Below are 72,089 nucleotides of genomic sequence, written 5' to 3'. Positions count from 1 at the left end.
ACCTATAAGCAGAATCTAACCAACAAAACAAAGATGCAAGGAAAATAAGACCAGCAACACTGAAAGAAAATAGAAACCAAGAGAGACAAGAGAGAAGGAGGGAGGGGTGGGTGGGGGAAAAGGAAGTGAAGGGTCAAGTCAATGAACAGATAGCAAGGACTTCTGGACAAAGCCAAAGTGGGAAAGATTGAAGGAGGGAGAGGGGGGAGGGGAGCAGGGGAAAGTGGTGGGGGGAAAGCGGAGACAAATGTATTTGAAAAAATAAATTAATTAAATTAAAAAAAGAAAATTAAAAAAAAGAAAAAGGACACTACATAGTGATAAAGGGAACAATCCAACAAGAGGATACAACCCTAGTAAACATTTATGCACCCAACCGAGGAGCACCTAAATATGTAAAGCAAATCTTGATGGATATAACGGAGAGATCGACAGAAATACAGTCAGAGTTGGGGTTTTTAGCATCCCATTTACTTTAATGGATAGAGCTTTCAGATAGAAAATCAACAAGGAGAAAGTGGCCTTAAATGGCACACTAGATCAAGTGGATTTAATTGACACCTTCAGAGCATTTCTCCCCAAAGCAGCAGAATATACATACTTTTCAAGTGCACGTGGAATGCTTTCCAGGACGTAAACTAAGACACAAAATTTCACATATTAGGACACAAAACAAGTCTCAATAAATTTAAGGAGATTGAAATCATATCAAGATTCTTCTCTGATGACAATGCCATGAAACTAGAAATCAAACACAAAAAGAAAACTGAAAAACACAAAAAGACATGTAAGCAAAATAACGTGTTATTAAGAATGAATGGGTCAACAACGAAATCAAGGAAGAAATCCAAAGATACCTTGAAACAAATGAAAATGAGAATATAACAGCCCAAAATCTGTGGGACACAGGGAAAGGAATCCTTACAGAGAAATTCATAGAATACAGGCCTATCTCAAAAAACAAGAAAAACTCAAACAATTTAACTTAAAGGAAGTTGAGAAAGAACAACAAAGCCCAACGTGCATAGAAGGAAGGAAATAATAAATATCAGAGCAGAAATAAACAAAATAGAGTATAAAAAATGATACAAAAGATCAATGAATCCAAGAGGTGATTTTTGAAAAGATAAACAAGATTGACAAGCCTTTACAAGACTCATTAAGAAGAGAGAGGACCCGATAAGTAAAATCAGAAATGAAAGAGGAGAAAAAACGACACCAAGAAATACAAAGGATTATTTTCTTTCATTATTTTTAAAAATAGATTTCCTATTTATTGCTCCTTCTCTTCTCCTTCTGGCACCCCTATAATGCCAATGTTGGAACGCTTAAGTTGTTCTAGAGGCGGCTTACACTATCTTTGTTTTTTGGGGGTTCTTTTTATTTCTTGTTCTGTTTGGTTGTTTTTTGCTTCCTTATGTTCCAAACCATTGATTTGGTTTTTAGCTTCATCCACTCTACTGTTGTTTCCCTATAAATTTCAATTAGTGAATCCTTCATTTCTTTTTTTAAAAATTTGTTTATTTATTTTTTCAAATACATTTGTTGCTGCCTTCCCCCCACCACTTTCCCTTGCTCCCTCCCTTCCTCCCTCCCTCCCTCTAAATCCTTCATTTCTGACTGGATTTTTTTTATGCTGTGGTCCTCACTAAGTTTCTTGAACATCCTTATAACCAGTGTTTTGAGCTCTGCATCTGATAGATTGCTTATCTCCATTTCATTTAGTTATCTTTCTCGAGTTTTGATTTGTTCTTTCATTTGGGCCATTTTTCTTTGTCTCTTCATTTTGGCAGCCTCCTTGTGTTTGTTTCTATATATTAGGTAGAGCTGCTATGACTCCTTGTCTTGGCACCATGGCCTAATATAATAAGTGTCATGTAGGGTCCAGTGGTACAGCCTCCCCTATCACCCAAGCTGGGTACTTGAGGTGAACCTTTTGTGTGAGCTAAGTTCACCCTCTTATAATTGAGCCTTGATTGCTGTTGGCAGGTCAGTGGGAGGGATTTACCCAGGTCAGTCAGTGACAAGGACTTGCTGTGATCACTGACCTCCAAACTCCACTCTTCTTGGAGGATCAGCTGTGCAGAGGGCAGGGTGGTGGTGCTCTGATGTGGTCTGTAGCTGTCCACTGGGTGTGTCAACTCTGGGGTTTCCCAGGTGTGCAGACAAAGGTCAGCTCCCACCTGTGTTCTTCCCAGGGCCACCCTGCATGAGCTATAAAGCAATATGAGATGGCTGCTGCTCATGCTGGTCTGGAGGTTCTCAGGAAAAGCCAAGCTGTGCTCTAGGCTGGCTGCTGCTAGTGCCAGGCCTGCCTATACTTAGCAAGAGGTATAGGAGATGAGGAATCACTAAGGTCAGCTGTTGCTTGTTTGAGAGTATTTAGGAAGTTGTGAAGCATGAGCCAAGACCAGCTATTCATATGGAAAAGCAGCTTGGGTAGGCCTTTAAGTTAGGTGGGGCAGAGTCACAGGACATCTCCAGGGTGGGGCAAACTGTATTAGCAAGTTTGATGGAGTCTTGGATATGGCATCTGCCTGCTGCCTCTGTGGCTCTTTGTGGGGCAGGGGATGGTTTGGAAATGGGACAATTGCCTCTTCCCTCCCTTCCATCTGGGAGAAAGCTGTCCTCCAGCCCTGGCTTTGATGCCAGACACTTCAGTTCTCCCTGTGTTCCACTGGTGCTTTTCAAGCTGCTACATGGTGCTGGAGCTCTGAGAGAGTGAGTCTGAGTAAGTCTGTGTGTGGGTTATTTAAGAGGAACTGCTTTGGACTCCAAAAGTTTCTTCCATTGATTAAATCACTGCTAGTTTTTGGAGCTAGAAGTTATGGGGACTTATTTTGTGGCACTGGAACCGTAGGCTGGGATTCTGGTTTGGGGCTGACACTCCTCACTCCTGAGATATCCCTCTTGAATTTATTGAGAAGTAAATCTTTCTTTATTTGCAGATGACATGACACTGTACATAGACAACCCTAAAGACTCCACCAAGAAACTGGTAGAACTAATAAGTGAATTCAGCAAAGTAGCAGTGAGGGGGACTCTGTCCTGCAGAGTCTTCCCGGTTACTGGGGATGAAGAAATAAGTTGTAACAGACACGATTTGCCTGTCAGGAGAAGGGGGTGGCGATCCTCTCTAATGGAGAATGCCCTGAGCCCTTCTCTGAAGTAGCTTTTATTGAGAATGAAACATGTGCAGGGGTATACAGTATGTATGCAAAGCTTATCAATCTAAATAAAAAAAGCTATAGATAATAAATTCAAGAAACACAGAGGCCTGTCTTAAATCATGATCTATCAGACATGCTGATGCCAGATGCTCATTAAGGTATGGCTCTGGGGCTCAGGAATTATCCCCTTGCTGTGAAGTAAAACACCTGTTTTTTTTTCCTCATCAGGGCAGTGTGAAGCAGAGCAAGGTTCAGTAATTACATTGCATTCTTTAGGCCAGATCTCCCAGGGGACCCTCAGTGTTAATATCAGTCCATGTGCCTCACAGCATTCCTGGCTTTCTAGTTGAAGCTTACAGGCAGGGTCTAGCTTACATGGGGCTACAGTTCCTGATACCACACAAAGAGGTCCCCAACAATAGCAGAATACAAAATTAATATCCAGAAATCTGTTTTATATGCAAACAATGAACTAACAGAAAAGAAATTAAGATAACAATCCCATTCACAATTGCTTCAGAAAGAATAAAATACCTAGGAATAAATCTAACCAGTGATGTAAAAGACCTGTACTCATAAAATTAAAAGACACTAAAGAAAGAAATTGGAGAAGATACAAATAAGTGGAAGCACATATCGTGTTCATGGACAGAAAGAATTAACATCATTAAAATGTCCATGTCACCCAAAGCAGTCTATATATTCAATGCAATTCCTATCAAGATTTCAATGACATATTTCTCAAAACTAGGACAAATATTTCAAAAATTCATATGCAACCACAAAATGCCCCAAATAGCAACAGTGATCCTGAAAAAGAACAAAGTTGGAGGAATCATGCTGCCTAATATCAAACTATACTATAAGGCTATAGTAATCAAAACAGCATGGAACTGGCATAAAAACAGACACATAGATAAATGGAGCAGAATAGAAAGCCCAGAGATAAACCCACACTTTTATAGTCAATGAATATTCGACAGGAGAAGCATGCATGTAAAATGGACTAAAGATAATTTATTCAACAAGTGGTGTTGGGAAAACTGGACAGATACATGCAGAAAAATGAAATTAGACCACCTTCTTATACCACACAGAAGAATAAATTCAAAATGGATTAAAGATTTAAATGTTAGATCCAAAACTATAAAAATTCTGGAAGAAAACAAAGGCAGTAAAATCTTGGACATTGCTCATAGCAATATTTTTTCTGATATATCTCCTTTGACAATGGAAACAAAAGAAAAAAATAATAAACAAATGGGACTACATCAAACTAAAAAGGTTTTGCACAGCAAAGGAAACCATCAACAAAATAAAAAGACAGCCAATGGAATGGGAGAATATATTCTCCAATGCATCTAATAAGGGGTTAATACCCAAAATTTTAAAGAACTTATAAAACTCAACACCAAAAAAGTAAACAATCCAATTAAAACATGGGCAAAGGGCTTGAAGAGATACTTCTTCAAAGAGGACATTCGGATGGCCAATAGACATATGAAAAGATGCTTAACATCACGAATTATCAGAGAAATTAAATTTAAAACCACAATGAGATATCACCTCACTCCAGTTAGAATGGCTATCATCAATAAATCAAAAACAAGTTCTGGGGAGAATGTGGAGAAAGGGGAACCATTTTGCATTGTTGGTGGGAATGCAGAATGGTTTATCCACTGCAGAAAGCAGTATGGAGATAACTCAAAAAATTAAAAATGGATCTGATTTTTGATCCAGTGATCCCACTTCTGGGAATGTGCCCAAAGAAACCCAAAACACCAATTCAATAAAACATAAGCACCCCTATGTTCATTGCAGCATTACTTACAATTGCCAAGATATGGAAACAGTCCAAATGTCCATCAGGCGCTGTGTGGATAAAACAATGATGGGACATTTCACAATGGAATACTATTCAGACATAAAAAAGGAGAAAATTTTACTCTGCAACAGCATGGATGGACCGAGAGAACACTATGCTAAGTGAAATAAGCCAGTCAGAGAAAGACAAATACCTTATGATTTCACTCATGTGTGGAATCTAATGAACAAACTGAACTAAAAAACAAAATAGAAACAGACTCATAATGAGAGCAGGATAACAGCTATGGGGGGACTAGAGGGTAGAGGGATTGAACAAAAGGGAAAAAGGACTCATGAACATGGATAACAGGGTGGTGATGGAGGAGTGGGTGGGAGAGAGTATAAGGGGGATAAATGGTAATGGAAAAATACAATAAAAATAAATAAAAAATAAACATCAAAAAATGTTTAGACAACAAGAACACTAACAATGGCTCTTGGAAATTAAATAAACAAACAAAGCCAATTAAATAGAAGGTTTTATCAGTAAAGTTCAGGAGTGAACCCAGAACGTAAAGCAAAAACTCAAAGAGGGGGGTACAGTAGGACTGAAAAAATTAAGATTCAACTTTGAATAATAGGAACTCCAGGAAGAGAACACAGAAGAAATGAATTCACTAAAAAATAAATTAAGGGAAAGTTTGGAATTAGCCAATGAACTACATGTACAACCCATAGCCACAGACAACAGTGTGGTAAAGGCCAGAGGGAAGGGGGCGGTGGGGCTGAGAGTTGGCAGGCAAAGAGGGTGAAATGAGGACATCTGTAATAGTGTCAACAGTAAAAATAAAATAAAAATAGAATCTTTAAAACAAAAAGAAATTGGCAAAGACAAATGACATATTGGGAGAAAATATTGCAACATAACACAAAGGTCTAATATTCCTAATATGCTAGGATGTTTTTTTAAAAGAACCAAAATGAAAGACCCCAAATCTCAGCAAAATAGGCAAACTTGAATTCACAAAGAATAAAAATTTTCATATGGCTCTTAACCATAAGAAAAGATAATTAACTTCACTTAAACAAAATATCAATGAAAACTACATCAAGATATTTTTTTATCCACCAGATTGGCTGGAATTTAACAGTTTAACAGTTAATGATGAGTTTGTGGGGAAACTGGGATCCTTATGCATTGTTGATGGAATGTAAAATGGTACAACCTCATATGGAGAGGAATTTAGCAATAGTTAATGAAGTTTTGTATGAATTTGCTCCAGAGTTATGTATAAATTTAACAATATAAAAATACACATGTACAAAGGTATTTATTACAGCATTTTTTTGTAACTCAAGAGTATTGGAAACTGCCTGAATATCTAAGATGGGTGATTGAAAAAACAATGGCATGTCTATTCAGTCATGCAGCTTAAAGAAAGAACATTATTGGGTCAAATAACAAAACAAACATGAGTCTAGATTAGAAAAAATTATTGTACTAATGTTAAATGTATAAATGTTGATAAGTAAGCTGTGGATATATAAGAAAATATCTCTATTCTTAGGAAATACACACTGAAGTATTTAGGGATAAAGGACCAGGGTGTGTGTGTATGTGTGCAGAGAGAAAGAGAGAGAGAGAGAGAGAGAGAGAGAGAGAGAGAGAGAGAGAAGAAGGAATGGAGAAGAAAAGAAAGGGAGAGGGAGAAGGAGGAGGAAGAAAAAGAGAAACAAAGAAATGGGGTAAAAGTATTAACAATGATAAATGAATATCGGTAAAGGATATATGGGTACTTTACACTATTGCAACTTTTCTGTAATGTTGAAATTATTTTCATATAAAACTTTAAAAAAAAACACAACAGGATTTACTAATTATGAGTGTAGGAGGAAACGGGATTCAAGCCCTTGTCAGATGACAATTGCCCTGAGAGGGAAGCTGGAGATTGATGTAGCACATAACTAATGAGATGTGCTAATTTAACCACACCTCATCTTGCACAAGAGCTGCACATTTATTGCTATGATGTTTTCACTATGTGCAAGTACCTGTGAGAGTATTTCACAGAATACTTTGAACTTACCAGCTTTTAGCCTGATCATTTGCATTTGTGGTATCTACAGGTGCTTTCAACCACATTACACCTCATGCCCCAAATTAGACACCATTTTTGCCAAAACCTGCTGGTTTTAGGGCTTTGCCTCTGTGAGTACCTTTGGTAATTAATTTATATTCTGGTTAATGCATATAGCAGGTATCCCTGTGAGCATTTAATCTCACAATGTCCTAGAAGGATTTATATCACAATTTGTAATTTACTCAGTACTCATGACAGACCTCTTCAACCCAGCAAAACTGATGGTCAAATAAATCAAATGTGGAAGGATAATGAGGTAAAAGGGAAAACTTAATCTAATTTTAAAATTGTTTCAGATGAAATAACAGAGGTGTTGTTAGATGTTGGGAATTGGTCTTCACAAGGCAGAGGAGGCAGGGTTGAAATCCCAGTGTTGTGTGTGTGTGTGTTTCATTTAGCTGATATGCTGGGAATTAGGCACCCAGAAAGCATCAGCTCAATACCCCTAGTGTGTGATAGAGCTTATGTAACACCCAGGCACTGTGGGTGTGCATCTGGAAGCTCCTCCAACACCACGCCCTAAGAAACCTTGTAGGAAATCAGCTTCAGCCTGCATCCAATATTTCACATACTGTTAGGTCAGCAGCAGCTGTTACACCTAGAGATCCACAACATTCCAGTGTGCTCACTATTCCTAGTTTCTTTGCCCTCCCCTACTCAAAATATGCCCAAATACCTCTCAGGTAACTCTCACCTGGCTCTGATCACACCTCTACTTTGAAGAACTCCATACTTCAGGAAACTCAAAAGAGCAGTAAGGCAGGTAACTAAGTCATGTGGGGTTTGGCTCTAGAAGATCATTTTCATAGAAGAGTGGCATCTGATTCAAAAGATTCAATATAGTGGATTTAGATGGGACCCAGCCCTGTTGTCTTACAACTCCCTTTACTTTCCGTGATACTGCAGAGGATATTGCTACTTCTAGGTGACATTCAACACTCAATAAAACCAGCTCTATGAGCTTGCTGATATATTTTTACAGCTTTGCTAGTGGTGGAGTTGGCAAGTCTCTGTCATAATGCTCAAGTGAAAATTACCCTTAGGATATTTTAGATCACTGCTATTAAATGCCTTCATCCTATTAAATGAATTAAACAAGGGGGACTTTAGACTGAGGTGGCTCTAATTTCGAGAAAGTTTGCTCAATTGTATGGAACACTGTGGCTTCACCAGAACATTCATTCAAATATTTAAACAGATCCTGAAGTTTTGTCTCACCAGCCCAAAGCAGATAGGAAATGGCCCTACACCTGAACAGCAAGGCATGGTCTTCACAGCAAAGTGAAGCTTTAAGCTGGGAGCTGTAACACACGAATCTCTTCAACAACACAGGATAGTTATATCCTGATCTCTCATTAGGAAAAGAGTGATTTTGAAGTGTTGTGTTTTTTTTTTTTTTTGTCATAAATTCATTCATTTCTATGTCTCAGTACTCAGCTCAATGCCCAGCTTAATAAGTGTGCTTAATAAAGATTTCTTTAATGAATCAGTGCCTTTCACAGTAGTTACCTAACATCTCCTTCTCTGCCTGGTGCTCCTTCCCTAATTTTCCTGGTTACCATTGCTCTACTTCATTTTCATGTCCCCATGTAGGGGAGGCAGATGAAGCACTTTCAGCGTCCCAAGAGTGCAGTTTTATGGAAAATGCTTGGATCCTGACTTGAGATTGCACTTATTTGAGCTGGGAGTGTTGATTGTTGCAGAGGGTTCAATAGCTGTTTAATAGAACCGTATCTGTAAGTTGTTCTGAATGTGTTGTTAAATTTAACAATGTCCTTTAACAATGAACTGATAGCTCTGTTCTGTATAACTGTAGAGGAGGACTCAGAGGATGTTAAGGGCATTGTTGAGGGCTTTGATGAGGACACCACTGAAATAATAAAGGAGAGTTTGGGAAAAAGCTCAACCTCTGTGACTGAGAATCAGTCCCAATCCCAAAGCTGGGTCCATCAGAAGACTGGACTAGATTCTTGATAGTTTGGAGTCTCTGTTAAATAAAAAAAAAAAAAACCCAGCAACCCCAAAATACCCCCCAAACCAAAAAACTTCCCTGTTGCTTTTTTTTTTAAATGAGGTGTTGTTTTATTTTATCATGGCTTTTTAGTGAAATATCTTAAGTTGCAATTCTTTTGTGCTTGCTAAATAAAAGGAATGTTCTGATTTGTTGAAGGAAAAAGAAGAGTTTATTTTGCCAAGCCTGTGAGGGTGGCTGATCCTCTGAAATTTTTACAGTTGACCTATGTGCAGGATAAGGAAGAGAACATTCCTGTCCATTTACGTGTTAGTAAGCAGCTTCTGGATCAGGATGACAAGTTAGCCTGACAGGTATTTGCCGTAACAGAAAAATTTCCTTATTCTATACCCTTCCTTAGAAGAGAGTCTTTAGAGCCAGAAAGCCTTCTCACAACCTACTGATGAGCAAGATCAGCTGAAGGCCTTTCACGTTTGTTTATTGCTGCCCCTCTTCTTTCTCTTGTTCATTTTTTTTTTACCTTGGAGCCAAAACATTGTATTACTCACCATTATAGCACATGCATATTAAAGAAAGACCTCCATGTTTACATCAATTTTTCTTCACATCATTTTTACATGTTTGAGGTAAGATTTTGTTGCTTTTATTGTCAGAGACTCAGAGAGCCCTAAATTCTGCCCTGACAAGCACCCCAACTCCTGAGAGCTCCGAAGGAAAGAATGTGCTTAAGGAACAATAGCAAACTGCACCAAAGTACCACTTTGTTAGTATCTGAGGTATACCTAATAACTTCTGTCATGGGCTCACTGGTAGAAAGTAAAATGGAAAATAAGCTAGACCTACTTTCCTTCCCTCTCTCAACTCCAGATCTGAATTGAGGACCACGTGTTCAGGCATGGTGTGGAAGAGGGTGACTGGATCCCAAGTGAAGATTCCAATCAGACATGAATAGAAGAAGACTAATCAGGGCCAGGCTGGAAGGAAAGGAGGCTCATTTCTGGATGCTGACTCTTCAGGGCATATTGCCCTTCATAATATATGAGCCAATGAACTTCTTGGGCTCTGATGAACCAGATTGGAAACTCTTTTCCTTGGAGGGGCATGGGGAGACATAAAAGTTATTGTTTAAGGCAAAATCATGGAGAGAAAGGCCTTAAGTGTTCTTTCTCCAGTGTCATTATTTTAAACCAAGCATTTTGATAGAGTCTTCTGAGGATGAGTTCATTAAGATGAACAGGACATTTTCTAAAATTTAAAAGGAACCCAACAATCCTGTTTGGAGTAGATTTGGGGTGAACACAAATCACTCCAAGCAGAATATGAAAAGGGTTGTAATGGAAATGGAATCACATGGAATTCCAGAGAAGAGAAATTATTTTAGTTGGGAGGACTTGAGGTGGCTTCATGAAGGGCATCCTATTTTATCTGACCCAACTAGAATAGAAAGAAATGGGCAAAATAGGCCTGCTGGAACAGTATGAGTAAGGACTAAAAAAATGTGGTGTGTTTGGTAGACTGGGGAATTTCAAATGGACTGAAGTCAACGGCTAGTAATTGGAGGGGCCAGGAGTAGAAGCTAGTTGTTATGGCTTTCTGTGTAATGTTCTTTCCAGATCAATTATACTTCATGCAACGTAAGATATTACTTTGTTAGACAGGAAGCCAAATACAACTTCTTTAGCCATAAACTCATGTTTATGAGGCTTTTCCTTTTTGTCTCCTCCAGGTCAACTTGTAGAGAGACACATTCATAAAGATTATCATGGCACATTCCCTTCCTATTTTTCATACCTAGAAAATCAACTCTAAGTCTAGCCTCTTTTCTCTTGTTACCATGTGGATGGTGGATTTTTCCTTCCTAAGAAAAAAGAACACATAATTGAGACAGTGTGGGGTCTGCTTTTGGTGCTCAGATGAGACTGCCACTACAGGCATTCCTGATATAAGTGTCTATAGCTATGGAACTCCATCTAGCAGGGTCCATGGCCAAGAGTGGGACAACTTCAGGGAGAATGCTCAATCTGTGCCCAGAGCTAGGTTAAACCCAGAATGTGGGGATGTTGTCTAAGAAGTGGGGGTGGTGTGGAGGAGTTTGGAAATTGTGATGCATAAGTGTTAAGGATTTGAAGAACATGAGGGTGAGCAGGGGCTTTCAGAGGGCATCCTTTTGGCAAAGGCATCAGCACAGGTCACAGACTTCTCTGAGCTGACCTTTTTCATGTGGAATGTATGGCCTTTTCAGCCCTCTCCAAAAGGTTTGTGGATTAAGCTAATTTGCATCTGTTTATGTGGCTCTGTCTTTAGAGGAGAATTTATCTACGCAGGTGCCAAGAAATTTTGGACTTGCAACTCTTTTCATACTCTGGACTTGCATACTCAAAGAGAATTTTGGATTTGCATATTACTTATGGCCATAGTGACAACCCAGGGTAATGAGGTCTGTGCTCCCCCTGCCTTCTGTATGTGCAGCCTATCCCTAGGATTCGTTCTCCTCTTTGCAGCACAAAGACCCTGAAGGGGAAACCTGCTGTCACAGTCCACAAGATAAAGCCTTCGCACTGAATAATTTCCTTAGAGCTCTCTTCATATCCTTGTTTCTCAGGCAGTAGACAAAGGGGTTCAGCATGGGGGTGACCACCATATACATCACTGAAGCCAGCGAATCCTTGTCTGCTGAATGGGAAGATGAGGGATTCAGGTAGACTCCTATGATGGTCCCATAGAAGAGAATGACTACAGTGAGATGGGAACCACAGGTGGAAAAGGCCTTTTGCTTGCCCAAGGCAGATGGAACCTTAAGCACAGCAGATACAATGTGGATGTAGGAGACAAGAATTCCAAGAAAGGGGATGAGGACAATCAAGCCCCCCACCAGCAGAATCATGAGCTGATTGAGTTGGGTGTTGGAACAGGAGAGCTGGAGCAGGGGGACAATGTCACAAAAGAAGTAAGGGATGCTGTTGCTGGCACAGAACTCTAGCCGAGCCACGAGGAGGGTGTGTAGTAGGGAGTGAGAGTTGGCAATGAGCCAGGAGCTCCCTAGCATGAGGGCACAGATTTGTAAACCCATCATAGTGGAGTAGTGCAGGGGGTGACAGATGGCCACAAAACGGTCATAAGCCATTGCTGTCAGGAGGAAGTTGTCCATGTTGGCAAGCAATATGCAGAAGTAGATCTGGGTTAGGCAGCCACCATAGGAAATGGATTGAGTCTGCATGTGGATGTTCACAAGCATCTTGGGGACTGTGGTGGAGATGAAGCAGAAATCCACCAGGGAGAGGCTGCTGACGAAGAAGTACATAGGGGTGTGGAGGTGGGAGTCTGAGCCAATGGCCAGGATGATGAGAAAGTTCCCTGCTGCCCCAATCAGGTACATGACCAGGAAGAGCCCAAAGATCAGCTTCTGCCTCTCAGGCTGGCTGGCAAGCCCCAGGAGGATGAACTCAGAGGTGCTTGTGTGGTTTCCTCTCTCCATGGTCAACTAGTCCTGCTGGGAGATCCAGACGAGGCACAGGCTATAGAGAGGGTCAAGGTGCCCATGCCTCCTTTCTTCCCTCAAACAGTCCCTCAACACAGCTGGCCATACCTCTGTGTTCATTGGTACCATAGAATCTATCTATCAAAGAAAAGTCCTATGGATACAATAGACCTCAAAGTCAGGGTTTTTTATTATTTTACCACCTAAATGCTGCTGATCCTGAACCCCACAAAACCTTATCTCTCATCCCTCCAAGGAGAATCCTTGTGACATCAGGCCAGGTACTCAGTGGTTGTAGCAATGAAGGGGGTGTTGAGGGTATTTTAGCTCCTTGAGTTTCAATCATACTCTCACTCTTTTATATGAGCAACTAATATTGTCTCAATATTAAGTAAAAAGCTATGGAAATATAGTTTCTTCCTAATCCTTATAACATTACCACCTGAAGGACATTTCTCTACAGAATTCTGGAACCACAGTGGCACATATGTAAACCAGAGGGTTATTATTTGTATATATCCTCCTTTCCCTTGAATATTTTGTTTCCTACCCACTGAGAGCCCAGGCTCAGGGTGCTCCAGCTAATACTCATCACTGACTGTGGGCCACCCTGGTCCTGGTGATGATGCTGTGGGATGCAGTAACTCAGGGCAAACGTGAGCGGAAGAACCTGTTGACTGGGACAGCTCAGCCTGCTCTTCCATCTGTGATTACCCAGGAAAGGACTTGCCTCTGGAGGGTTAGAGTTGCCCCTGCAGATAACAAAGAGAACTCACAGGTATAACATTTTCCCAAAGTTAACAGTTGGCAGAAGGGCAACATAGGGACCCACTAAACTGGAGTTCAAAATAGTTCAGTGCAAGCTCAGATACAGTTTTTTTAGATATAATATAATTGTTTTTCACTGCTTTGCAATACATCATTGGGATTTATGTCTTATGAGAATATATAAATCAATAGCAGCATAGGTAAACACATTACTTGACTCCTCCTGCAACCACATCAAAATTACAACTAAACTACAGAACAACCATCATTCAGAAACCACTGAAATTGAATGGAAGTCCTACAACTGTGGAATTAAAGAAGAAGCCACACTGAAACTGGTAGGGAGGCGGAGATGTAGATCGGGCTGGTCTCACACTCAAGTGTGGTGGATAAAAATCAGGAGAAATTTCTCAACTGTGTTTCCCCCTGAGGAGTGGGTGGTCCCAGCCCTATACTAGGCTCCCCTAGCCCAGAGTTCCAGTGCTGGGAATAGAAGTTCCTTAACCTCTTGCTTTAAAAACAAGTGGGCATTGTGGCTGAGGGAGACAGAGGGCTTCTGGAGTCCCAGGCAGTTTCTCTTAAAGGGCTCACACACGGACTAATTCATACTCCCTTGAGCTCCAGCATAGGGGCAGCAGGTTAAAGGCACCAGAAAAATACAGGGAGGAGCTGAATTGTCCAGCATCAGGGACAGAAATGGAGGGAGCAGCTTTCTTCCAGACAGAAGTGCTTGTGGTTGACAACATTATTTCTTTGACAGCCATCTCCCACAGAGCCTGTAGGCAGGTGCCATCTCTGAGACTCCATCAGTGTGGCTCACACTGTTTGTCCCACCCTGGTGATTATCTGAGGCCTCACCTCAGTCAACTTTTGGGCACACACAACCTGAGTTTTTCCATATGAATGGCTTTTCCATATGAATGGCCTTTCTTGGCTCATGCTTCAGATTTTCCTAAAATCTCTCAACAAGTAGCATCTGGCCTCAGTGAGCCACATACCTCTCATGAGGCAGCTGCAGGCCAGGAACTAAGCAGTAACCAACCATGGTTTAAAGCTTGGCCTTGCCTGAGCACCTCTAAGCCCAGTACAAGTAGCAGCCACCTGCAGGTCACTTTGTAGCTCATGCCAGGTGGCCCCAGGCAGAACACAGATGGAAGCTGACCTTGGCCTGCACCCCCTGGGAGGCCCTAGAGCCAGCACACCCAGTGGACAACTTCAGACCACATTGAAGCACAACCATCCAACCACTTCCACAAGTGACACATTCAAGGGACAGACTCAGTGAACACCAGAGCCCTGTTGAAGTAGGCCCTGCTCTGTGGGGTGGGCCCCAGAACACCTGATCCTCTACAGTGGTCAGAGGTCAGTGGTCAGAGGTTGTAGCCAGTCCTTGCACCTGACTGGCCTGGGGATAAATCTCTTCCATTTATGTGTCAATAGCAATCAAGTCTCAACTACAACAGAAAGGGGTACACAGCCAACATCAGGGGTACATCTGGAGTGTCCAGCTCAGGTTATTGGTAAGGCTGTGCCACTGGACCCTTCAGGACATCTACTACATTAGATCTACTACAGTCTATCAAGCCCAGGAGATGTAGCAGCTTTACCTAATACATAGAAACAAACACAGGGAGGCTGCCAAAATGAAGAGATAAAGAAACACATCCCAAATGAAAGAACAGAATAAAATGCTAGAAAAAGAACTAAACAAAATGGAAACAAGCAATCTACTAGATACAGAATTCAAAACACTGGTTATAAAGATGCTCAATAAACCTAGTGAGAACCTCAACAGCATTAAAAAGAACCAGTCATAAATGAAGGATACACTAGCTGAAATGAAGAATAATTGAGAGGGAATCAACAGTAGAGTGGACAAAGCTGAGAATCAAATCAGTGATTGGAATATAAGGAAGCAAAGACACCATCAGATAAGGAAAAAGAAAAAAGAATAAAAAAATGAGGATAGTGTAAGGAGCCTCTGGGACAACTTCAAGTGTACCAACTTTTACATCATGGGGGTACTAGAAGGATAAGAGAGAAAGTAAGAAATTGAAAACCTTTAAAAAAAAAAATGACAGAAAAACTTCCCTAACATGGTGAAGGAAATATACATACAAGTCCAGGAAGTGCAGAGAGTCCCAAACAAGATTAACCCAAAGAGGCCCACACCAAGACACGTCATAATTAAAATGCAAAATGATAAAGACAATGAGAGAATCTTAAAAGCAGCAAGAGAAAAGCAGTTAGTTACCTACAAGGGAGCTCCCATAAGACTAAGCTGATTTCTCAACAGAAACTCTGTAGGGCAGAAGGGATTGGCAAGAAATAGTCAAAGTGATGAAAAGCAAGGACCTACAACCAAGATTTCTCTACCTTGACTCTAAAAGTATCATTTAGAGTCAAGGGCAGATGTAGAGCTTTCCAGACAAGAAAAACCTAAAGGAGTTCACCACCACCAAACCAGTATTATGTAGTATGTTGAAGGGTCTTCCTTAAGAAGAAGAAGAAAAAAAGGAAAATATGAACAATGAAATGGCAATACATGCATGTCTTTCAACAACTGAATCTAGAAAACCAAATAAATGAACAAGCAGAACAGAAACAGACTCGTAGATACAGAGAACATTTTTGATGATTGGGAGGGGAATTGAGAGGATGGGGGTGAAAAAGTTGAAGGTATCAAGAAGTACAAATTGTTAGTTAGAGAATACTCATGGGGATATAAAATATTGCACAGGGAATATAGTTAATAATATTCTAATAACTATGTTTGGTGTGAGATGGGTGTGAAATTAATCAGTATGATCACTTAGTAAGTTATGTAATGTCCAATAACTGGGGAGTACATCTGAAACTAATATAATAATGTATATCAACTGTAGTTGAAAATAAAAATGATAGACAAAAAAAATAAAATGCAAGCTCATAGTTTAAAAAGGAGAGATAATATAAAGCAGAAAGGGGGGGTATGAAAGGAAACTAGAGTTAGTGTGCTGATGAGGATCAGGGGAAAGCTGATGGAGGAAATCAGTCTGAAAAAGTTATGGCAGTAGAGTGATGGCCCATCTGGGAACTGGACCAGCTGTAATAAGGGAGAAACTGTCTTAGGAAGCTGACTTTGCCCACACTGACATTTTGCTGAGGTAGAGCCTGCTTGGAGCAAAGGAACTTAGTGCAATTGGGGATGGTATGGGGGATGGAGATTTCAGCTATGCATTGAGTCCCAGCTGAGGTCTTTACCTGTGTCGAGATCTATTCCTTAGCATGGAAGATAAATGGCTCATTTTGAATTAATGCTTTACTGATGAGATTTTTTTTTTTTAAGGATTCAAGTGTTTGGTGTTACAGAGGTGTAAATCTTCAGGTAAAGGACAAGTGTAAGGTACAAATACAGAAGCCTAAGAGGAGGGAAATCTATTTGGTGGAAAGTAAATGTAAAGGAAACCACTTAACGTGGTTGATATCTTCATTTGATCAGTTCTCACTGAAGAACTCTTTATTGGCTGATATAAAAGAAAATAAATCAATGGAAGACATTGTTCTTATTCCTAAGAAGCTTCTAGTCAAAAGTAAAATTTTCACATAGGAAACAATCCTTAGACTAGGGAGATGACACTTATTGAGCACTTACTATATGTCATATACAAGGTTAGGCAAGTGCACAAATTTAATTTTATCTTGACAACAACCTATATAAGATAGGCATTATCATTCTTTTTTTTTAGGCATCATCATTCTTATTTTACAGATGAATAAACTGAAATTGTGAGGGTTTAAATAATTTCCCTGAAGACATCAGGATTTGATTCCAGGCAAGTCTGATTTCAAAACAGTGCTTTTTCAATTTCATTGCTTTGACTGAAGTGCAACTGGGTAAACCTAAACTTGAGGCATCTGAGTAAATGGATCAGGGATTTCTGGAGTGGCCAATATTGGGACAGGATAAAGGGACTGTAGGGCAGGGATTTGGTTTAAAAGGGTCATCTGTACTGGAGAGAGAGGACTTGTTTGTGTGGGTGAAGGTAGGTTCCAAGATGACCAAAGCTTTAGAATGAGAGCTACAGTGTGCATAGTCCAAAAGCTCCGCCTCTTCCTGGATTATATTCCTTTGAAACTAGGGTGACTCCATCCTCTCTTTTCCTTCCAACTCTCCCACTTCCCCAGAGATGGGAAAAGAAAATTTTCTGTTACTATTTCCCACTTGTTAAGAAAACACTCCTCCGTAATACTCCTATTTCAAAAAAACAAAGCTAAGAGAGTCTAACTTAAAACGAAAAAGACTTTCCCCCTAGCTTCTAGATCTTTCCTGTTAACAGGTAGACATCCCCCAGTTTAAAAAATCTACTTTTCACCCACATTGTCCTCTAGCTATTAGTTCATTTCTCTATTCCCTCTTTCCATAAAAGTCCTCCAAATGTGGTCAGGACTCGTTCTTCAGTTTCCCTCTTCCCATTTTCTCCTGAATTTCCCTTTTTCAGGCTTCCCCACCAGGTCATGCCACTTCTTTTGTCAAGGCTGCGCTTGCTGTGTCTGAGGTTAGTTCTCAGCTCCGTTTTACTGAAACTGACAAGCTAGAGTTGGCATTGTTGGGCACTTCCTCTGTCTTCAAGAACATCCTTTCCTTGGCTTCAAAGCAGTGTTGTCTGGGCACCTCTCCTACCTCACTGATTACTTGCTTGTCCTTTGTGCATTCTCACTCTTCTGCTCTCCAACTGTTGAGATGCCCTAACAACTCCGATTTACACTCATTCCTTAAGTGGTCTCATTATTCCTAAAGCTTTAAATACTATCCAAAATTCTATCTCCAGTATGGGATTTTCCCCTTGAACTTCTAACTGCCTACTCCCTTTTTCCACTTGGATGTCTAATAGGCATCTCAAACTTGTCCAAAACTGTCCTGCTGATCTTCTCATCTTCAAATTTGCTGCTTCCTCAGTCATCCCCACCTTATACTAATTGCTCAAGCCAAAACTTTGGCACTATCCTTAACTCCTCTTTTTAAAGATTTTGTTTGTTTATTTGTTTGTTTGTCTGTTTGTTTATAGAGAGAGAAGAAGATCAGGAAAAAGAAAGGGAGAGAAACATTGCTGTGAGAGAGAAGCATCTATCATTTGCCTCTTTTATGCGTCCCAACTGGGGACCAAACCTGAAACCCAGGCATGTACCCTGGTCAGGAGCCGAACTGGCAACCTTTTGCTTTGAGGATTGATGTCCAACCTACTAAGCCACCTCAGTCAGAGCCTTAACTCCTTTTTAAAAAACTGTCCTCATCCAGTACATTGGTGAATCATGTCATCTATGCCTTTGAAATATATCCAGAGTGGAACCCCTTTCTCTCTGTGTCGACTGCTACATTTATGGCCAAGAAAAATCATTATTTACCTCCAGATTATTTCAATGGTCTCTTAAGTGGGTCCCTGTTTATATCTTTGCCTTATCCACAACAGTTTTCTACATAGCAAGCAGAGTGAACATTAAGAAATGTAAGGCAGGCCATGATACTTCTCTGTCCAAAATCCTCTAATGGCTTCTCATCTCACTCAGAACAAAACTCAAAGTCATTGTCAAATTCTATGGGTGAATGAATGACTCAAACCTCTGCCTTCTCCCTCATCCTGCCTCCTTCTATTGCCTCCTCACTTTCTGTATGTTGACCACAATGGCCTTCTTACTGCTTCTGGATATATCAAGCGTGTTACCTTAGAACCTTTTAACTTGTTACCCCTCTGCTTGGAGTTCTCTTCCTTTAATCCTGATTTCTGCTCAAATGTCATCTCTGATAAGGGTTTCCCCCATCACCTAACTAAAATAGTGTCTCTGTTTGCCTCCATTTTTGCTTTGTTTTTATTCTAGTCATCTATCAATCTATATCTATCTATTTATCATCTATCATCATCATCTATCTTTCTCTTTCTCTAGAATGTAAGCTCATGAGAACAAGAACTTTATTTTTATGTATTACTGTATTTCCAGTTTCTAGAACTATGCCTAGACTATAGGAGAAACTTGGAGTTTTTAGGCTATTGTTACAACAATGTCCACTTTTGTGACCATATGTCTTTGAGATTGGGAGAGACCTTTGGGGATATTTTATATATCCGTAAGTAGTCAAAGGAAAAAATAATTAAATAATGTGAATATAATACTAACAGAGAAAGAAATATAAAGTTATAAAATAGTTTCTAAAAGGGCACCTAATTCCAATTAGAAATTCTGACTTTCCAAGAACCAATAAAAACAAAGAATATTATGGCACATTAATAATCTGTAAAATGGATAGAGTAATAATATTTGCTTAATGGGGTTGTTGCAAGGATTAAGTAAGAAAATACTCATAATATGCATAGAACACTACATCGTACATAGTAAGTACCCAGTTAACTTGGTTATTATTTTTACTATTATTATTATTAAATTCATTTTTAGAGGCAAATTTGATTTTAAGCCCAAACTAAACAAAGGCAATGAAAGGAATATTTTGGACCAATTTCATTTATAGATATCAATACAAATGCCTCAAAGAAAGCTGTTAGCTTATCAAAGACAAAATGTCAATATAATGTAATTAGATTCAGATGAAGCATCCAGATAAATTTATCATGACATTATAGATTAAAACTCTGAAAACATTAAATGTGTTTTTTTCTTAATATGATAAACTGTATTTAAAAAACAAGAGATAACATCATGTTTATTGAAGACAAACTTTTTTACTAAAAAGAACAAGATATGGATGTTATTGTTCCATATTTAATATTTCACTAGAAATACTGTTGATAGCTACCTGAAAAGAAAAAAAGAAATAAAAACATAGCTTTATGCAAACTATTTTATTTTATTTTTTAAAGATTTTATTTATTTTTAGAGAAACATCAAGGTGTGGTTGCCTCTCATGCACCCCTTACTGGGGACCTGGCCTGCAATCCAGGCATGTGCCCTGACTGGGAATCCAACTGGTGACCCTTTGGTTCTCAGGCTCGCACTCAATCCACTGAGCCACACCAGCCAGGGAAAAGTATTTTAAAACTAAGCTATTAAAAGAAATGATGTCATTACCCTGACTAGCATGGCTCAGTTGGTTGAGCATTGTTTTACAAAGCAGAAGGTTGCTGGTTCAATTTTGGTCAGGGTACATCCCTGGGTTGCAGGTCAGGTTCCTGGCTGGGGTACATGTGAAAGACAACCGACTGATGTTTCTCTCTCACATTGATATTTCTCTCCCTCTCTCTCTAAAAATAAATAAATAAAATATTAAAAAATAGAAATGAAGTCATTGCTAGAAATAAAGTTAGCTGAGCCATGTTGCAGGCTATATCACATAAAAATCAGTAAATTGCTTACTGGCATACCAAAAATAAATAACCAACTCCTCCAAAAGGAATGGAAAAGGTAATTTCATTGCTCTTAATGATGAAACTGAATATTTGGATTTTAGCTAAACTTAGAAAACAAGAATATTTGTTCAAAAAATGTAATGTATAAACAAAAGAATATGTAAGATATAAATAGTTTCTAATTGAAAGGTTTAAATATATTCAGGTTATCATGCTTTCGAAGTAAAGGTATAGACATGTTATAATTAATATTAAATTAATAACTATATACTCTATAGCAGGCACTGTAATAAGTATTTAAATATTAGCTTGTAAGTTCTATCCAAAAATCTATAGGTAGGAAGTATTATCTAACTTACAGAGCTTTACAGGGGATTAAGTAAATGTATATAAATATAGGAATTTTACAATTAAGAACTTAGAGTGAGAAATCAGATGGAAAAAGAAGATGCTTGTTCAAAGATATTTGTTGAAACATTATCCCTAATTTAAAAAAGAATTTAAAACAACCAAATGTTCAAAATAACAGAATAACTTTGCAACTATAATGTATCAAAGCAGCAGAATACTATAGATATTAAAAATGAAAGAATATGTTGATTTCTGGGTATTTGTCTATGACATTGGCTTAAAAGCAGAACATAAGAGAGCATGTACAGGCATCTGTGTCAGAATGTTTGTACATTTGCCAACAAAAATATTAATCTGGGCAGTTATGGGAACAGTTTGAGGTTTAATTTTGCTGTTTTTTTTTCCTGGTAGATTGCTTACATTCTACAAGATGTAAAAATTAGGCCACTGTAGGCCATCACCTTCTCTGCCCCTGTGCCTATCTTAGTGCCAGCAAACATTTTCAGATATCTCTGCTAAGTATAATCTTTAGGAAAGGTTGAAATTACTGGATAGGCCTCCACAGTCAGGAAGGAGGGCGGGAGCTGAGGGAGGTTGACCTGGAATCTGATCCCACGTGATTTTAATAAGTCTGTACTCTGCTTTCTTGTCTGTAAAGTGATAGGGTTGGATCCCTGCATGATTTCCAAGGTCTCCCACAGGTCTGTGTGGTTCTGCTTGTCTTTGAGAAATGGAGGTGGAGAAGCTGTCTTTAGGCTTATGCAATTTCAGGCATTGAAAGAGGAGTGTCTCCTTCTGCACCCGCATTAGCACTGACCTGTTCAGTTGGTCTGATTCCTGCCAACCCTGCTCGAGGAAACTGCCTCCTTCTGAGTTGCTTCTCTCTAAGGAGGGGCAGGCAGCTCACAAGCAGCCTATTGCCAGAGATACAACCCTGGGCCCATGGAAAGCAAGATGTGGAGCAAGGCTGTGGGTAGAAGACAGAGTGAACAAGGAGGCTAAGAGAGCAGGGTTTCATTCCTTGTTTCCTAGGCCAAGGAGAGTTGGGTGGGCTGCACACTTAGATTATTGCAGGGCTACTCTGGGCCTCTAGGGAGGAATACCTAAAGTGCATTGTTAAAAATAAATGTGCAGTAATTGCCTTGGGCCTGGCTGGGACCAATTCTCCTGGGTTCCAGACACATCATTTCCTCAGGGTTTTTCTACTGGAAAGTTATTGCTTTCAGTGGTTTAATTTGTTGCTTTTGTCTACAGGGAAATCTTGATATTTTCTTACTTCTAATTTTCATTCCAGGGAATTCATCTTGTTTATTCAGTCAGATCGTAACTTCAATATTCATGTTGATAGTCATTTAAAACATTGTGATATAATGCACATAATGTCAAATTTACCATCTTAATCATTTAAAAATAGACAGTTCAGTAATGTGAAGTACATTCATTCTAATCCTTAAAATGCTTTTCATCTTCTCAAACTGAAACTACGTTCTCTCTCTATGAATCTGACTACTCTAGATACCTCATATAAATAAAATGATACAGTATTTGTACTTTTGTGACTGGATTACTTTACTTAGCATAATGTCCTCAAGGTCCCTCAAAGTTGTATCATATGTTAGGATTTCTTTCCTTTTTTAAGGCTGAATAGTATTCCATTGTATAGATATAGCACATTTTGTTTATCTGCCCGTCTGTGATGGACATTTCAGTTGCTCTCACCTTTCGGCTACTGTGAATAATGCTGCCTTGAACATGGGTGTACAAATATCTTTTCAAGTCCTTGCTTTCAAGTGTTTAGGGTATAAATCCAGAAGTGGAGTTTCTGGATCATATGGTAGTTCTATTTTTAATTTTTTGAGAACCTCCCCTACTATTTTCTATTGCAGGCGTACAATTTTTACATCCTCACCAACAGTGCACAAGGTCTCAGTTTCTTCACATGTTCACTAACACTTATTGTTTTCTGTTTATTCTTACTGATATCTATTAGGCACAAAGAAGTGAATCTGCAGAGGAAACATAAAAAAATATAAAATATATGTGAAACATTGCGATAGTCACAAACCACAGTGTCAGAATATGTGAGGATGGTAGGGGAGCTGTGACTTGGATGCCTCTGCATATGAATTTATGGTCAAGAGCTAAACCTTTGTCCTACTGCAGGGAACTCAGTACACCAGCACAAGTTCAAAGGACATGAATTCAGTGGTAGTTCTCCAGAAGAGAGAGAATGCCAGATTCCTGAGATTTCTCTTTAATTGTGATTTTTTTGGTTTCTGCTCATTTCTTCCCTCTGGGAATAGTTTTATTTTGTATTTCTATCACAGTGGTTTGGAACATGAATGTATGAACTTCTCATCAGGACAGGAAGTGAACTCCGAAGGTGGAATTGCCATTGTTTAGGGACAAGTCATGATATTTAAACCTTTGTAAGTATTCTCACAACTGGGAGAAAGGTGGAGCAGAGCACATGTGTGCACATGTGCACGAGGTCTGTCCAGAAATTATCCCCCCATGTACTATGAAAAATAGAGACATTTATGATATTGATTTCTTCTAGTGTTTTGTCATTTCAGTTACTGTATTCTTCATTTCTGATTGGTTCTTTTTTATGGTTTCTATGGTCCTTTTTTATGGTATGTCCTATTTTATGCTTCCTATTTCTTTGTTGAAGTTCTCACTGAGTTCATCTATTCTTCCCCTAAGTTCATTGAGCATCATTATAACCAGTGTTTTGAACCACGTATCTGTTAGATTGCTTGCCTCCATTCAGTTTAGTTCTTTTTCTGGAGTTTTCTCCTGTTCTTTCAGTTGAGACATGTTTCTTTGTCTTCTCATTTTGGCTGCCTCTCTGTCTTTGTTTCAATATATTAAGTATGTTTTCCAGTCTTGGCAGGGTAGTTTTATGTAGTAGGTGACCTGTGGAGTGCAGTGGCATAGTTTCCCTGGTCACCTAAGCTGGGTGCTCCAGTGATGTCCCCTGTGTGGGTTATGGGAGTGTCCTCTTATAATTGAGCCTTGATTGCTGTTGGCATATCAGTGGGTTGAATTGACCTTCAGGGTGAAAAGTTTTGAGGACTAGCCATGACCACAGCAGATGAACTGCTGCGAGGGGCTGATCCCAGGGAGTGGGATTCACCCCAGTGGGGCTCTTGCACCTGCCATGACTACCTTTTGTGTGTGTCACTTTTGGAGCTGGTTGGGGTGTGCTCTGCTGTGGTCTGAGGCCAGTAATTGGTATGTTTGATATGGGGCATCTTGGAAGGGGCTCTGGTTCAGACCAAGGTCAATTGCTGTCTGTGACTGACCCAGGGCCACCTGGTAAAAGCTACAAAGTGATCCACAGTTGGTGGCTGCATGTGCTGCGCCACACTGTAAGATGAGGCTGGCTGCCATTAGTGCTGGACCCAGGGCCACTTGGCAAGAGGCACAGGGCATGCTGAGGCCAGCTGCAGCCTTCCTGGGGTTTATGGACCTTTGAGAGCTTTTAAGAAAGTCTGCAGTCTGGGCCAAGGCTGACTGCCTGTGAGGCACAGCTGTTGAAAGATGCTTGGGCTATGTTCCAGTTGGGTGGGGCACAGTCTTAGGAAATCACCAGGGTGGGACAACTGTGTGTTAGTTGCAACTAATCAGATTAGTGCAAGTTCTGATTTGGCACCAACCTGTGTGTGGGTAGAGAGGACTCAATACAAGAACTGCTGCCCCTCCAGCCATTGTACCCGAGCCTCACAATTCAGTTTTTCCTTGATGTCTCTGGTGCTTCTTAAGCTCTGTTTCTTTGCTGAAGCTTAGGGTCAGTGTTGAAGTGCGTGCATGGCAATGAATGAGTCTATGCAGGGGCCCTGTAAGAGGAACCCTCAGCTCTCAGGAGCCCTCCTCTCACTTGGATGGAATCCCTGCTCACTTTCACAGCCAGATGTCGTGGGAACTCCTCCTCCCAGAACCAGTACGGTGGGCTCATTAGCTTGATATGGGGCTGGGACCTCTCGCTCCTCAAGGGGATCATCTACAGCTGAGATATCCTTCCTGACCCTCAACTGCCACATGTGGATGTGGGACCAGACTGTTTTGTGTCTCTACTCTCCCCACCCCCAGTCTTGACATGGCTTCTTTTTTATATCTTTTAGTTATAGGAGTTCCATTCATCTAGTCTTCAGATGGTTCTCTGGGTTGACTGTTCTATATTTGAGTTATAATTTTGATGTGGTCATGGGAGGGGTCAAGCACAGTGTTTTCCTACTGCACCATCTTGACCAAAACCTGGAGCATCATTTTATATGCCTGTTGGCTATCTATATGTCTTCTTTGGAAAGATGTCTATTCGGGTCCTTTGTCCATTTTTTAAATTGGATTGCCTGTTTTTTATAGTTAGTTGTATGAATTCTTTATGTATTTTGAATGATAACCCTTTATTGGATGAATTCTTTGCAAATATCTCCTCCTATGCAATAGGTTGCCTTTAATTTTTTGTTTCCTTTGCTGTGAAAAAGCTTTTTAGTTTGATGTAGTTCCATTTGTTTATTTTTGCTTTTGTTGCCTTTGCCTAAGGAGACATGTCAAAAAGCTTAATACTTATGTTTTCAACTTGGATTTTTATGGTTTTAGGTCTTACATTAAAGTTTTTAATAGATTTTGAGTTTATTATTCTTTATTGTGTAAGACAGTGGTCCAATTTCATTGTTACACTTGTAACTATCTAGTTTTTCTCAACATTTATTGAAGAGATTGTGTTTTCCCCATTGTGTATTCTTGTCTCTTTTGTCATAGGTTAAATGACTGTGTATGTGTGGATTTATTTTTAGACTCTTTATTCTGTTCCATTGATCTATGCATCTGTTTTTGTGCCAGCATTACACTGTTTTGAGTGCTATGGCTTAGTAGTGTAGTTTGAAATCAGGGAGCATGATACCTTCATTTCTGTTCTTGTGTATCATTGTTGCTTTGACTATTCACTGTCTTTTGTGGTTATATACACATTTTAGGATTATTTGTTCTAGTTCTGTGAAAAATGGTATTGGTATTTTGGTAGGGATTGCAATGAATCCGTGTGAGAACAGTAAATGTTAGTTCTTTGAATGTTTGGTAAAATTCACCTGTGAAGCTATCTGGTTCAGGACTTTTGTTTGTTGGGAGTTCTTTGATTACTGATTTGATTTCATTACTAGTACTCATTCTATTCAGATTTTCTCTTTCTTCATGATTAACTCTTGGATGATTGTATGTTTCTAGAAATTTACCCTTTTCTTCTCGATTGCATAATTTTTTGGTGTATAGTTGTTTGTAGTATTCTCTTACGATCCTTTGTATTTCTGTGGTATCAGTTGTAATTTCTTCTCTTTCATTTCTGATTTTATTTGTCCCTCTCTTTTCTTCTTGATGAGTCTGGCTAAGGGACTATGGATTTTGTTCGTCTTTTCACAGAATCACTCCACAGTTTTATTAATCTTTTCTATTTTTAAGTCTCTGTTTTATTTATTTCTGCTTTGATCTTTATAATTACCTTCCTTCTACTTACTTTGAGGTTTGTTTCTTCTTTTTTCTAGTTCATTAGATGAAAGTTTAGATTGTTTATTTAAGATTTGTTTTGTTTCTTGAGGTAGGTTGTATTACTATAAACTTCCTTTTAGAACTTTTTTTGCTGCATCTCAAAGATTTGAGAATGTTGTATTTCTATTTTCATTTGTCTCAAGGTATTTTTTAAATTTCCTGTTTCATTTTTTTCATTGACCCATTGCTTAATAGCATGTTGTTTAGTCTCCACATGTTTTTGTTTCTTTTCAGTTTTTTTCTCTTATAATTAATTTCACTAGTCCCATATCATTGTGGTTGGAAAAGATGCTTAATCTTTTTGTTTTTATCTGCATGAAATATTTTTTTCCATCTCTTCACTTTTAGTCTCAAAGTGTCTTTAAGTCAGAGGTGAGCCTCTGGTAGGAAGCACATAGTTGGGTCTTTTTAAAAATTCATTCATCCACCCAATGTCTTTTGACTGGAAAACTTAGTCCATTTGCATTTAAAGTAATTATTGTAGGTATGTGATTATTGCCATTTAAAAATTGTTTTCTGGCTGTTCTTGTAGTTTCTCTCTGATCCTTTCTTCTTCTTTTCTTTATCTCTCCCTTTGTGGTTTTATGGTGTTTTTTGTATTATGTTTAAGTTTCTTTATCATTTTCTTTTGTGTATTTACTACAAGTTTTTTTGTGTGGCTATCATGAGTTTCACATATAACATCCTATGTATATAACAGTTTCTTCTAAGCTGATAGTAACTTAAATTTTAAACACACTCCCAAGCTTCACATTTTTACTCTTCACATTTTTTATGACACATTTTATATCTTATTATTTTATATATCCCTTAACTAATTATTATATTTTGAATTAATTTTACTATATTTTTGTTTTACATTTATTACTTCCTTTATGATTGCTCCACTACTTTTATTTTTTATTTACCTTTCTGATGTGGTTTTTACTTTTGTGTGTTTTTATTATTAATACTTTTTTTTTTTTTTTTTTTTTTTTTTAGCTTAGGGAAATCCCTTTAACATTTTTTGTAAGGCTGGTTTTGTGGTAATGTGTACTTTTGGCTTTTTCTTAACTGGGAAACTCTCAATATGTCCTTCAATTCTGATTGATAACCTTGCCAGGTAGACAACTTTTGGTGGCAGATTTTTCCTTTCACAATTTGAATATGTCATGTCACCCCATTCTGGTCTGTAAAGGTTCTGCTGAAAAATCTGCTGGCACCCTTATGTGGTTTCCTTTGTGCATGATAAGTTGGTTTTCTCTTGCTACTTTTAAGATTCACTCTTTATCCTTAGCTTTTATCATTTTCATTATAATGTGTCTTGGTGTGTTTCTCTTGGGTTCATCTTATTTGGAACTGTCTGGGCCTCCTTGACTTGGATGTATGTTTCCTTACCCAGATTAGGGACATTTTCAGCAATTACTTTTCTTCAAATAATTTCTCTTCCCCCCTCCTCTTTTGGAAGCCCTATGCAAATGTTATTCTGTTTGATGTTGTTCCAGAGATCCCTTACGTATCCTTGCTTCTTTTATTTATTTATAATAAATAAATAAAAGGGCTGAGGGGAACTGGTGTGTAGCTGCAACTCTTCACTCCTGAGATATCCTCCCAAATTTTTATCTACCACACATGGGTATGGGACCAGCCTGTTTTGCATCTGTGTCCTTCCTTTCAGTCTGGGTGGATGTGGTTTCTTTAATTCTGTAGTTTTCAGACAGACTTATATTCAGCTTGATTTTGTAGTTGTCAGGCCTCTATTTAACTCAATTTCTGACAGTTATGAGTGATGGTTGCTCTATATTTTAGTTTTACTTTTGATGTGGCTGTGTGTAGAAGTGAGCCATGTCTGCCTATGCTGCCATCTTGCCTGGAAGTCACTCTCCTTGCTTCTTTTAATTCTTTGTTCATTTTGTTATTCTACCTGTGTGATTTCCATTGCTTTGTCTTCCAGCTCACTGATTCATGATCCTATTTCATCCATTTGACTGTTGTACCCCTCTAGTATATTTTTCTGTTTAGTTATAACTTTTGTTTGGTACCTTCTTATATGTTCAATCTCTTGGTTGAAGTGTTCACTGTGCTCATCCATTCTTCTCCCAGGAATGGATTCTCCCATTCATCTTCAAGATCATAAATTTGCCCCTTTTCTCAGGTATTTTTGATTACCTTTGTTTCATTTGGTCTTTTTCTGAGGATTTGCTTTTTTCTTTGGTTTCGAACACATTCCTCTGTGTCTTCATTTTCCTGTCTCTCTGTTTTACTATATGTATTGTGTGAAATGTCTACCTCCTTTAGTCTTAAAGAAGTGATATTGTGTAGGCGCTGTTTTTTGTACCCTAGAAACACAATCTCCTCTTCTACTAGAGCCAGAAACTGTGGGCTTCTTTCATGTGTGTTGCATGTGGTTGTAGTGGCTCCATGGGGATGGAGGAGCTCTAGGTGCTCACCGAGGAGGTTGCAGCTAGGTGAAGGCATGGTGAGGGCAGGGCTTAGGGTGCTCACCCAGCCCAGTTGAAGCTTGGATTTTGCCTGTTGTTGGCAGGTCTCAGGGTGCTCATCTGACCTAGCTGTGTGGTTCAATTGCTGTGTGTAAGGTGTAGGATGTAGGGCACTTGTTGAATCCTGACTGACGTGGTGAGTATGGACAGGGTTCAGGGCCCCCCACCCTAGCCAACTGCTAGACTGACTACTGCAAGAGGTAGGAGCAGGGCTCAGGGTACTTACCTGGCCCATTTGTGACCTGGGGGCTACACAAGAAGTGTAAGACTTGGGGCCCTCACCTGGACAGGTTTTGAATAGGGTACTGTATAGAGTAAGTGGGATATGAGGTGATTGTCCAGCTTTATTACCCCAGAGTGGGTGGAGAACACCTTTGGAGATAGAAGGAGGGCTCCAAAAAATGGTGCCTGTCATTTCTGTCATCAGTAGGTCAAAGTAAACCTGCAAAAATGATGGCTACCAGCACTTTAATTTCCAGATAAGGTACTTGCGGGTTCCTATCTCTCCAGCAGTCTCTTTAAAGTTAGAAAGTAGGAATTCTTAACTTATGGCTTAGGAATTTATCAAAGTGTTGTTTTTGTGCTGGATATCAGGGGGTGTGGGTTTGTGTGCAAGCTCTTTAGAAGCAGTTTCTCCATTCCCTATGGTTCTATTTCTCCTGGTCTTAATATTCAATGTTTTTTTAAAAAAAAACTAGATGTTTTGGGGACTCATTTCTTCAGTACTTGTCCCCAGAACTGGGGTAGATGATGTGGGGCCCAGGCCCTTCACTCCTCAAGGAAGAGTTCCTATTTTGGAATGAGGGATCTCTCCCACTTGTGGATCACTGAGGTGGTGTACCAGGCAAGGCTATGTCTCTGCCACATCTATACTTTTCAATGCATCTCTTTTCTCTTTTATTCTGAAGGTACTATTCCTCTAGAGGAAAAATCATCCATATGTAGCTGTAATTTGTTGTGTCCTTGGGAGGTGGTGATATTAGAGTCTTTGTATGCTATCATCTTTTTAAAAATTTTTTAAATGTTTTATTTACTTATCTTTAGAGAGGGGGGAAGAAGATAGAAAGAGAAGAAGAGGAACATCAATATGTGGTTGCCTCTTATGCGCCTCCCTACTGGGGACCTGGACCACAACGCAGGCATGTGCTCTGACTGGGAATCAAACCCGTGACTCTTTGGTTCTCAGGCCTGCACTCAATCTACTGAGCCACACCAGCCAGGTCTTTGCTATCATCTTGAACCCTCCTCTCATATATATGTAATGTATGTCAGCTCTAAAATATATTTTCGGGTGTACAACTTTCATATTTTTTTATCATTCTCACTATGATGATGAAATGCTTTATTAAAACCTGAGGATTTGAACTTGTGGCCAAGACGGAGGCATAGGTAGATATGCTTTGCTTCCTTGCACAACCAAAAGAAGGAAAACAATGATTTTAAAACAAAAAATAACCAGAACTGCCAGAAAATTGAACTGTATGGAAGTCCGACAACCAAGGAATAAAAGAAGAAACATTCCTCCAGGCCAGTAGGAGGGGCAGAGATGGGCAGCCAGGGTGGAGAGGATGCACTGCAAGGTGGTGGCTGGAGGACTGGGTGGTCCCACATATGAATGTGGATAAGCTGGGAAGAACAACTGGGGAGTGAGACAGACCAGACAACCCAGGGTTCCAGTGTAAGAAAAGAAAGCCTCAAAACCCCTGGCTGTAAAAATCTGTAAGGGTTGTGGCAGCAGGAGAAACTCTCAGCCTCACAGGAGTGTTCATTGGAAAGAATGTACACAAACCCATCCACCTGGGAATCAGCACCAGAAGAGCCCAATTTGCTTACAGGTAGCAGGGGAAGTGACTGAAAGTGGGGCAAGAGCTAAGCAAGTGGCGTTGTTCCCTCTCTGACCCCTCCTCCACAGACAGCCCACAACACAGCGACTTGAGTTGCCCTGCCTTGGTGACTACCTAAGGCTCTGCCCCTTATAATGTAACCAGAGTGCTGAGACAAAGAAATATGTCTCAAATGAAAGAACAGATCAAAAATTCAGAAAAAATAAAACTAAGTGATGAAGAGATAGCCAACCTATCAGAGGCAGAGTTCAAAACACTGGTAATCAGGATGCTCACAGAATTAGCTGACTTTGGTCACAAAATGGAGGAAAAAATGAAAGCTATGCAGAGTGAAATAAAAAACATATACAGAGAACCAACAGTGAAGGGAAGGAAACTGGGACTCAAATCAGTAATTTGGAGCAGAACGAAGAAATAAACATTCCGTCAGAACATGATGAAGAAACAAGAATTCAAGAAAATGAGGGGAGGCTTAGGAACCTCTGGGACAACTTTAAACGTTCCAACATCTGAATCATAGGGGTGCCAGAAGAAGAAGAAGAGCAAAAAATTGAAAATTTATTTGAAAAAATAATGAAGGAGAACTTCCCCAAACTGGCCAAGGAAATAGACTTCCAAGAAGTCCAGGAAGCTCAGAAAGTTCCAAAGAAGTTTGGCCAAAAGATACACGCTACAAGGCGCATCATAATTATATTACCCAAGATTAAAGGTAAGGAGAGAATCTTAAAAGCAGCCAGAGAAAAGGAGACAGTTACCTACAAAGGAGTTCCTATAAGACTATCAGCTGATTTCTCAAGAGAAACCTTACAGGCAAGAAGGGGCAGAAAAGAAGTATTCAAAGTAATGAAAGGCAAGGACCTACACTCAAGATTATTCTATCCAGCAAAACTATCATTTATAATGAAAGGGCAGATAAAGTACTTCCCAGATAAGGTCAAGTTAAAGGAGTTCATCATCTCCAAGCCCTTATTATATGAAATGTTAAAAGAACTTATCTAAGCAAAAGAAGATCAAAACTATGAACAGTGAAATGTTAACAAAGTCACAACTATCAACAAATGAACCTAAAAAAACAAACAAAGCAACAACTAGAACAGGAACCGAATCATAGAAATGGAGATCACATGGAGGTTTATTAGTGGAAGGCGGGGTGGGGGGAGAATGGGAAAAAAGGTACAGGGAATAAGAAGCATAATTGGTAGGTACAAAATAGGGGGAGGTTAAGAATAGTATAGGAAATGGAGAAGCCAAAGAACTTATATATAAGACCCATGGACATGAACCAAGGTGGGGGAATCCTAGTGGGAAGGGGTTGCAGGACAGAGGGGAATAAAGGGGAGGAAAAAAATGGGACAACTGTAATAGCATTAACAATAAAATATACTTTAAATATAAAAAACAAAAAAAAATTAAAAAACAAACTGCCTCAAGGGTTAATCTAAAACAAAAAACAAACAAAACCCCCCCGAGGATTTGAAGATATAACTGCCCAAATGATTACTATATTTCTGCTGTGGGGAAAAATAACAGTCCCGAGTCCCTGATTTTTGTTCATTTCTTCATTAATATGCTAAATATATTTATTTCTCTAGAGTGTTTTTTTTTTTACTTCTTTTATATTGTAACTTACTTAAACTTAGATTCTTTGAACATAGCTGGATTTCAGTGTGATATCTGAGTCATTGAAAAGACAGATGGAGGTAAGTTCCTTTAGAAGTAAATGTTGTAATTGAATCCATGCAGTGTTTGCATTAAATTGAATTCCTACAGTTATTGTATACATACAGCAGTTTTGCAATAAAGGGAAAAATATAATGGGAGGAGTGGCTGTTGAATGGGTGACTTCCTCAAACTGAGTTCTATGTTTTTGTTTTTTAAATCCTGTAACAGACCTAAACGATAGAGATGAAAGGCAGGGGTGGTGGCTAAGATCAGTAGCCAGATGAAACACATTGCCACTCAAATCAACTCACCAATGACATTATCTGATATTTTCCTGCAGCACTGACTAACTGGCATGATCTTTGTTGCATATTAAACAATGACCTCAACTTTGTACATGAACCTGAGGAAATTCATAATATAAATAGGCTAGTTCAAGCAGGTTGATAGTATTAAACTCAACTCACCCAAGGAACACACTATTATGAGATAACTATAGTATTACCACTAAAAGTCAAGATTTCTTTGGCAGTTTCAGTTCTCTTACAATGTGTACCTTGAAGTTGAACCTAAAATGCTGTTAGTTGCATGCCCAAAAAATATACTCACCATAGAAAAGTCTCTATAGAAATTGAGTAAAATATAATAAATTCATTCCCATTAAATTATTTGGAGGAGTTTAATCAATAAAACCCAATGCTTGTGAAGTTACTTTAGCTTGTGAAGTTACAGAAACCAGAATTTTTCAAATACTTCTCAGGAAGTAGACAGGGAAGGTGTAACATTCCCTCAGTACTGTAATAGGTTGGTAGAAATGGATTCTTCTTTTTTTCCTACACAGTAACTCAAAACCATACAAAAAATATAGTTTTCCAGTAAAGATAAATATATGAACAAATATAAAACCCTACATTATTATAATTTTGGTTTGTAACCCCATTTTTATTCTATTAATTTAATTTCGTTAATATGCCAAGTAGAAGTCATTGTTTAATATTCAACAAGGATTATGCCAGTGGGTCAGTGCTGTACCAAAATATCAGTGTTGTCAGTGGTGAGTTATTTAAGTTGCAACATGTTCTATCTGGCTGCTGATCTTAGTCACCACCCTGCCTTCTATGTCTGTCTTCTAGGTCTGAAATAAGCCAGAGGGTGAAAGACAAATACCATATGATCTCACCTATAAGTGAAACCTAATCAACAAAACAAACAAGTAAGAAAAATGTAACCAGCAACATTGAAAGAAAAAACAAACTGACAGTAACAAGAGGGGTTGGGGGGGTTAAAGGGAAAAAAAGGGCAAGGGTCAGGTCAAGGAACATGTATAAAGGACCCATGGACAAAGCCAAAGTGGGGAAGGATTGAGGGTGGGAGATGGGAGTGGCTGGGGCAGGGGAAAGTGGTGGTGGAAAAATGGAGACAAATGTATTTGAACAATAAAAAAATAGAAAAAAGTATTAAAGACTGACAAAGAAAAAGAAGACAAATCCCATATTGGAAGCAACTTAAGGAGATATCACAATTAAGTGCAGCATGGGATCCTGGGTTGTATGGCAGAGCAAAATAAGGATATTAGTGAAAAAAAACTAGAGAAATTTGTATGGGCTGCAATTAGTTAACAGTACTGTATCTCTGTTAATTTATTTATCTTGATAATTATACTATGCTTATTCAACTGTTAACATTAAAGAAAGCTATGTGAGCCTTGAAAAAAAATAGTCATGAAAGAACTTCTTAAACTGTACATTGAAGTGGAGATGTTGATTCTATTTTTCCTTGGAATTGTCTTCCAACCTCCCCTGTTTGTCCTTTAAAAATATTCAAGTTTGCAACCCCTTCTTTTTTCCTCTCTGTAGGGCTCTATTATCCCAGATCTTCCAGGGGTCTGCCACATTCTGGGCACAGTTATGTGTCTCCCTCCTTCCACTAGGAGACTGCTCCTGAGGATGGACACTGTATGGCTTCTAGCCCACAGCCTGGTGAGATAACTACACAGAACATTTATGTACTTGGGCTTGAATCAATGCACAGATGAATAAATGTATTCATGCATTACACTTCCCAATGACAGCTACGGAATTTAACATATGCCTCCTGGAGAAACCTTAACACACATATGACAAACTTTGATGGTATAAATTTCAGGCTGTGTGACAAGCATCCAAATAAATAAAAGGAAGTGGATAAGATAGTTGGGACTTTCTGCATCTTACCAGTGAGTCATCCACCTACTGAGTCCAGTTTTATGCAACGCTGGAGAATTTCTGATCTGAGAGACTTAAAGAATTGGCAACAGGTGAGTATCCCTTTCTACAAAAGGGCTGAAAGTGAGAAAGGATAAAGAGAGAAGGAAATGCATAAACACAGCTTAAATGTCTCCTTTTTTTTTATTTTTAGGAACTTTTAAAGGTTTTGTTTTTTATTTAATCCATGGCTTCTCAGGTCAGGCAGACACAGAACATGAGTCTGAGTGATGATAATGACTTGGTGAAATTTCTAGATGCACAGTCCTCAGATCTATCCCATCAAATGACACTGACTGCTATTACAGGCCTGGCTGCTATTACCAGTCCCACAGAATCCATTAAAAAATCCCCTACTGGTCAGACAAACAGGAACTTCTGGCCAAGATGGAGGCATAGGGAAACACAGCTTGCCTCCTCACACAACCACATCAAAATTACAACTGAAGTACAGAACAATCATCACTCAGAGCCATCAGAAACTGAGCTGCATGGAAGTCCAACAACTACAGACCTAACGAAACTGCATCCATCCGGAATGGTAGGAGGAGAAGAGATGCAGAGATGCTGAACAGGCTGGTTCCATACCCAACTGTGGTGGATAAAAATTTTGAGGGATATCTCAGGAGTGAGGAGTTCCAGCCCCACACAAGCTTCCCAGCCTACGATCCCCATACCTGGAAGATGAGTCCCCATAACTACTGGCTGCAAAAACAAGTGGGAACTGAGTCAGTGGAAGAAACTGCTGGTCCCAAGGAGTTCCACTTAAGGAAACCACACCAGACTCACTCCCTCTGAGCACCAGCATCGGTGTAACACCTTAAAAGGCACCGTATGTACAGGGAGGAACTGAAGAGTCTGGCGTCACAGCAGGGGTGGGGGACCAGTTTATCCCAACAGCAGCTGGGCAGGGGCCATTGTGCATTTTCTGAACTCTCCCCAGACAGAACCACGGAGCTGGCAGATGGGTGCCATACCTGAGACTCCATCAACCCAGCTAACTCTGTTTGCCCAGCTCGGGAGATCCCCTGAGCCTCCTCCATACCCAACTTATGTGCCCACCCAAGCTGATAACAGTGGCTTCTCCATATGAATGGTTGGTTTTGGCTCATACCTCACATCTTCCTAAATTCTCTAAAACAAGAAACAGCAAGTCCCCAACCCACATTCCTCTTGCTAAGTGACTACAGGCCCAGCAAAAGCAGTAGTCAGATTAGGTTCACCATTTGGCTTTGCCTGAGAACCTCCAAGCCCAGAACAATTAATAGCCATCTCATATTGTTTTGTAGCTTATGTAGGGTGGTTCTGGGTAGAAAACAGGTGGGGGCTGACCTTGGCCTGTACCACCTGGGAGACCTCAGAGTCAGAGCACCCAGTCAACAGCTACAGGCCATGTTGGAGCACCACCACTCTTTCCCTGCACATCTAAACCTCCATGGAGATTGGTGGTCAGTGGTCATAGCCAGTCCTTGTAGCTGACTGGCCTGGCTAAATCCCTCCCATTGACCTGCCAACAGCAATCAAGACTCAACTAATAGAAGAGGGTGTACTCATCCACATGAAGAATGCACCTCGAGTATTCAGCTTGGGTAATAGGGGAGGCTGAGCCATTAGACACTATAGGACAGTTACTGCATTAGTCCATTCTACCAAGACAGGGAGTCATAGCATCTCTACCTAATACATAGAAAGAAACACAGGGAGCCTGCCAAAATGAGGAGACAAAGAAGCATGGCCCAAATGAAAGAACAGATCCAAAGTCCAGCAAAAAAATAAAAAACAAAAACAAAAAAAACCCCAACAACTAAACAAAATTGAGATAAGAAATCTGTCACATGCAGAGTTTAAAACACTGGTTATAAGGACCAGTTATGAGCTCAAGGAATTTAGTGAGGACTTCAACAACATAAAAAAGATCCAGTCAGAAACAAAGGATATACTAATTAAAATAAAGAACTTTTTACAGGGAAACAACAGTAGAGTGGATGAAGCTGAGAATCAAATCAATGATTTGGAACATAAGGAAGCAAAAAACGACCAATCAGAACAACAAGAAGAAAAAATAATAAAAAAAGACCAGGATAGTGTAAGTAACCTCTAGGACAACTTAAGTATTCCAACGTTTGCATCATAAGGGTGCCTGAATGAGAAAAGAAAGAGCAAGAAATTGGAAATCTATTTGGAAAAATAATGAAAGATAACCTCCCTAATTTGTGAATAGACATGCAAGTCCAGGAAACAGAGAGTCCCAAACCAGATGGATGCAAAGAACACCACACCAAGATACATCATAATTAAAATATCAAAGGTAAAGATAAAGAGAGAATCTTAAAAGCAGCAAGAGAAAAGAAGTTAGTTACCTACCGGGAAGTTCCCATAAGATTGTCAGGTGATTTCTCAAAAGAAACTTTGCAGGCTAGAAGGGAATGGCAAGAAATATTCAAAGTCTTGAAAAGCAGGGATCTACAGCCAAGATTGCTTTAACCAGCAAAGATATTTAGATTCGAAGGGCAGCTAGAGCGCTTCCCAGATTAGGAAAAACTAAAGGAGTTCATCATCACCAAACCATTATTATATGAAATGTTAAAAGAACGTATTTATGAAAAAGAAGAAGTTCAAAACTAGGGACAATAAAATGGAAAATATACATATCTATCAACAATTGAATCTAAAAAACAAAATAAGCAAACAAGAAGAACAGAGACAGAACCATGGACACAGAGAGCCTTTTGATGGTTGCTGGATGGGTGGATGGTTTGGGGGAATTGGTGAAGAGGTATAGGGATATAGAAGTTTAAATTGGTTGTTACAGAACAGCTATGGGGATATGAAGTACAGTATAGGAGAGGAAGTAATCAAATAACTCATCATATTCATGACCAAGGGACATGAACAAAGGTGTAGGGATTGCCTGAGGGAGTTGGGGGTGTTGGGTGGCCGGGGGCAATGGGGGAAAATCAGGACAATTGCAATAGCATAATCAATACAATAATTAAAAAAAAAATTAAAAAAACCTACTGGTCAAAGCTGGAAGCCAACTGCTCTGGACATCTTTTTCCCAGAAAAGAAGCTCATGTTATCTTTTTGGAGTCTTGCATACTATATGTGCTTCCCATAGTGACATTTGCCATGTCAGCTGTGGATATGGTATTGGGGATTTATTGGTCATTCAGACTGCTATTCTCTTCTTTATACTATTGTTCTTGGACTTGTGGTCTTTCTAGAGCCATTCTTTGGTCATGAATCTGTCTAACTGCTTGTCAATTACAGGATGCTCAGAGGGGTGGGACAGGAAGCAGGATGAATTGATAAGCTTAGTGTAGCCATGACTATCTTGTCCATGTCCTGCCTCTCTCTTGGGGGCCCCTTGTCAACAAAATCCTGATGGATCAGCTTGAATGTGAAGCAATGATGAAAAAGGCACAGTAAGGCCCAATTGTTATATTAACAATCCAGGAAGATGGAGTGGTCACCAGCTCAACTCCACCAACCTTTCTCAATGCCAACTATGCATGAAGTGTTATTCTAGGAACTAGGGACATAATTGTGACTAATACCCAGACTATGCCCTTAGGAACATAGTGTGCTGCCCTGTGAGACCAGGGTATCTGGGAGAAATATCCTCCCAGTCCTTCCAGAAGGCCTCTTTAATCATCACTGCCTCACAATCTTGCTTACTCACCTGCACTGTGGGATTAAAATAACTTTCCAGCTCTGGGACCCAAGTACCCACCTGGGCCTGTCTCAGGTGCCTCTGCTGTCATTGCGCATGAGTCCTTTCAGGAATTTTTTTTTACTTTTTTTCATCACATATTGTAAGATTATTAATATGGTACATAATGTTAGAAACCTATCCTTTCTTAAAGGCAAACCTTCATAGTAAAGGAGACAAACTCTTAATTCAACTTTCTGAATTAAAATGTCATTGGACAGAAAATATGTTGCCATGATACTCAGTATTTGTAACATTTCTTTCAAAGAATTGAAATAATGCTTACATTTTCTATATTCATGTCATCATGATTCCTACTCTCAATCTAGTAGTGAACTTGGTTTGTAGACCAACAGTGGTGACAGAGAGTAGGCAGGGCAATAATAGAATTGTCTGCAGAGACTAGAAGTTGCCCAGAGGAGAAAGCAATTTTACCTATTCAAGGAGTTTGGTTAGGAAGACTCTAACAGAGGGTAATCTGAGCTAGGTTTTGAAGGATACGTAAGAGCCTTCTAGGGTCACAGGGGCAGACAACTGCATGGGTAAAGATATGTACACCTAGTTAGTTTCAAGGATTTCAAGTATTTTTCAGTGTAGGCAGCCATGGAGTCAAGGGCATTTTAAAGGTTTCTCTTGAGTATAACATTTGGGCATACTGATAAAATGGAGTGAGTTGTTTATTGATTTCCCACAGAACATGATTTGAAGTGTGGAAAAAGTGGGAGTTCCCATGATGCTTTGCCAACTGTCAAGGTGGAGAGAGCACCTGCAGTTGGAGTTCAGATGGCCTTTCTGCTGGCTGCTGCTCTAGCCTCACCCACTTTCTCAGCACTTAATCATTTCCGTTCAGCTGAGTCACAGCTATTGGGAAACAAGGAAGCTTCGCAAGCACAGTCTGGCAAAGTGTAACACACACAGTTGCAAGGAAAATTCAGAGGACAGAATCTCTAGAGGAAAGTGGCCATGGACCTGATCCCAAGCTTCTCCACAGAAACCTGGGTTCTCCTGGCTACCAGCCTGGTGCTCATCTATCTGTGAGTAACTGTCTAGGCTCATGTTCTCTGTAATCTTGGACTTAGGGAGCTCATCCCTTATCTGTTTTAAAGGTTCAACAGCCAATAAAAGGGAAGTTGCTTAAGCATTGGGGGCTACAAATGCCAAAGAGGTTATTATTGATCTTATCCTGATCTTTTAAAGGATCAATACCCCATCTGCCCCCAATGCCCAATTTATGTAGCCCACATGTTTTGGTGACATTATTTGCTCCTGGGATGATTTTCTGAATGACTGCCAGTACAATTAACCAGAGTTCAGCAGGGGCAGATTAAAAACAATGGGTTTATCTGTGGTGAGGTCCTCGAAGACTTTCCAGCTCTGGGACCCTAGAGGCAAAAGGGAGTGGCCTGTGGTCTGTCTGAGCCACTTGGCTGCTGCCATCTGTGGGAGGAGTCAGCACTAGGATCCCATGGGCTACTCTCTCAGTTCTCTCCACAAAGCCTCCTTCCCCAGTCTCAGGCATCTCTAGCCTGCTCTGCCCCCACCTTTGCTGGAGACTAGGGTAGGTGGATGGAGATACAAATTTATGTGTTGGCCCTTTAAACGGTTCTTTGAGTTTACAGCTGCCTGTCCCTGGTATCTAGTATCTGGGATATTTCTTCCAGATACCCTGGCAGAGAGCTACCCTGCTGCTTTTCGCAGCTGGTGTTATCTGTGTACTTTTTGGGCTCTGGTGCTGTAGGCTGGAGATCCCCGCTTACAGTTTAGACCCTGCTCTTCTCAGGGGGATCCAACTGGCCGTTTCAACACCCTTCTGTGGGCACCCTGCCTGCCTTCTCGCGTCTCTACCATACTCTGTACCAGTTAGGTTGTGCTAAAGCTGATTCTTCTGTCTGTCTGAGGTTATAAGGCTCCTGTCTCACTCTTGTTCAGTTGTTTATTCCAGGTGATTTCTCCACAATTTACTTGTAATTCCAGGTTGGTCCTGGGAGGAGGTCAGTATAACTTCCTTTCATTCCTCTCCCATCTTGATTTCTAGAAATTCTGACATTGTATTCTTTTATTTCACCATTAACTTCTGGTCTTTAGGAAGAGTTGACATCATTAGGGATTTCTTCTCCCCCTGATATGAAATTTGCTTACAGCTTGTAAAGGCCAAACCCACAAGACGATTTATAGTTAAATATTTTTTCCAGTAAGTTATAGTACAGGAGGATGAGCGAAACTATCTGGCAGAGGAATTCCTTTCAAGAATGGGATCCCCGGCATCATGGAGCAGGTTGGGATCGGAGGTATTTTGGACTTGTGTGTAGGGAAGGCTCCCTCCATGTCCCATGTGACCTCTATCTCAACTTCACTTTCATTAAGAGTAGGAATCATGATGACATGAATACAGAAAATGTAAGCATTCTTTCAATTCTTTGAAAGAAATGTTACAAATACTGACTATCATGGCAACGTATTTTCTGTCCAATGACATTTTAGAATAATTAATAGTGTTTAATTTTATTGTATTTAATACTAGATTTTTTTTCTTTTACTGAGATAAGACTATTTCTAGCATGTTCTCTCTGTAGAATAAAAGAGGGTGTTTGGGTCCAGGATTTGTAACTACAAAGGTGTGTAAGTAACCTTACCCTACTAGAATAGTGTCCGGAATATGAGTCCAGTGTACAAATACATATAGGTGTAACGTAGATTGTGTACATATTTTTAAATACCCCTGCCTAACTGGTTATTTTAATCCCACAGTGCAGGTGAGTAAGCAAGATTGTGAGGCAGTGATGATTAAAGAGGCCTTCTGGAAGGACTGGGAGGATATTTCTCCCAGATACCCTGGTCTCACAGGGCAGCAGGGTAGGCATCTCTTCCGCTTGAAATCTGGGGATAGGGACACCATCGAAGTCACGCTGTGTGGTCTGTGTGGCAGTGGGCCTCTCACTAGATGCTGTCGTCACTGGATAAACAACATTGGAGCCTTAGGAGACACTGGTACAGCTGTGAGTCAGTTGCTGCCGAGAGACAGTGCCCTCTTATGGCAACACATGTAACTGCAATAGTATGACTGGCTTTACCAAAAGCAGCGCTACTCTACCAAAAGAAGGGAAGCTGGAAAGAAACCACGGAATTCACCCAGCCCATCCCCTGCCTTGCTATGGAACCCTGTGAGTTTAGACACCAGAGCAGATCACCTGAGGGGATCAACATTGCTAACACATTCACTCAAGTGCTTGGCCTCACTTGAGAGTTCATGGAACATGTTGAAGTTCAGGAGCAGAAATGAGTTTAATTGATCTGCCATGGTTGTCATGGCAAAGGAAGGAACTGGGGTGGGACTAACCACGGGTACCCCAGGTCTTCATACTCAGTGCACCTAACTTCACCAACTTCCTGCAGGAAGGATCCAAGTACCCACCTGGGCCTGTCTCAGGTGCCTCTGTTGTCATTGCGCATGAGTCCTTTCAGGAATTTTTTTTTACTTCTTTTCATCACATATTGTAAGATTATTAATATGGTACAGAATGTTAGAAACCTATCCTTTCTTAAAGGCAAACCTTCAAAGTAAAGGAGACAAACTCTTAATTCAATTTTCTGAAACATTTTATGTTGTAGAGCGCATCTTTTTTTGCAATAAACAGGAAGGTGCAGGAGTTTGGAAGGCCCCTTTTAGCTGCAAGTGCTTGTGGGGCAAGCTGAACCGTTATACAGGCCTATTTTTCAGACCTACTTTTCTCATTTGCCTCTGTGGGGTGAGCCTTTAGGCCCACCAACTTCATCCTTAAAATGGTGGCCAGCAGCCTCTTTCCTCAGCCTCTCTTTGTCCTCCACCCTTCCGTCTTCCAGCAACATTGACATGGGAAGGCTTGCAAGGATTCAGAAGCCCCGGTTGGAAACTCCACACAGGACACAGGAAAGATGAGCCTCAGGCAGGCCTACCAGGGGAGGCACCAGCCTTATGGGATTTTGAGATAGTTGACGCACAGAGGCAGTTAACGAACTGCTTTCTGACTGGCCATCTTGAAAAAATGAGTGAGCCTGGCACTGTGGTTAGTAGGTGAGCATCACAGGCTGAAGGACCGGATACCGTGGGGGAAGAAAGGTCTGGAAACGGATTCTTTACTCATTGGTTCCTTTATACAGTTTAATTCGGGAAACACATGGGTCAATCACCCTTCTCTAGAGCTCAAGTCAATCACATTGCCTCACAAGAGAGACTTGGGTGAGGCCAAAAGGCACTCGCGTTTCCACAAGGCCAGTGGAAGCTTCGAACACACTTTGCATTCTGGAGGCAAGGTCACTGTAGCTATTACAAGGCCTTTCTGTGATGACACACGAGTATGTAAGAAGAGCCAGACCTTAAAACAGAGTCAGGGCATAGAGGCAAGTAAAGCTGAAAAGTCAATGAGCAAACTGTAAGGACACTGTCCCAGCAGGCTCACAGCAACTCTCTGCCATTGAGTGAGTGCAGTTTAGCAAAATCTCATCATTGGAGCAGATTTCTGTTTTTCTTTTTCTACCAAGAATTAGAAGATCCAACGTTATGAAAAAGTTAACTTACTAAATAGACATGAGCGAGTCTCCTGGAAGAATTCCAGCCTGAACCTCTCAGGGGCACTCACATTTGGAAACACTTATCAAGTGTTCACTCGAGGATTGGGTCCATGCACTTCAGCTGCTTTTCTCTAATCATCATTACTTTTTGTGGGTCTCACAGTGGAAGTGGGAAAGGAGACCCTGAGTGAACGCAATGGTTGCGGATGGAGTTGCTGTTATTATTGATTGCCTACGAGCTCATTCCCGAGGTTGACTGGTCCAGTTCCGAATCAGTGACTGGCCAGCCTCAGCATCTGTTCCATTAACCCCATAACACGGTTTTCTCCTGTACATTAAAGATATGGGACCTATACACATGGACATTTTAAGAAGCTGGGAATTCCTGGGCCGACACCCCTGCCTTTTGTGGGAACTGTTCTGAGCTATCGCCAGGTGAGTTGTGTTTGAGCTACCTGTTTTGCTTCTCACGATTACAAACCATAGCTGATTTCCATAGTAAAAGGGCCATCCTGGGGTTGGGGGGCAGGAAGTCCTGAGGTTTCACACTTTCCAGAAAGGGCATCATAGGCCCCACCCAGCACAGTGCCAGAGTCACCCCAGGGGTCTATGTCAGCAGTCCGGAGCCTCAGGTGTTGCCTCGGTCAGGCTGCAGAGCCCTCTGGCTGATCCAGGGAATGACTTCTAGTTCCTACTTGCGTGCATCCAGAGGAGCATTTTCTTCTGCCGGGCGCAGGTTCCCGGGAAGACACAATCATACTTAGTATGAGGAGAAAAGCATGAAGGGGCGCCTCATGAAGTTGCATATGCTAGAGTCAGTCTTTGCTGTTCATAGGATACACTCTGGGTAGCCTTTCTTTTTCTTCCTCCCAGACAGCTGTGAAACTTCAGTGTATGAGGCAGCCCAAGTATTCACCATCGGGTAATCTGCACATACGCCCTTGAATTCTCTCAAGAATGGTTAAATCCCTGCTGTTATTTCCATGGCTCTAACTCGTCCTTTGGTCCCCATGCTATCTTTGTGGGACTTGAGAGATGGAACAAGAGGTTTCTGCCTTACTTTTCTGCATTCATAAAGAGGCACCTCATGGCTGAGTCTGAGAGGGAACAGGTATAACTGAAGTAAGATGGTGTTTGTCTCTCAGCTACACGTATTCAACCTCTAAATGAGTTGTATGCTTTGTTTTTTTTTAAAGCAGAGTTACACAGAATCACTAGAAAGAAGATGGTTTGACAAAACCATTTAAAAATTAAATGACCTGAATGGAATGTACTACCTTGTAGACTGTGAATTTTGGTGGAGTCTTTGTGGTTGATTCTGTCCTGATGCGTCGTCCAGGGCCCAATCCTTGGACGGAAAGCTATGAGCTCTCATTCATTAGGCCAGCAGGCAGAGCCTGTGTGCAGGCCGCTCTCTGCCCTCGATTTTCTTTCCTGCAAGGGAGGGCTTGTTTCTCAGATTCTAATTTTCCGACTTGAGGTCTTCCATGCCTCATCTAGTTCAAGAAATCCCATACATTTTTGCCTCTGAGGAGGTAATAGCTCCCTTTCCGTATTTCCCAGATCAACTCTTTATAGATGCTTCCCAAGACCCACATTTCTGGAACTTCTTTTGCATAGTTAAAACATCAAATATCACAGCTGAAATTTACCTACAGGAAGATGTGTTTTTTTAATTCCAGAATTTGGTTTGGAATTTTGTTACTTACTCTTGCAAATCCTACTCAAGAAAGTTTGAAAACAACCATGTGTATAACAGTCCATTAGAACTGGCCTTAAATGTGCTGTCCAAGAAGAAAAGAACTTCCTAATTACTTAGAAATGATTTGAGTAAGTTTATTTCTAATGGGAATTGCAGGACTATGTAATTATTTTTTAAAAAGTTTAAGTGTTAACAAAAGAAGTGAGAACTAAGAGAAAGTGTTTTGATTTGCTGTGTCCTATGGAGTGCTGGCATCTCCCCATCTTTTCCATGTTGAGCTGGGACACTGGAAAGCGAGTACTTTGTCATTCATTCACTTAATTTTCTGGCTGAACACACATGCCTCTTGCTCTTTTAAATCTGCTAGACTACAAGAGGTACTGGTGTCTTAAAGTTCCCCATTCTGCTGGAATTCAGAGAGGGCTCATGAGAGAAATGAAAAGATGCTTAAGCAGGAGATCAAAGAGTGTGCAGGCCACTCTTAATTCTCCCTTGGCTTCCGTTGTGGAGTCTCTGGAGGTAATAATTCCCGGGGGTAATGGGATTTTAGAGACAGCACACACACACACACAGAACAAAAAACAAAACGCTTCCAAAAGACAAGGAATCACTTAGTATCGTAGGCAAGGGTAAGTCAAGTGTCAGCGCTACTTGGAGAAATTTCAAGAGTGATCTTAAATTCTCCATTTCGAATATCTCCTCTATTTTCTCTGATCCCCAAGACACTGCTGAATGAGAGCTTCCCTGTACCAGCCAGTGAACTACAGTAAATCTGAGTTCATGGGATTTGAGTCATTTTGGTCCCAGTTAGAGGTAGCTGTCAGGAATTCAGGTTGATGGTCTTATTTTGTTTCTCCTTGCAGGGTTTTGTGCCTTTTGACAAGGAATGTTATAAAAAGTATGGAAAAATGTGGGGGTGAGTATTCGGGAAACTCCCGTTGGAGTTTCTGATGTTTCTGGAGTTTCTTGCTGTTCTGATGAGGGCCCCCTGGAGTGGAGGACAATCTCAGCCCAGGACCTCTGGGGATAAAGCCACCTATTGTAAAGCTTTTGGAGGCCTGTCCCACCAGGGATCCCAGATGTCCCCAGGTGTCCAGGTCTGCATTCTGAATCAAGTTGGAGAGTTGCATGTTGCCATTACTCTCTAGACTTTGACGGCCCAGGGGTTCCTGGCACCACTTTCTGTCCAGTGTCTCATTATGCCCTTCTTCTCTAGTTTCCCTCCCTTAGGTCTCCTTTAACTGGGTTCTATGCATTATTTCAGACCCCTCTAATATATGACTATGATAACTCCTTTCCCACATGACTGACTATTAATTGAAAGCCAAAATGCTTCATTTTAAACTTGGATTTGTTGTGTCTTTTGGTAAAAGCACTGTAGGTATAGGTAAACAGAATGGGAAACCATATCTGCTCAGTTTCTTTTTTTGCTTTCTCTACAAGTATGGAGTTTGGGTTTTTAAAAAAATTCCAAGGCCAAACTTCTCAATAGAGGTTTAGTTTATGTAAGTATTGCTTTATCTATGCTGCTCTACTGACTTCTAAGTTAGGTAGGCTATTTCTAAACCACGCCGTTCCCTGGTGGGCTCAGGGACGTGAGGATTTTGTAAAGTGGCCTTGGCCAGTACCAGTGGCCGTGCCTGCTGGGGGGGTGTGAGAGCAGCAGGAGAGGACATGCCCTGCTGCTGACAGATGTCGCCTGCTTGGAGCCTGAGGCCCACGTAGGGCCCACATAGAGAATAAATACAAGTGATGAACAGAAAATGTTTTTAAATGAATTATATATCCTCTTCTGTATTTTTTATTCTCTTTGTCATTTATTTTAAATATTTATAAACTGGATCCTACCAAGGGCCTCTATTTAGCAGTTACAATATTCCCTTTAATCAGTTGTAAACTAGTAATTAAATTTTAGAAAATAAGGCAAAGAAATCATTCCTATTTCTGCTATATCTTTTTGAGCATTCTAAGTCTTTTTTATTTGCAGACCCAGGTTTACATATTTGTGATCATTATATCTACACTTTTCATCTAATATTCTGTCATATGCATTTTTTGTTTTTGATGTATCTTCAAGAGTGTATTTTTTTCCTTTTTATCTTTATTGTATTTTTCCCATTACCAAAAGTGTATTTTTAAGTGACTGAATGGGTAGGCTCTCACTATTTTCATGTTCTCAGATTGTTTACTCATCTTCATCTATTTACTAACTTAACTTCCTTTTCGATAATGAAATATTTGAAGCATACAAAAAATGATCAAGAATAGTATAGGAAATCCCCAAGTAAGCCACGTAGGCTTAAGTGTTCTCATGTTATTTCTGACAATGATCACAAGGAGTATGTGTTATGTAACATCAGAATGAAAGTCTGGACCTCCAGGAGTGGCTCCAGCTGCAGAAACTGACTCGTTAGATTTAATCAGCTCTGTCTTCCCAACACAGGTTCTATGACGGTCGACAGCCTGTGCTGGCTATCACCGATCCAGACATGATCAAAACAGTGCTGGTGAAAGAATGCTATTCTGTCTTCACAAATCGGCGGGTAGGTATCCATTTTTGTTTAAATTAAATGTTTATATATCTTTTTAAATTTTTAACATTCAAATAACAATAGATTAATAGGAAGTTACCGAAAAAATCCAGGAATAGCCCATACCTCTCATTTTGTTTCCCCAGATAGTACCTTTTACTTGTATAACTATAGTACACTATCAAAGCAGGAAATTGACATTGGTGCTATACAGCGAGCTTATTCAGGTTTCATCAGTTTTATGTGCACTCATTTGTTTATGTGTTGCTTATAAAAATTTATCATATATGTATATTTGTGTAACTATCACCACAATCGATATTCAGAACTGTTTTATCACCAGAAGTCTCCCTCTTTTTATTCTTTTATAGCTTCAGTGTGTACTTTGTCTTTCCCTTGAATCAGGATCTTTAGCCGAGCAAATATCTTTTTACTATTGATGAAGCCAATTTTCCATTTTAAACAGGCTGTACGTTTTTAACAAGTGTTGTACTTAAAGCAATCTTGGTTGTAGGTCCCTGCTTTTCATGACTTTGACTATTTCTTGCCAATTGCTTCTAGCCTGCAAAGTTTCTTTTGAGAAATAAGCTGACAGCCTTATGGGAGCTCCCCTGTAGGTAACTATGGCTTTTCTCTTGCTGCTTTTAAGATTCTCTCCCTAGCTTTAACCTTTGGCATTTTAATTATGATGTGTCTTGGTGTGGACCTGTTTCCATCCATCTTGTTAGGGACGCTCTGTGCTTCCTGGACTTGCATGTCTAGTTCCTTCACCAAATTAAGGAAGTTTCTTTCATTAGTTTTTCAAATAGACTTCCAACTGCTTGCTCTTCTTTATCTTCTCCTTCTGGCACCCTTATGATGCAAATATTGGTTTGCTTGAAGTGGTCCCAGAGGCTCCTTGCACTCCTCATTGTTTTGGATTCTCTTTTCTTCTCGTTCTTCTGTTTGGTTGTTTTTTTGTTTCCTTGTGTTTCATATCATTGTTTTGAGTCTTGGTTTCATGCACTCTACTGTTGATTCCCTGTAAATTGTTGGTTTCCATGTTATATCCTTCACTTCTGCCTGGCTCCTTTTTAACTGTTGAAATACTCACTGAGTTTCTTTTGCACCTTTATAACCAGTGTTTTGAATTCTGCATCTGTTGCATTGCTCATCTCCATTTTGTTTAGTTCTTTTTCTGGAGTTTTGAGCTGTTCTTTCATTTGGGCCATGTTTCTTTGTCCCCTCATTTGGCAGCCTCCCTGTGATGTTTTTCCTGCATATTAGGTAGAGCTGGTACAACTCCTTCTTGGTAGGGTCCAGTGGCACTGCCCCCACTGTAACCCAAGCTGGGTACTTGAGGTGCGCCACTCATGGGGGCTGAGTACACACTCCTTTTGTCGTTGAGCCTTCATTGCTGTTGGCAGATCAATGGGAGGGATTTACCCAGGCTAGTCAGATGCAAGGGCTGGCTGTGACCACTGACTACCAACGTCCACCTTCTGTGGAGGATCAGCCTTGCAGGGGCACGGTGATGGTGCTCAACATTGTCTGTAGCTGCCTGCTGGGTGTGCAGGCTCTGGGGTTTCCCAGGTGGTGCCAGACAGGGTCAGCCCCCACCTGGCCCTGAGTTCCACACTGGGGGCCACTCTGCGTGAGCTACGAAGTGATCTGCAGCCGGATGCTACTTGTGTTGGGTTTGGAGGTTCCCGGGCAGAGCCCAACTCTGAGGCAAAGCTGGCTGCTGCCAGTGCAGGACGTAGGCCACTTAGCCAGAGGTATAGGGCTGGGAGCAGGCCCACAAGTTGGATGGGGTGGAGCTCAAGTAATTGCCAGGGCTGGGCAAACAGTGTAAGCCAAGTTGATGGAGCCTCATATATGGCTCTCACCTGCTGAAGCTGTGGCACTGTGGGGGTATGGCTCAGAAAAGGCACAATGGCTTCTGCCCTCCTTTCTCTCTGGGACAGAGCTGTCCCCCAGCTCTCACCCTGACACTTCAGTTCCTCCCTGTATGCCACTGTTGCATTTCAAACTGCTACCCCAGTGGTGCTGGAGCTCAGAGGGAGTGCATCTGTGTAAATCCAGCATGGGCCTTTTACGTGCAACTGCCGGGGAGTCCAGTAGTTTTTTTTGCCAACTCCAATCCCGCTGGGTTTTACCGCCAGACGTTATGGGGGCTTATCTTCCTGTCACTTGTTCCCTGGGTTCGGGGTTCTACTGTGGGGCTGGGACCCTTTGCTTCTAAGATATTCCCCCCCCCCCCGAGGTTTTATCCACCAAACGTGGGTGTGTGACCCACCCGTTCTGGGTCTCTGGGTCTCCTACCTTTCTGGGTTGATGTATTTTCTTTACTTCCACAGTTGTTGGATTTCCATTCAGCTAAATTTCTGAGGGTTTCGAGTCATCATTGGTCTGTAGGTTGTTGTAATTTTGATGTGGTTGTGGAGGAGGCCAGCCATATCTACCTATGCCTCCATCTTCAGGTTGCACCTTTAGTTCTGATTCTGAAAACTCTTCACTGAGCCCTAGGGACAAAAGATTTCCTTCTGTTTCTCTAAATGTTGTATAGGTTTATGTTTTACATTTAAATCTATGATCTGTTTTGTTCTAATATTTGTTCAAAGTGTGAAGTGTAAGTCAAGGTTCTTTCTTTCCCCAATGGATGTTTAATTGCTGCAGCACCGTTTGTGAAGAGGCTATCCTTCCTCCTTGGATAGCTTTTGAACTGTTTCAACAATCAGTTGGGCCTATTTGTGTGCATCTGTCTCTCATTCTCTGTTCTGTTCATGGATCTGTGTATCTGTCCTCTAGCAGTACCACGCAGTCTTGATTACCATAGCTACATGGTAATTCTTAGCATGTAGAATGATTCCTTCCACTTTCTTTGAGAATTGATTTAGCTATTCTATGTCTTTTACCTCTCCATACAAATTTAGAATAAGCTTATCTATGTTACAAAAAATTGTTGGGATTTAGATAAGAATTGAAAATAATCATATAGATCAATTTGGAGAAAATCTATAATCGTTACCAGGTCAAGTCTTTCAATCCATAAGCACAGAATGTCTCTCCATTTATTTAGGTTTTCTTTTGTTCCTTTTGCCAATATCTTGTAGTTCTCAGCAGAGAAATCCTATACATTAAATTTTTGTTAAATTTTTCACTTAAAATATTTTCTTTTCTTTGGAATGACGGTAAATGGTATCGTGTTTTCAAATGTTCATTGTTATTACATAAAAGTGTGGTAGATTTTTGTTTGTTGATCATGTATTCTACAACCTTGCCGGCCTCATTTATTAGTTCCAGAGTTTTCTTTTAATGTTCCTTGAGATTTCCCAAATTGACAATTATGTCACCTGAAAATAGGGACACTTTATTTTTTCCTTTTCATTCTAGTATGCCTTTTACTTCTGTTTTTGTCTTACTGCACTAGCTAGAACTTCCAGTAGGATGTTATAAAAGAGTGGTGTGAATGACCATTTTTGCCTTGTTCCTGATCTTAGGAGAAAGCCTTCTGGGTTTTGCCATTTTTAATTTATATATTTATTTGCAACAAATAAAATGGATATATTTAAGGTATGCAGTGTAATATTTTGATTTATGCATACATTGGAAAATGATTATCACAAACGAATGGACATATCCATCAGTGTGTGGTAAGAACAGTCAACATCTACTGTCTCAGCAAATTTCAAGTATACAATACAGTACTATCCATTTAAGTCACCCTGTTGCACATTAGGTCTCCAGAACTTACTTATAACTAAGTCTGTAGCCTTTGGCCAGTATCTTTCTTCCACACTCCCAGGAAAGATGGTTCTGATAACCATCTTTCTATCCTGTTATTCTTGGTTGACTTTTTCCCCCCATGTACAAGTGAGATTATGCAATCTCTTTCCTTCTCTGCCTGACTTAATTTGCTTAGAATGTTGTTCTCCAGGTTCATGCATGTTGTTCCAAATGCCAGAATTTGTTTCCTTGATTCTTCGTGAACCCTGTCGCCTTCATGAGTGTCTGCATTTGAAGAAGCCATCAATTCTTCCAAACTTTACATAATAATTTAAATAAGTAAAGAATTTACTTGTGTTTTGGAACATACTGGAGTGTCCTTTGGCCCTCAGTACTAGTGTGGGCGTGCATGGGGACTCCGGGTCAGGAGAGCATGGTTGGCTTAGGCAGTTGAAATTCACAGCATCATCATCTGCATGATCCTTGGCATCATGAACTACTGAGGTTCCACAGCAGCTGCAAGGGCTACTGGGGTCTTCAACAGCATCAACGGGGCCAGTGACAAAGGACTTAGTCAGGCAGTAATAGTGGCCAAAGTTGCTGGTATGAAATGCTTATCAGCGGGCACTAATGGCAGGCATATGCCTCATGGTAAGGGCCCGGACCAGTGGCAGGAACTGGGGCCAACTGCGGGCACAGAATTAGCTTAGAGTGTTTGGGCTGTCAGTGCACAGTGATGGGTGGCATGGGGAGGCTGCAGGCACATGCACTGCAGTGAGTGGGGTTGAGGTGGACAGTGTGCTGGCGTGCAGCTGCACGGGTTAGCTGTGGGCAGATGTGGTTTATCCTGACAGGAGTCAGGGCTACGTTCAGGTCTCCGAACAACTGCAGGTATTACACACGTGCCCAGTCACATACACCAGGGCTGGCTGCTGCAGTGGATCCGGAGGCTCGGGATGGTAGCACAACTTGGGGCAGCTCTGGGGGATGTGGAGGGCAGTAGGGCAGGACTCAGGCTGCTAGAATCTGCACATGTGAAAACCTGTGGAGCTATCAGCACCAAAATCAGCAGGGTGTTCACAGTGGCTGTGCTGGCTATTGGTTTCCCAGCAGCAAAGTCTGTTGGGGTCTTCTGAGAGCAGGACATGGAAAATCATGACAGCTTCTGACAAACGACTATTACTAGTAGTTCCTGCTCTTTTTCTTTGTTCTTTACTGTCCCTAGCAAAGTGTATAGTGGGCATAGTGAAACCAAAGCAGGCCATTTATACAGTGCCCTGAAAAGTTAGGAAAGTTGTCAGGCACCCCGTTGCTTTTTCCTCAGCAAGGGCAAGTCTCCCAAGCTGGGAGTTCCCTTCTGGCATTGAGCAGTGCTGGCCTGGGAGATGAGATCATGCAGGTAAAATACACTATACTCCCTGTTGGTTTTGTACAGTTATTCTCAGGGTTGTTTGATGCGCTCTCTTTCTGAAGCTTCTTGAGTGAACTGCCGAACTCTCCTAGACCTATTTTTGTTCGTGGATAGCCATCTAATTGTTCTTTGTGGGACAGCAGATGCTAGAGTCTCTAACTTTGCCATCTTGCTGCTGTTACTCCAGGTTTTCATTATTCACTGTGATGTTAGCTGTACATTTTTTTGTAGATGCTCTTTATCAAGTTGAGAAAGTTTCACTCTCTTCATAGCTGGTGAGTTTTTGTCATGAATGTGTAGTAGAGATGTTCATTGTAAAGCAAAATACAGTATTAAAAGTGGGAAGAAAGTCTCAAGCAGGTTGGCTTGATAGGCCGGTCCCATTTTTTTGGGACCGGCCTATCAAGCCAGCCTGCAAAATGGAATTACCTCTTTCTTTTTTCTTCTATCCCTAGTGGAAAATGTATGAGAAAAGAATTCTCCTGTGATTGTATCTTTTTAAAATAATAGCAAATAGATTCCTAATCTTTTAAGTATTAACTACATTTTTTAAAATCACCATACCAAGACATGTTTTTTTCCAGTTGCTCATACTATAGATATAACGAGTAAAGATAGAACTGGTCTGAGGCAACATACAGTTTGCCAAGGTTGTCTGGATATCAGTCAAGAATCTCCTTCTATCCTGCACAGCCCTGGAGGAGGTACTGAGTCTTATTCCTATCTATTCCACTGGAATAGCAGTTTCCCAAACACATGGGTCATTTGCCTTGAAAAAGAGATTGGAATAAAGACTGGGAAACACATCAGGTGGCTGGATATCTCCTCCACCCTCACAGGATGCTAGACATTTAAGATAAGTATTTATTGAGTATCTAGCCTAAGGCCTGATACGAAGTAGACAGTCACTAAATATTTGTTGATTAACCGATAACCACTTAATGAATTTTCTACAACTGTGGAGACCTCTACAGCATATGTAGGGGAAAATGACTTTTGCTTTCAACTCTAGGCTATAGGTCCACTGGGATTTATGAAAAGTGCCATCTCTATAGCTGAGGATGAAACTTGGAAGAGAATACGAACGTTGCTGTCTCCAACCTTCACTAGTGGAAAGCTCAAGGAGGTAAGAATATAAGAGGACATTTAATTTGAAACTTAAAGAAGGCATCTGGGGACAGGCAGAAAATAAGATCGTTTCTTTCCAAGGGTAACCTGGTGAATTTGAGCCTCCTAAAAATGGTATTATCTTTATGTCCTAGAAATGACATTGTGAGATTCATTATAAAATATCACTCACTGCTCCGTGCGTGTGAAAACTAGGTCCTTCTAGGACTTGGATCATCACATTTAACTTTGGGTGGTGTTATATTCTGTGTCTAGATGTTCCCCATCATTAACCAGTACGGAGATGTGTTGGTGAGGAACCTGAGGAAAAACACAGAGAAAGGCAAACCCATCAACTTGAAAGAGTAAGTAGGAGGCCAGAGGCTGGGATTCTGAGCTCTGCCCCAAGGCCCTCAGCTGCCTGCCACAGGGCCCAAATTCCCACTGTTGAGTTACTCTAGTGACCAAAGGGAAGTAGGTGTGTGGCGTTAGAACTGCAATGGGCTACCCAAGAAGATGTGGCTCACCCAAAAAGGCAGGGCAGCCAGGGGGGAAATGCCTTCTCTTGTGTACCTGGACCAGGATTAATGTGTCTGCTTGATTGTCACCATGGATATTCTGGAAGACAAAGATGCATCGTCCAGAATAAGAAACATGATTGTGCCAAAGGGTTCAGTGTGGAGACTGAAATATAGTGGCCGAGGAAGGCGCTGGTACATATTGGTGGGCATTGGGTGGGGCAGGGAAGTTACAAAGTGGAACTTTGAACAACTTAAACCCCTTCATGATTTTGGTGAGCATACCAGAAAAATACTAACTATTAAATCTTACCACCACGTCTCCTTTCTTTAGTCTCAAAAGAGAGAAGGTCCTGTACGGGCTGTGGATAGAGGGACCATGTCATTTAATTGTCTAAAGTAAGACATTTTTTAAAAAACCATGCAGGAACAAATGATGCAAACTGGAACTAATCTGAGAAAACTGGGGATATATGCTTACTTACCAGTGAGATTCCCCCAAATCCATTCTGGAGTGATTTCTTATTATTTTTTAAACCAGAAACAATATTTTTTTAAATCTAAGAGTCATCTTAATATAAAAAAAATTTAACTAGATATAAGTTGTTGACTAGGTTTAAAAAGGGTTAAAACAAACAGACAAAAATTTTTAAAAATAACCTCCTCTTGAGGTCCTTGCACAGTAGGATGGAAAAAAATGGACATTTTCTAAACAAAGCTTCATATCAGGTGCCGGAGACTATACTGATTTGCTCCAGTAAAGACATTAGATCTGAAGCATAACTGCCACTGAGATTTCTAGCTAGTTTACAGTAATTCACACATTATCTAAGATTCATCTGCCTTCTAAACCAGAAACATTCTTAGCTCTTACATTGCAGAGGAATGAGTCCACCCTCAGGGCAACCTCAGATTGCTGGAGTTGAGCTGGGTGGGTCTTTCAGGGCTTTAGCAGGAGTGTAGAGAAGCAGTAATGACATTCCTGGCAACTCAGACCAGTGCGCTGCTGTTCTGTAAGGTGCTCAAGAGGAGTCAGCTCTGAGTATAGATACCGCAGTGAGGCAAGACCTAGGTCAATGTCACCTTTCCTGCTGCCACTAGCAAGAGTTCATTATCCATCCTTTGTCCTGCTCAAACATGGAACAACTGCTATTGTCCAGACTCAAAACACACTACGGTAGTTTGTCTGATTATGGGTCTCCATCCGTCTGACTAATGTACTTGCACTCACAGGTGGGTCTAACTTGCCCTGGTGTCCCCATAACCCCAGCACAGGGCCAGCTGCATCACTGGCACCTGATGAACATCTTATGATTGTGTGACAGGGGCATAGATTTTCAGATGATCCAGCTGATGGTTTTGACAGCTGTGTGGCTCTTTACCTGTCTTTCCTGAGTATGTGAATTTACATGCCCTACTTGTTGTATGTGTTGGATAAGGATAGTAAAGAGTCGCTGATTTAAATTTTCTGTCTTTTTTCTCTACTCAGCATCTTTGGGGCCTACAGCATGGATGTGATTACTAGCACATCATTTGGAGTGAACGTGGATTCCCTCAACAACCCACAAGATCCCTTTGTGGAGAAAACAAAAAAGCTTATAAGATTTAGATTCCTCGATCCATTCATTCTTTGCCTGAGTATGTAAACTATTATATTTCTTTATCTTCCACTCTCCTGTCCTCTTCTCCCCTGTCCTCTTCTCTCTTTCTCTTCCTCTCTCTCCACCACTATCTATAAAAGCGTTTTTGGGGATATAATTCATATTTTATATAATTTATCCATTTAAAAATATACACTTCTATCAATTTTACAACCTAGTATATGTCAACATAAATGAATAAAAAATATGATATAGATAGATATGATAGGACACTATTTAGCCATAAAAAGGAAGGAAATCCTGCCATTTATGACAACATGGATGGACCTTTAGGGCATTATGCTAAGTGAAATGTCAGACATAGAGAGACAAATAGTGTATGCTCTCATTTATATGTGGAATCTAAAAAAAAAAAAAAACTTATAGAAATACAAGAAATGACCTGTGATTATCAGAGGCAGAGGTTGAGGGTGGGGGAATTAGATGAAGGTGGTTAAAAGGTACAAACTTTCAGTTATAAGATAAACAAGAGTGCAGATTCTTAAAGTTTTCATCAGATGGAAAGAAAAACAATATTTTTAACTATATGAGGTGATTTTTGTTAACTGAACTTACTATGCTTAGTTTTCTGCGACATAGGTATATCAGGCCACCTGAAACCTATACAGTACTGCATGTCAATTATAACTCAATGAAACTGAAAAAGAAGGTTTTTAAGTAAATTTAGTTATGTGCAGCCATCATATTAATTATTAGAACATTTTTGTCAACTTAGATATATGATACTTTTTGACTTTAACATCTCAATCCCATTAACCCAAAACAATCTCTAATCAACTTTCTGTCTCTATCGATTTGCCTATGCTGGATACTTTGTATAAAGAGAATCACATATGTGGGTTGTTGTGTCTGGCTTTTTAAAATTTAGCATAGTATTTTCAAGTGTCATCCATGTTGTAGCATGTGTCAGTACTTTATATTTTATTATGGAAAAATAATATTCCATAGTATTAACATTCTGCATTATGTTTATTCATTCACCAATTGAGGGACATTTGGGTTGTTTCCACCTTTTGGCTATTGTGAATACTGCTGCTATAAACATCCTGCCCAAGCTTTTCTTAATTACCTACCTGTTTCAAGTCTTTTGGGCATCTTTTACTTTCCACTTTTCCACACTAGGGTGGAATTGCTAAATCCTATGTTAATCTGTGTTTACCCTATTAAGGAACGGCTAAACTTTATTCTATGCTAGCTGCACCATTTTATATTCCCACCAGTAACGTATGAAGGTTCCAGTTTCTCCATACCCTCACCAACACTTGAATGACCTTTTTCTATCTTTTTGCTTACAGACATTCTAGTGATATGACGTGGTATCTCATTGTGGTTTTGATTTGCATTTCCCTAATGACTAATGATGTGGAGCAACTTTTTATATGTTTGTTGGCCATCTCTGTATCTTCTTTAGATAAATTCGTATTCAAATCCTTTGCTCACTTATAATTGGGTCGGTTGTCTTTCTGTTGTTGACTTGTAAGAATTCTTTATATATTCCTTATCAGATATATGAGTTGAGAACTTTTCTCCCATTCTCTAGACGTCTTTTATTTTTCATGACAGAGTCCTTGAAAGCAGAAAATTTTTTATTTTGATGTTCTACAATTTATGCATTTTTTTCTTTTGTTGCTTGTGTTTGTGGTATCATGTCTAAGATTCATTGCCAACTATGTCAAATAGCTTCCCTTAGATTTCCTTCTAAGAATAGAGAGTTTTAGCTTTTATGTTCAGTTTTTTGATTCATTTATTATTTTATTTTGTGTATAGTATAATGTAAGAGTCCAACTTCATCCTTTTGTGTATGGGTATCCAGTTGTCCCAGCACCTTTTATCAGACTCTGGTCTGCTTTATTCAAAGGCAGCGTAGTTTAATAGATAAAAGGCAAAGCCATTCAGGAATGCAATCCTGGATTTTTGGTCATCCAAAAGATGAGGAAGGGGCCACTGATCTCTCTGCTACAGTGGTGGCCCTTATATGTGGACTTCTCCTTGCTCAGCCATGGGCTTGGAAGTCTGAGCAAATGTCATAGAGAGAATGGCTCCTTGTTGAGAAGCCTGGTGTCTCTTACACTTCTGATTGGCAGAGAAAATTATGATTGCTCCAGGTGCACTTTGTATTGTCACTGTGCCTTCTTTTTTTTTCTTACAGCACTCTTTCCATTCTTTAGCCCAATTTTTGAAGCGTTAAATATTTGTGTATTTCCAAAAAGTGTTACTGATTTTTTCATAAAATCTGTCAAAAGGATAAAAGAAAGTCGCCTCCAAGATAAACAAAAGGTAAAATCTGGCGGTGGTTACATGAGTTTGTTTACTTTTTGCCAAATTATCAAACTGTATGCATATGATTTGTGTACTTCTCTTATTTTAGGTAGATAGAGACTCTTTGTTAATAGGAGGAAAGTTATAACATTCTGTAGGCAACGAAGAAGGTGGAGGTTAAGAAAGAAAATTTAAAAATGAGTCAGAAAGACATTGTTTAAAATGTAAGAATAAACACAAAGCTTAGTATATCACTGCATGAATATGATTGAGATAAAAAGTTTACCAGTTCCCTTCAATAAAATGTCAGAGTATAAAAATTACTGTGAAAAAATCATAATCACATCCCTTCTAAGCCTCTTACTTTACACACTCTGCAATGGAGGGCCCCATGAGGCACCTGAGAGAGTGCACTCTATGTTAAATTTGAGCCTGCTCAGAGACCGAGAGGGCAGGAGTCTTCTCTGGGACTTGAGGGTACAAGCTGGCCAACCCAGCTTTACCTTCACAGACCTGGAGGCCAGTACAAGAATGTCTGCAAGTCACGGTGATAGGGTTAGGTACCCCAGGTTTGCACTGAACATTGTGGAGAGGTCTGGGATGGTGGGACGTTTGAAAATGATCACAGGAAAAGTGCCGATAAATTCTTCAAGCGTTGGGAGATTAATCTGTGTGGCCATTCATTAAAAATTAAGGCTACAGAAAAAATAATGAGGTCAGGGACTTTTTCGTGAGCAAGCAGGTGTGACAAGAGAGGAAGCAGGCAACTTTTTGACCAGAAAGTTATGTTCAGAAGTGAGAGAAGCCAAAGATCAGAAACAGCGAGGACCAAGAACCGGTTGGATCTAATGGCTGGATTTCTCTCAGGGAAACATCCTGCTCTCCAGGTTGTGTTCACTGATGACTCAAGCTGCACTAGTCACACTTCTGGATCTGAAAGAGCCATGTTATCAGGAAAGGAATTAAGTACTAGACTCTTGATTTATTCCTAACATTGAATATTCTCCTTCGACTTCCAGCACCGAGTGGATTTTCTTCAGCTGATGATTAATTCCCAGAATTCCAAAGAAACGGACTCCCATAAAGGTAAAGAAGGCACACTTCAGAGGGTCAGTGATGGGAAGGCTCAGAGGAAGGCACCGGTTCTAAAAATGTGCATGAAGTTTTCTATGTAGATAAGAATTTCTGCCAACATGAAAAATGAGAGATGCTCAGATAGAAATGGTAGCCAGAGGCACTTTCTAGAAACATGTGAGCATAACTTTATTCAAAGCTTGAAGGGCACCATAAACAAGATTTCTTTTTGCCTTCTGTTGTCTGCGGATTGCTAACATCGGAACCTCCAGGGAGCTTGTTTCCACTGTGTCCTCTCTGGCCTCCCCCAGCTGCTTGGCTCAGAATCTCTGCCTGGAGATTTGCATTAAGACTTCATCACATTAGGCGGCATATTGCTCCGGTGTCAGTACCCTTAACTTGGAACACTCCTTTGAAATTGTATTCACTGGCTTAATTGTAAAGGTTTTTTTCCCTTATTAATAAGTAACTTTTCAGGGAGCCTTTAAGATTAAGTAGATATTCTGTTCCTCTTCAAACTTCCACCTACTAGTTTTATCATCCATTATTGGATTTTGTCTGAAATCATTATTACTATGCTGCTTGCAAAACTGATGACTTTCTAATCCATCATTTCTTCTACATTTATGAATTTATGTTTCATTGTAAGGAAGAGCATCCCATTCTCCCTCATAGACTTATTTGTTTATATATATATATCAATATGAACTCATATATTATCAATTGACTCTCTTAAATCATTCTTTTTCTTTTTTGATGGTCAAATTTTCTCGGTTTGTCCACTGGAGTCCTTCTTTTAAGTAGGCTCTGGCTTTCTTTTTTCTTTTTAAAATTTTATTTTTCTAATAGGCTTTAGTTTTAGGGCAGTTCTAGGTTTATAGCAAAACTGAATGGAAGGTACAGAGATTTTCAATAGACCCCCTACCTATGCACAGCTTACCGGACTGTCAAAATCCCTCACAGGTGTGGCTCCTTTGTTACAATCAGTGAACCTGCATTAACACATGATTATCACACAAAGTCCATAGTTTACATCTGGGTTCACTCTTGGTGTTGTACATTCTAGGGTTCTAACAAATGAATAATGATATATACCCACCATTATAGTACAGAGTGTCCTGTATCATTTTTACCTATCTTACTTTGTGGACACTTCCTTACTTTCTGGAAGGAGAAAATTCTAGGTTTCTCTCTTTTTCTTCTTTTAATTACCTCCTGAGTGTATTTTTAAAAATTTTTTCATTAAAACTTTTTTCTTGGTATTCTATTACAGTTGTCCGATTTTTCCCCTTTTGCCCTCCTCCATCCATCTCATCCCCCACTCCCACAGTCAGTTCCCACTCTGTTGTCCATGACCGTGGGTCATTCGTACATGTCCTTTGTCTAGTCCCTTCCCCTTCTGTCCACCATAATCCTCCTCTCCGTCCCCTCTGGTAATTTTCAGTCTGTTCCATGTTTCCATGCCTGTGGTTCTATTTTGTTCATTAGCCTGTTTTATTAATGAGATTCCTCATAGAGGTGAGAAGATATGGTGATACTTAGAGTAACCATGTTTTATGTGTAGCCCAATATTGTCTTCTTAAGTTTCTGCAAACATGCTTGGGATGAAAGATCCTCTAATTTTTCCCTGCATAATCCTTAGGGCAACGTCCCTCAAAATTTTTCGAGGTATATTTTATCTACAACAATTTAAACTTTTCCCGGGGTTAGAATCCCATCCCAAATTACTTGTAGCTAAACTGCTTTTAGGATTCTGCAATGGACATGCTGAAAAAACTGCATGTTACACAAAAATGCTATATCGCAAAATGGCACAGCAATGTTGTAGAGAGGGTGCATAGCCAGATGCAGACTGTCAAGAATAGTGGAGACATTGTGAAAAACTAAATTAAGACAACTTTTGCCTTTACAAAAAGGCTCTGTAACATACACATCAGAGTGCAAAACACTCCCAATCTAAACTGAATTGCTTTTCCAATTTTTCCATTAGGGGTTTGGGAGTTTTATTGAGACTTCTCATCATTTAAACTGTGATGTTGTACATTGACTTTCTTTATAACATTTTTTTCTCCTTTTAGCTCTGTCTGATCTGGAGCTTGTGGCCCAATCTGTTATCTTTATTTTTGCTGGCTATGAGACCACTAGCACTTCTCTTTCCTTCCTTATGTATTTATTGGCCACTCACCCCGATGTGCAGCAGAAACTGCAGGAGGAGATTGATGCCACGTTTCCCAATAAGGTGAGTGGGTGATACCTGGAGAGCGGGGGAGAAAGCGAAACCTTAGCAAGAATGCCTCCTCACCACTTCCCAGGAGAATTTTTGCAAAGAGCATAAGCATCAAGTCTTCTACCTGTGCTATTTAGGAAGGATGTACAGAGAAAAAAGAAATACAGGTAATGTGTGCTATTCACAAATACGTAAGACTCTTGAAAAAAGTGTTGATCTTGGTGTATGAGTTATCTGTTATCACAATAATGCCAAGTGAAAATCTGAAAACTTCAGTGGCGATTAGTATTAAACATTTATTTCTCAAGTGTCTCGATAGTTATCTCTGTTGATATTGGCTGGACTTGCTCTGGTCTGGCTCTCGGCTGACCTAGAATGGCCATAGCTAAGCTGATTGGACTGATTCAGCGCCACACATTCTCCACATGCCTCCCATACTCCAAACAGCTAGCATGGGTGTGTTCTTCTCTCCCGATGGCAGAGAGAGAGAGCAAGAAGCCCAATCATATGGGTGCCTTTCAAAACTCTGTTTGCATCACAATTAGCCACATTCTGTCGGTGGAAAGCATGCCCCATGGCCAATCCCAGCATCATAATGTAAGAGGCCAAAATTAGATGACTAAGGTCATGGATACAGGATGAGTGGATAACGGGCACCATTATTGCAATCTCCCTCTCTGGGCAAATTTTGCAGCCTAGGAGAAGCCTGGTATACAGGAAAGAACATAGGGTAGGAAATAGAAGACATAAGTTTGAGTCCAGAGTGTGGTTTTGGGCAGGTCTTAAGACCCTTCCGTGTAATAGGCCCTTCAGATCCAAGGTAAAAGGTATATTTTAGACTCCAACTAGAGGAGATTGTCTTTTTTCTCTGGGTAAGCCTATACTGGGATTCATTTTATTGCAATAAGATGAGAAGGTCACTAAGCAACAGAGACTAGCTAAAGCATTATGTTCTCCCTTTCTTATATTAATAATTACAATGACAACAACAAGAACACTGTAGGAATATACTTCTTACTATATATGTCTGCTCTAAATGCCTTTATAAATTCAGTTATAAATTAATCCTTAAAAATATTATGTATTAAAAACAGAAACAGACTCACAGAGAAAACACTGGTAGCTGTCAGAGGGGCGGGGAGTCGGGGGACTGAGTGAAAAAGGCAAAACAATTATGCAAACACACACACACACATACACACACACAGACACACAGAGATAACAGCATGGTGATTACCAGGAGGTAAGGGGGCGGGAGGTTGAAGAAAGTATTATGGGGGGGTAAATGGTGATGGAAGGAGACTGGACCTGCAGTGGTCAACACACAGTACAATATACAGATGATATAAATTGTACACCAGAAACCTACATAATTTTATTAAGCAACATCACACAGTAAATTCAACTTTTAAAATTATGTATTAGGACAAAGTAAGTCATGCCATAGCTACAGATTAGCACCCAGTTCTTGGTGGCTTTACATAGCAAAGGATTAGTTCCAAACGACATTATGTTCAAACATGGATTGTTAGAGGAGGATGGGAGTGGGAATCTCTGCTCCACGTAGTTACTAGGAAAAGTAAGCTAAAAAGGCTCCGCACTCTTAAAGCTTCACTCTCTGGAACACAAGGCCTTCATGTTGTTGCGGAAAAAAGAACTAGAGTGTTGCTCACTAGATATTGGTATGTTTTGGCCCTGAAGTTACATTTGTCACCTCAGTTCACAGCCCATTCCCAAAGCTGGTTTTCCCTAACTTCAAAAGGGCTGCGCGATGTGGAGACTACACGGGTATTGGGCCAGCAGTAAATATCTCTGCCACTCAACCCAATGAAGTGTCAACTCTAATCATTTCCATGTAACATATCAGAAAACGGAGCAAGGGAAAGGTGAAATGGCTTTCATACACTAGTCGTGTAGTGAGCGGTAAAGAAGCCACCAGCCACACGTTTCACCTCTACAACATTGCCCCTTCAACATAACACCAAGTGATACCAGATATTGCCCACACTGTTTTCAGATATCTGACAAAACTGGAATTCTTGTGGTGTAGAGACTGGCCTCTGCGCCTGGAGAGTCTTGCTTGAGATCGCCACAGCTTCCAGTCAATGCCTGAAGCAACAACTAGCAGACAGTTCCAATAAGGCAGCGTGGAGCTCAGTGGGGTTCGGCCTCTTTCTAACTTTCACTAGAATGAAATCGTGTGCTCTGGGAGCGAGCATCCAGTCCTACCCTTCTCTTGCCATATTTGGTTTAGAAAGGAACTTGTTTCTCTCCAAATTATTTATACTTTCTCTACAATATAATGTTTCTCTCCAAATTGTGTATATATAAAGAGTTAGGAAGCAGAATTTTTAACTTTATTTCTTTTTTATTACTGTTCAGTTATAGTCGTTCCACCTTTGTCCCCATTGCTCCCCCCTGCCCAATGCCCACTCCCACTCCCACAGTCGATACCCCCCTATTGTCCATGCCTGTGCAAGCAGAATTTTTCCACTAACAAACTTTATGTCAGGTAGGGATTTTGCTCTTTTACACATTCTCTTTCCTTGGTACAGAAGGTTGGCCTCTCTTTTGAAGGATACGGTGACTTCAGCATGTTTCAGTTAAGAGTGAGAGTCACAGGCTCTTAGTCACATCTGCTCACATGATGTGAGGGATGCCAGGTCCTGTTCAGAGGATTATCCCAAAGGTCACCCATCCGCTAACTACTCCACACATCTCAGTGGGCCATTTAGTCAGTCAAGGACATTACAGATATTCAAACGTCTATAAATCCGAAGACCCGTTTCCAAAATAAGGTATTCTTTGGTGCTCCTAACACTCCTAACTGCACAGACAGAATTGAAACTTGATCCCAAATCTCAGTGTATCAAAACCTATTTCTTTCTTTCCAGGCACCTCCCACATATGAGGCCTTGGTCCAGATGGAGTATCTTGACATGGTGTTGAATGAATCTCTCAGATTATTCCCAGTTGCTGGTAGAATTGAGAGAGTCTGTAAGAAGGATGTGGAAATCAATGGGGTGCTCATTCCGAAAGGCACAGTGGTGATGGTGCCAAACTTCACTCTTCACCGAGATCCAGCACACTGGGCAGAGCCTGAGGAGTTCCGTCCCGTAAGGTACTGCACCCCCGGGGAAGGGAACCCCCCTGACCCAGGCGGCTGGAGGATTTTCTGATGTCTGTTCGTACACATACGGTCATGCAATCGTTTATATGTACACCTTTTTATTTTTAGAAGTTTGTTTTTCTTATTACAAGAGTGATCATTGTTGTCAAAATTTTACAAACTGAGACTAGAGAAAATTGTATTTGTCCATAGCCCTAATATCTTAAGATCGGTTTCATTAATAATATGATATATGTCATTACTGACATTTTTCTAAGCATATATAGATTTTTTAAAACTAAAGTAGGAATTTTTTTATTTTGAACTGCTTTAACAGTGAACTATACTAATGTTGGACTATATATATCCATTATATATAACCATCACTATATTTGTATAAATAGTATATAACTATATATATAGTAACTGTATGCATATGCCATAAACTACTGAACCATTATCTGATTTCATAGATACAGGCTCTTTTTATTTCTTTAAGTTTTCTGTTTTCCTTAGCTCTCTGAATTTACCACCAGTGTTCCCAGATTCTGTTTATTTCACACTGGCTGCTATTCCTTTAGCATTATGGGGAGAGCGCAGGCCGACAACCTGAGAGGTTTTTCTCCCCGATGGCTTAAGCAGCCTGTTTGAGGGCAGAGGTGAACACCGGTACCCAGTGCTGTCTTTGGCTGCAGTCCTGCATGAGCTTGCTCCTCCTCTCAGTATTTGGTGACTCCCAAAGGGAAGTCATCTGCTCTCTTTATGCCTAAGGTACTACCCCTAGAGTGGTCTTTAGTTTGTTCTTCGGGAAATTCAGAGCCACGTTCTGGCTTTGGGCACAGCTTGAACTCTAGAAAGAGCTGATGTTTCCCATTTGTTGTATCGATAAGCAAAATTGGGATGAACTACTGGGGGCCCTAGCCGGGGTCTAGACTTTTCATTAGCCTTATTATAAGGTCCCTAGTGTCAGGGACCTCGTATCATTTGCCACAGTGTTCTTAGTTCTAGCCTAATGCCTACACAAAGTACTTGTAGAAAGAAGTCAGAGGTGACCAGATCCTCTGTTTTCTGGACCAGGGACCCTGTGGTTCCTCTAAGCTCAGCAGTTTTCCCCTGGACCTTCATGAACATGAAACCAGAGATCACTGATTGTACTTCTCTCTGATCACTCAGTCATCAGCAAAGAGTAAGTGCTCACTGTTTCCGGAAGTGGGCAAGGCAGTTAGAAATCCAAATGTTAAAAAATGCCTGTTATGGAAAATTGTTGACATTTATACAAATACTTGTATATTTGACATAGAAAAAATACGACGTTTACTTGTGTCCACAGAATACTTTTAATGCGTCTATGTGTACCCATCACCTGCCTTACAGCCATCAGCCTACATCTGGTGCACTATCCAACACCGCTTCTACCATCATCCTGACTCACGTATTATTTTAATGTACACCGTCTATAAATATTCCAGTGTTCTCCAAAATATACGAATCTCTTAAAAGCACATAACCAGCTTTGCACAGTGGCAGTATCGGAACCAATGAGGTTTACCCGAGACAAGATTTTTACTAACTGAAAACATTTCCCAGTACACTGGCATGGTGACTTGAAATATAGTTGGCATTGGCAATTTTTGACAGTCTCTATGGAGACTGAAATAAATAAGCAAACACATACATACAGACAGACAGACATAAAAACAGTCATGCCATGATCGCTTTCCCAAATTCTCATTTTTTCCTTAATATAGTCAAATCGTTGAGGAATCAAATTTGATTAAAACATTGGTCTAACTCTCAAGTAATTTATAGCCTAGTGGAACTGATATATAAGAAAACCAGTGATGACACTAGAGTAGAGGAGCGTCATATACCCATGTAAGTCATCTGATTTAAGTTATTCAATGGGAGAGAGAGGGGCAGAAGAGGAGAGGTCAGAGAAGGGGGGGCGGCGAGGGGAGGGAAAGAAAAAATAGCAACTTCGCTAAAGGGAAGTATTACTCCTGCTCCCTTCCTGCATGAGCCCGTGACCAACGTGAGTTTGACGGCGGTAGGAACCTACTTTTCCTTCAATTAGCTTCATTTCTGTTTTACCTTTCAGAGTGTGAACCTCTCAACACCCTGAATATAATTTAGTGTTTAAAGATAAATTTTCCTTTAAACAGCATTCAGATCATCTCTTCAATGAGACTGAAATCTCCTATAGGGTAAGGGGAATGGAAAGGATCTGTAGCTTACAATTCTCACAGCAAAATAACCGTAACAGGATCTCCCTGACGAACCCACAGAAGTAGCCTGTATGCTACTGGTTGAGGCACCTAAGTGAGGACCACAAGTGTGTAGCCCTTGTGGTGTTTATGTTTCAATAATTGTTTTCATCTACTGTTGTGGAACCAGGTTCAGTAAGATGAACAAGGACAGCATAAATCCTTACATATACATGCCCTTCGGAAATGGACCCCGAAACTGCATTGGCATGAGGTTTGCTCTCATGAACATGAAACTTGCTGTCGTCAGAGTTCTGCAGAACTTCTCCTTCAAGACTTGCAAAGAAACACAGGTCAGACGCTTAACACATTACCACTCTGCATAAATAATGCTTGACTGAGATTTCTTTGTTAAAAACTGAGATTATGTATGTATGTATCTATCTATGAATATCGTTTAATAAGTTATACTCTAAGCCAGAGAATCTGTTTGGAGTCGCCTGTGGCCTTTAAGATCCCATTAGTTTGGAGTGCTAGGTCTGTGATTTATAAATACCCAACCGCAAAGGCCATCTAGAGTGAATGCAGTTAGTGTGACGCGATGACGCAGAGTCCTTTGAGAAAAGTTTTAAATGTGGTTTCAAGTCCACTGGAAGGAAGGGGAAGCACAGTGCACAGCCCTGAAGTGCAGTGATAATAATGGGTCACGACCTTTGAATGCTGCTCTTCTCCCCCAGAAGTTACAGAAGCTCTTGTGACAGTGGTTCTCAAGCCCTGGCTGTACAATGAAATCAGCAGGGAGCTTTGAAAAAGGCCATGCCTAGGCCATCTCAGATTCTAAAATAATTCATCCTGTGTGGCTTTCAGAGCACCCCCTTTGGTTCTCATGTGCCGCGGAGGTTGAGAATCACTGGTTAGAGCATTTCTGCCTGATGTGAAGAACTCCCACAGTCCAGGGCCACTTAGCTACTTGATCCCCGCTTCTGGGAGCCCTGCTGCAATCAAGTTGGGATTGTTTACATCTTAATAAGAGCTCTGTGATGTTCCTGCTCGCCCCCCCATTCTGTTCTCATCCTTCAAGTCCTAGTTCACTCCCAAAGCCCCTCCAGGAGCCTTCCCTATCAAGCCCAGAGTCTGTTCTTTACTCTCTTCTATTATCGCTGCTGCAGGCTGGTATCATCTGTCATACCATCTAACCTAAGCCTTTATCATGAAACTATCCAGTTTGGTTCTCTGTGTTTTCTTTGTACCTAAGAATGTCTTTAACTCTAGCACCTCATTTTATTCCTTTCATAAATTCCCCATGGTGCCTTGCAGTGATGCAGGAAATGCTTAAAGAGGTTTTTGTTTGGTTGTTTGGTTGGTTTTTTGCAGTTGAGCTGGAGACTTGGATACAAATTTTAAATGATTTAATTTGAAAAACTTAACAAATGACATTTGCAGTGTGCATTTTCTATGTGTGTTGGTTTGTACACAGGGGATATATATACTTTCCATTAGAAATTTTAAAATAGAAATGTTTTATGTTAATAGAAAGATATGGAATCTCTCCTCTGAAGAACATACAGAACAGCTGCCATTAGCTCATGTCAAGCAGGGCCCCTTAATAGGGCTTATTTCTAGGACTCGTGCATTTCTTATGTAGCTCCTTTCCTTAAATAGGCTCTATCACAGAAGAGGAGGAGGATGGAAATGGATGAGTCTTATTTGTGGCTTTGGGCAGCTGTGTAGCTGTCCTTGAGTGTGTACAAATGGGGGACTCAGCCCTGAGGGACAGTGGGCCTGTGGCACACCCGGGGGTGGGACGGACACTCCCTGCAAGCTCCCAGTCATCGAAGTCTGGTGCTTCTCATCCTCATGACAATTTTCTTGCCCTTCCATCAATTGAGATCAGAAGGTTACCGTGTGGGTGGCTCCCCCGACACTGAGGGAGTGACTGAGTGAGAATGGAGATAAAAAATGAGCCTGTTACTTGATAGAAGAACATTATTTGAGGCATTCATTAAGTAGCGGATTTTTATTTGTGACTATATCAGGAATGTTTGTGTTGATTGTTGTTAACACTGTTTATTTACTGAAACACTTTAATAAAAAGAAAATAGCACTAGAAAGAACAATAGTCATAGCAATGGATAGGTCTTCAGAACTTCACCATTTATATTACACTTGAGAGCCAGGAGATGTTAGAAAAGAAATGCTTCACAAAGAGCTTTTCCCATCACAAAACTGGAACATTTCCACTGGGAGAGGTGACTGGGCTCTAGAAGTTGAGGATGGTCCATACAACTAAAACATGTAATACATACTCGGATTACTCTACAAATTCCATTATGCACAATATTAACTCTATATGGCTTTCCAAATAGCTTACCGTAATGCCAAAGAATCTGGTTTAAATTTTAAGAACTCATCCTTTTTACTTAGTTAAAGGATGCGTTTTATTAAAGTTAAATAAAAAGCAAATACAAACCAAAATGATTTGTCTCTGGCCTGGCACAGAATAGGTGCTTTATTGATATTTTTTTGAATGAATTTATTGATGAATACTGTCGCTGAGCAGTCGAGACAGCTTATCACATAAGTATAAAGAATCAAAGATATATTATGCTAAAAATAATTTTTGTGTGTTCATAAAGCATTATTGTCCTTAACATATCTAATCTACTCTGCTTCTGTTGTTGACAGTGTTTCATTAACTGGTTCTCATATGCTGTTTAACATTTGCAGGTCCCTCTGAAATTAAATTCTCATGGATTTATTCAACCACAGAAACCCATTGTTCTAATGGCTGAATTGAGAGATGGGACTGTAAGTGGAACTTGACTTACACATTGTTTTTCAAGGAAGCTGCATCCCTGACACCGGAGAGCTCAATAACTTTGTGAATAAAATCCAGAAATGAACTTAACCTACTGCACTTGATAAATAACTAGGGATTCTGTACATTCATCTTTTCCCCGTGTTTATACAGAATATTATATATTATATAATATAAGGGAGGTGACACAGTAAGTGCCAGATATGGAGGCCCAGCCTATTGGGTTCTTTTTATACTATCTTCATCCGCCCCCATTTAGCACCACCTGCTCTTCCTTAGCACTAGTCAAGAATACAAATTTCTCTACAATTTTATCAACAAACTTTAATGGAAACAAGAATTATAGTGGTGAAGTTAGTAGTCACATTTTTATCACATGTTTTATTTTGAATATTCTACATTCTATATTATTTTGAGCAACTCAATAAACATCTCTTCACAACAGTATTATCTAATGCTTTTGTGCAGAGTTGGGGGAATCTATAGACCCAAATCAGTGGGAGCCAGTGACAAAGCAGTTACTGGTTGGGTAGGGCCTTTTTCAGAATTCCAATTTGATATATTAAGATAGATGAGTGGAAAGGGATGGCACAAGTGTTGGCTACATAAAAGAGAATTGATCAAATAAGTAAATGTATTATGGATAATGGAAACCAGGCTCCTCACTATTGGAGAAGGAGGTCATTGATTCAGAAAAAGAGAAAACCACATGAACCCTTTGGGCTCAGAGATTGGAAGTGAATATGTTGTGTCAACTTATGCTTTTCTATATAGCTAGGTAGATGTGTGTGGGTGTGTGTACATGACTGTGTGTACACACATGTAAAGGCGTAGGGTCCTTAACAGTTGTCCTGATGGGAGGGTAAAGATTACCACTGCCAGTTGGTGTGGTAGTTGAGATAGAAGGCTCTTTCTGAATGCGTTCACCAGATCTGACACTTCCAAGCTGGGTGACCTAGTTATTTAAGCTTGATGAACCTCAGATTTCTCATCTGTGAAGCTGGGATGGCAGTAGGACCTACCGCATGGGGTAATTGTGAAGATTATAGAAGTCAACAAATATGAAACTCTGAGAATTATTTCAGGTACCTGGTGAACCGACAATAGTGCTGGCCATTGTTGTTAAGGCTCTTAATTTTAGAACAGCACTCTCTGTGCTGCAGAAGTCATGAAAGCAGATAAATTTCCAGAAGAGCTAACTTGCTGCATGGCTCAGCCACTGGATTCCAGAAGGTTTGTTTCTTCTCCACCCTTGGTCTCTGGGATGCTGCACTATGATGTGAAGAAGTGGGTTTTCTGTAAACGTACTTTACTGTTTTTTCTTTCCTCTCCACTTATGTCCTTCCTGACATCTGTCCTATTATCTACATTGCCCCTTTCTTTGGCCTGCCCTTCTGCCCCCATTGTATGGGCACATTGGTGGACTATCCATTAAACAGACTTTAATGTTTTCTCTATTTTCATGGACTTATGGCAGTGATGGAATATTCTAGGTCTTAATGTTATGGTTTTGGTGAATTGACTTATTTTGAACTAACTGTAGGTGAAGTGCCAAAAGCAGGCACTGAGTTTAAAGCCAGCTGCACCAGGTTTCAGTGATCCTTTGGCCCTGGCCACATGTGCTGATGACTCAGCCTTCCCTATTTCATGACGTATAAGTGGCTTACATCATTGTAGCCATGATCTTCATGTTATGCCATAAGAGCTGATTAATTGATTGGACTATTTACAGAGTGATTCCCTGTACTCTCCATCTTATTAAATTTGTGGGTGGTTGTGCAAAGTGGAGATGATTCCTTCATTCAAGTATTCATTCAAAACACCTCGCCAGGTATGGAACTCTCAGGTAAGGAATATAAAAGTGAATACATTATGGTTCCTACCCAGGAGGATTTTATAATTTAATTGGAGATAGAGAAACATAATTATTGTACAATTATTGAACCCAGAGACACCCTATTTCTGGCCCACGAAGGAGACTAGATCTGTATTAGTCTGCTAGGGCTGCAATTGAAAGTAGTATAGACTGGTGGCTTAAACAGCAGAAATTTATTTTCTCACACTTATGGAGGCTGGAAGTTCAAGATCAAAGTTTCACAGGCTTGGTTCCTTCAAAGGCTTCTCTCCTTGGCTACCAGATAGCTATGTTCGCCCTGTGTCTTCACATGGTTTTCCCTCTGACTCTGTCTGTTTCTGAATATCCCTTTCTTGTAAGTATGCCAGTCATGTTAAACTTGATGAACCCAAAGGGAGGTCTCCACAAGCATCAGACCCTGCTGGGGCAAATTCTGCTTCATCAGGTCAGCCTTTGCACAAAAGCTTATACACTGTGGTCAGGGCCAGTCCTCACAGCCAGACAGCCAGCCAGCCAGCCAGAGGGTCAATTCCATCCACAGATATGCCAACAGCATTCAAGAATTAATTATAATAAAGGGCTTACATAATCCACACAGAGGACAGTCCTGGAGCACCCAGCTCAGGTGATCATGGAAACTGCACCATTGAGCACCACTAAACATCTGAAACATAGGGCACTCTATCAAGACTGGGAACATAGTGGATCTGCCTAACACACAGAAACAAACACAAAGTGGAAGCCAAAATGGGGGAGAAAAAGAAAACATGGCCCAAATGAAAGAACAAGAGAAATGTCCAGAAAAAGAACTAAATGAAATGGAGGCAAGCAATCTATCAAATACAG

General features: G+C 40.3%; 2 protein-coding genes and 1 non-coding gene across 3 annotated transcripts; 2 read left to right on the top strand and 1 right to left on the bottom strand.

The window, feature by feature from the left end:
• Positions 1–11,619: 11,619 nt before the first annotated feature.
• LOC129083838 (olfactory receptor 1361-like) lies at positions 11,620–12,564 on the bottom strand. The gene has a single exon (XM_054589841.1). The coding sequence runs from the start codon at positions 12,562–12,564 to the stop codon at positions 11,620–11,622; it is 945 nt and encodes a 314-aa protein (XP_054445816.1).
• Positions 12,565–39,409: 26,845 nt separating this feature from the next.
• On the top strand, positions 39,410–69,429 carry LOC129083834 (cytochrome P450 3A12-like). The gene is made up of 13 exons (XM_054589837.1): positions 39,410–39,545; positions 43,401–43,494; positions 45,625–45,677; positions 47,205–47,304; positions 53,424–53,537; positions 53,795–53,883; positions 55,526–55,674; positions 57,847–57,974; positions 58,976–59,042; positions 61,109–61,269; positions 64,152–64,378; positions 66,761–66,923; positions 69,298–69,429. Exons 1-13 carry the CDS (start codon positions 39,475–39,477, stop codon positions 69,391–69,393), a joined length of 1,512 nt encoding a protein of 503 aa, XP_054445812.1. The 5' UTR covers positions 39,410–39,474; the 3' UTR covers positions 69,394–69,429.
• Positions 65,876–66,016, top strand: LOC129083969 (U4 spliceosomal RNA). The gene has a single exon (XR_008530535.1). It is a non-coding gene; the product is annotated as a U4 spliceosomal RNA (small nuclear RNA).
• Positions 69,430–72,089: the final 2,660 nt, after the last annotated feature.

The sequence above is a fragment of the Pteronotus mesoamericanus genome, unplaced genomic scaffold, assembly GCF_021234165.1.
Source record: "Pteronotus mesoamericanus isolate MK-2021 breed Mesoamerican mustached bat unplaced genomic scaffold, CSHL_Meso_final scaffold_167, whole genome shotgun sequence".
Lineage (NCBI taxonomy): Eukaryota > Metazoa > Chordata > Mammalia > Chiroptera > Mormoopidae > Pteronotus > Pteronotus mesoamericanus.
The sequence above is the reverse complement of the archived record's forward strand: the minus strand, read 5'-3'. Positions and strand labels throughout refer to the sequence as shown.

Bases quoted from the DNA above. Each gene is read 5' to 3' on its own strand.
- LOC129083838 (XM_054589841.1), bottom strand. From the start codon at position 12,564: ATGGAGAGAGGAAACCACACAAGCACCTCTGAGTTCATCCTCCTGGGG.
- LOC129083834 (XM_054589837.1), top strand. From the start codon at position 39,475: ATGGACCTGATCCCAAGCTTCTCCACAGAAACCTGGGTTCTCCTGGCT. The intron at 43,495-45,624 runs GTGAGTTGTGTT...TTCTCCTTGCAG, and splicing joins CTGTTCTGAGCTATCGCCAG to GGTTTTGTGCCTTTTGACAA. The intron at 61,270-64,151 runs GTGAGTGGGTGA...CTTTCTTTCCAG, and splicing joins ATGCCACGTTTCCCAATAAG to GCACCTCCCACATATGAGGC.